Below are 72,089 nucleotides of genomic sequence, written 5' to 3'. Positions count from 1 at the left end.
AAAATTAAAATCCCTTTCTATGAAGATTTACACATATGCTTAATTTTATCCAGGCTATCAATTCTAGTGAGCAGAACTGCTCGCAGTGGATATGGAGTTTGAAATGTGCACCAGCCTGTACAGGACTGGGACCTGGCACTGCACAGCTTAAAAAAAATGTAGTCAATAGTTCCTAAATTTCTACTGTTCAACACTAAAACATCAGAGTCATCACATCTGGGAGAAACATGCATACATTTGGGAAAGAACTGAGGGATGTCTTTGAAAACTAGGGACAGCTGAGCTGTGTGCTTGGGAGATGCTGTTTACATGCAAGTAGAATTGTTCCTCTTTTGCTAGAAGCTGAGCACAGCATAATGTGATTTGTGATTACAATTCTTTGTGTCTGTGAAGTGACTAAGGAGACAGGCTAACTCTGAAATATCACTGGACTTCTAAATTCACTGAAAAGGAACTGGGACAGAGAACGGATGTTTCTGATTTTCAGACTAAAGCATACTACTTTTCCAGTTATTTTTGAAGCAGCATGAAATGTCACAGTTTATTCAGTTTGTCCTAAAGAGAAAGATCTTGCCAGTGGTTTTTAAAGAACCTTCTTCTGTAGTGTCATTAATAAAAACACTTGCTCTTTTTTTCTTTGATCTCAATAAAACAAAAGGGAAACAGGCAGGAAACACCAGTTTCCTCTAGATATTGCAATACAAGTCTTACCACACACCTGTTCTGTTCTTAGAGGTACACAATTTTCCAGTTGTAATATCAAATTCATGAAACGTTAGTGTAAAACCCTTGCACTGACCCTACAACCACTTGAGCTTTAGCTGGAGTGAAACCACAGCAGATGATGCTGTCCTGCATGGCTCCTGTTCTCCCAGCCCTATCCTCCAAGAAACACCAAATCACTTGTAATGGAGAAACTGGTTTTCATCCAGTGGCATGACTAGAAGCAATTGGCAAACCTGCTGCTCCATGACAAGCTTCCTGATGTTGCTCTTGCTGGTGGTGTCCAAAATAAGCTCTCCCATGGAAGCAGTCAGGCTGGTAATCTGCTGGCCAGTCCTTGTGTTGAAGGTCACTAAAGGTGTGTGTGTGGCTTGTGCTGGGACGAGTGCTTCCCTCTGTGCTCACTCACCCCAGCACATGCTGCTGTTTCTTTTGTTGTGCCATTGTTGCCTCCTTGCTGTTGCCACAGATTACCTTTATTTCTGAACAAGGCTTGTATTTTTACAGTATGTTCCTGTAGGGCCCATCTCCACAGGGAAATGCCTTGACTGAGATCAGTTAATGACAGCCAAAAGCAACAGCACTTTCAGCTTCACTCTAGAGTCATGAATTTTTCCTTGACAGAAAGGATAATGTACCATGAATAAATTATGTCATTTATCTTTAACGTTTCCAGAATTTGGTCTTGAATTATGTGTTCTTAAAGAAGTCTTCTGAGGGATGCCTTAAATAATGAAAGAACAGATGCCTCAACAAATTAAATGCCATATTTTTAAGCACTAGGTAATGAAGTATCTGAAAATGTTTTTCTGTGTTGCAGAAATCCTCTGTGTTTTTCTAAGGAATAGTATTTTGCATTAGTTCTGAAATCCTGTAAGGCTCTAAGCAAAAGGAACATTTTGAAAAAGATTTTAAGAAAAAGTTATTTTCCTAGTTAAGAATATGGTGATAAAAAAGACCACATAAAAGAAGATACAAAGCAACAGAGCAGAAAAGCTGCGTGAGCCCTCTCAGTGTGATATTAAACCTTTGCTTGAACTTGTTCTCCTTACAAAGCTCTTCTCACTACCGGTGGCCAGGCAGGGAGCATGGGGTGAGCCTCCAGACAGCCATGCTGATGTGCTGAGGGCAGATGTAGTCCCATGACTGGATACATTAAGACATTAAGCACTTCCCAAACTCTGTGTGATGGGCCTGCAAGGTGCTCTGTGCCTCTGAAACCCTGATGTGCTGATATCACTTTGCAGCTAAGCCCCTGGGTGGTAGCTTGATCAGCTTGGGAGTTTGCCATTTTAAATTTGTTTTCTTAGTCAGAGAAACAGATCTGAGAAAAGATTTCATTTTTTCAGACACTGATGTGCTGGAGTTGACCTGCTCTTTGGTACTAGAGGGAGCTCCAAACTGGAAGCTGTGGCAGCCAACATGAGCAATTGAGGCCAGCTCAGCCACCAGGTGAGTTAGTCAGGGTTCAGTGTCACACTCATGTGGATTCATAGCTCCCACACAGCTTAGAGGATGGATTGACCACCTTCACATGTGCATGCAGAAAACATGGCTACAAGACATTTTGCTTCACACCCTCACTATGTTCCTGGGCAGCTTTCAGGCCAAGTGAAAAGCATAGAATACATTTTCCCCACAGGCTTTAAACTCTGTGTAAGAAGAGCATTTGGTCTTCTTCTGTAAGAGCTGCCTACCCTCCAACCTCCAAAGGACCATAGTGCTGCTTTCCAGGTAGGATAATGACTGTCATTTCAGCCTCACAGGATGTTGATTCAGCAGGGTCATTATGCCTTTTTCCTCCTGTTGACTTCTTGTTAAAACAGTGAACAGCAGGCACTCAGATGTGAGGAGAGGGTGGAGGAGGAAAGATAAACAGCGTTGGTCTAGTCCAGAATAAAAACAATTATATGAGAATCTAGGCAGGTAGAGGGTAAGAGAAGAAAAGCAGCTAGTAGGCAGTATATAGAGGGCATTCCATGTTTAACTTTTCTCCAACTATGAAAGTGACCGTGAACTTAATAATAATTTCATTATGAGCCTCTTAATTAGACATGAATTTGTCCTGGCAAAAGGCACCAAGAATTATTTTCTGGACACACAGGGTCTCCAAAGCTCAATGTACATTCTGTCAGGTGATGAAACCCAAACAGAGTTAGTTGCTTTTGTTGATTTGTCTTCTGGCAATGAGCTTTGTCCCTTCCTCTTTCTCATTTATTGCCACAGCTACAAGGGATAAGCAGAATGAGTTTCTGGAAATTGTTTCCAACCATAGCTTAGGTCTTTTTACCAGGCTCCTGATACCTGACTTGAAATGTTTAGAATCCAGCCAGCAGTTACACAGGATCTTTTCTTCATGTGTTTCCATAGAAAAGTCATCTAGACATCTATGGTTCATAATGCATCCAGGGAAAAGATGTTTATATCATAGATCCCAGCTGTGCTTTGCAAAGAAGAAAAATATACATGCATGAATGCCATTTAGCTGGTTGCCAGGAAATTGTGCTGATAAAGAGAAAGCATGGGGAGTACAAACAAAATGTGTAGTATAGAAAGTCCAGCTGAAGATAGAAAGTTACTGCTTAGGAAAGGCTTATATCCACTAAGGACTGAGTTTCCGTAATAAGACAAAATGTAGACACTTTTTTCTGAATTAAAAGAATGTCCCCTAAACTAAAGGAAAAAATTACAGATCCATTTCAATTTTGACTCTGCTATCATAACAGGTGAACTAGTTCTGCTTATGTCTCACTCTTGTATTTCAAGGGATCAACAAAACCCATGCCTTCAATTAAAACTATTTTTAACATAATTAGCGAAGTGAGCACAAGTGTCCATTCAGCTGTCAAAGCAAGGCAGCGTTCTGACTCACCTGGTGCCAGAGGCACATGTGCATCCGGTGTGCAGTGAGGTGTTCTTCCAAGCCTGTGTGGTATGGCAGATGTGATTGATAAAAAAAAAATCGTGCCAGCTGACTGAAGCCTGGAGGAATGGCTGCTGGAGTTTCCACAGCCCCCTTGAGCACCACGTGTGGAGAATGGTCCTCAGGAGAGCCTCCCCAGCACCTACCTGAGTGCTGCAGGGGCCAGTGGCTCCCTAAGAGTGATGCCACAGCCCCTGTTACTTCTGTTCCAGCCTCTCCACTGGAACTGTTCACTGGTTGTATGAACAGCTATCCCCACTAGCTGTGCCTGGCCCACACATTTCTGCATTAGCCAGTTTGTGGAGGGAGATAAATGATGTTAGAACCCTATTAAATTTCCACCAGAAGCAGGACCTGTCTTTGTTGTCCATTTTTCTGTGGCAGGGGATGAGAATGCTATGCAGTAGCTGCTGGATGTAAATGTGTTGTGCTTCCTGCTGGCTGCATGGAGGTTATGAGGGAGGATAAACATCAAGTACTGAGGCAAAACTCAGCCTGGACACTGCCTGGGGCTGGTGAACTCACCACTGTCATAGACTTGGCTGGTCAGACAAGCCATGACATCGTACCCAGACTCCACAGGGGTCCTTTCAAGCTTAGATCTAACAGAGTCTGGCTCTATTTACACACAGGACCAAATGGTTTGACAGTGTCAAAAGCCCTTGGTGTGACTGCAGTGTTGCATGAACTTTGTCACTTTTAGAGTGTAGTTATCTGGGACCTTAGATGTGGGTAGAGACGAGCAGGACCATGCAGATGGGAAAAGGCTGTCTCCCACTGACTGGACAGATGCCAGGGCTGGCAGGCACACAGAGACTGGATGTTGGATACTCCTTACTTGCAAGGGGAGTCCAGAGATGAAAACCACATGATAGGAAAGCATTTGACTGAGCTGGTACTTAAATAAGGGATGTCAAATCCTTGTTCCCTTTTGTAGGAGTTATTTGTGTTCCATTGTTCTCCCTAATTACTGCTCTCTGGAAAATGTACCACAGGATGAAATTACCATTGAACTCTGTGAGGAGTGATGAAGGCCTCCCTTAGAGCAATCACTTTATACATTTGCCAGTTTTGGGCCCATAAACCATTTGCAGTGAGTGGGGCTGAAGGCATCTACTCAGTTCATCTGTTGGCAGTGGGCTAAGGTGTTTGGGAAAGGTAGTCAAGAAAAGCTACTTTCCACAAATGTCTTAAAAGTACTTGCAAGGGCTCACTGAGCAGAGGCTGAAAGCTGCTTCTTGACCGCTCTAAGATCACCCAGAGGCCTGTTCACTGTAGAAAGGTTTGGTTGGGCTGTGTTGGTTGGGCCACGTTAGGTTAGAGACAGCTCCTTACTGTTACAGGCACAGAAAGGGATCACAAGATAGGTTTTCCAGCATGTGTCTAAACAACTGATTGTCCTTCACTTGTCCTCCCTCTGGCAGCGTAAGCAAGAGCATACAAACCAACCATCCTCACTCCCAGGCTGTTCTGCAGTGGAAAGCATGGAGCTGTTATTTTCCAGGTTCTGCTCTCACAGAAGAGGCCTTGCAGCTTTCTATGGGGGTAAGCATCAGACAGGAACAATGCCACTGCATCACTTGGCTGATGTCTCCCTGAATGTGTTCTTATGTGTTTAGGCCAGCTCTGCACAGACTGCACGGATGGCACTCAGCACAGAGGCTGGCCCTGGCCCAGGGCCCTGAAAGGAGAGCTGCTTGCAAACCCCTCTCTGCTGAGCTGGTGCTCCCACTGGCCTGCTGTCTAAACTCCCCCCACTCCCCAAGAGTATGTAGGTCACTGTTCACATTGTTTTCCTCTGAGCCTCGACTGCTCCTGTTTTGCCACTTTGTTTGCAATTAGCCTGTACTTTTGTAATTGACCTAAATAAGCCTGTTTGTTTCATTTTCCTCCATCCCATGCCTTATGTTTCCAGAGAGCTGTAATTAATAAGAACACTGCAGCATGAATATCTTCTGCAAGCCCAAAGCGGGCAGTGCCCTGGCTGGAGTTATTCCTGTTCTCAGTGCTCCGCAGCAAGCTGACAATGTAAACCAGAACTCAGGCAGCTTTGGGTTTTGCCCTGAGAGAAAGACAGCATGACAGATCTTATAGCTTGACTGTGCTGTATGGCCTCCACAGGTGCCTTATATTATTACTCTTGTTAGCAAAATTACAAAACTAGAGAAAAACTGTAAGTGAGCAAGCAAATACAGAAGTCCCTTCGATAGCAAGTGATGTCAAAGGGTTATATTGCAAGCCATGAAACCCACTCATTTGTATCAGTTTTCACAGCTGCTCACTTTGCCTCCCACAATCACACTTAGCACAGTGATGATGGTCTAAATTTCCTCTAATGTCACAACGCTGCCCTCCCTGTGAGGTCTGAAGTGTATGCTGGAAAATCAAATGCAACAGAACGTGAAGTTACCCCACTCAATATCTCATGCTGTTGGGCAATACTCAGCTGGACTGGTTTCAGGCACTGCTTTTTGCCTGAGTTTTCCCATCTGTTCTCATGATCTCCTGCTTGGAGGGGAACATCTCATGAATGTTTCCTTTATTTGCACTACTTTTTGCCTTTCACATCCTTAAAAGACAAAACTAAACATCAAAACAAAACCTTGTGAGAGAGCTTTTCCCAAAACTTCCTGTTGTGTTCCAGACCCTCCCGCAGTGATGTTCTGCTGCTTCACTCCAGGGTGCCCATCTTTGTGTCCCCCTCCTGCAAGCAGGGCTGTGTCAGGGTCCCTATGTTAGGTTGGCACAGGGGTCAGTACTGAGGCGCACTGGAGATCGTTACAGATTCTGTAGGTGGTTTAGCACTGTGGCATCCCTGAACACCAAGCTCCATCCTCTTACCTCAGAGATACTGGAGGAAGGCACAGGGAATGAAATGCAAACTACATGTGGTGCTGTTTGGAAACCAAATACCAGAAATGCTGTCACTGCATCTACTTGCAGTTTTCCTGACATGTTGCCAGTATCCTACCTAGCAGTATGCACCCAGTGTTAGTCTTTTTGCTTGTGCTTGGCTCTCTAGAAGCACTCTGAGAGGACTTCAGCAGGTGTCAGAGACAAAGCAAAACTCAGTCCCAGGGTAGACTTTGCCCAGCAAGCAGAGAGACAACATGGAGGTAGGCAAAACAAGAGCTGTGGCACTTGGTTGTGGAACTGGGGTTTTCCAATAAGCCTAAATTTTGTACCCAACTCTAAATTTCCTTGGGAACTAGGCGAACAAATTACCATAAACCCCTTTTTAGATCCCCTCTATTTAACCTCTTCCTCCTTGACACAGACTTTGAGATCCAAGTTTTCCCCTTTCTCTGTAATATACCTTGGCTTGCAAAATTCACCATGCAGAACAAAATCTGAATTTTCCACTCCCCATGACAACCATGATTCAATTAAACAAGACAAACCTTGGACAGCAGTTGGTCCTTGGACAGGACATGGTATACTAAATACGATACCAGCAGGAGGAGAGTGAAACACAAAACTCGTGAAACAATCCTGTTAAAACAGAGTTGGCAAGTGGGTGCCCTTCAGGACAAGGACACACACAAACACACATGCTCTCTCCTTTCTTTAGTCCAGCACACTTTACACAGATGATAACAAAGGACTGGGATTAATGGCAATTTTTGTGTGCTTGCAAGTCTATCTGAAGAGCACTCAAGCACACATTTCACTTGTATGGATGGATGCATTTGTTCCCATTGCTAATGTGCAAATACAGGTCTGACTAGGGATGCTTTCCTTAAGCAGTGTTAATGTGGGCAGAAAACAAATGTCAAATAGAAGAAAATTGCACGCAGCCCATTAGTCATCTGGCAGGAAGACTGACTGAGAGGGAAATATAAAAATATAGCCAGATCACACTCTCACGGTGGTAAAAAAAGAAAACACAGTGACTAAATACCAAAGTCACAGCAAACCCAAATTTTATTCTCAGAATGACTAGAATTAGGAAGGCTAGAATGCTGGTAGCAACAGCATAGAGATACTGCCCAGGAAGAGGCTCTGTCTCCATCCGTTGAGGTTTTTAAGTCCTGGTTGGAGAAAGACCTGACCAGCCTGGTTTGATTTCATGACTGCCCCTGCCCTAGACAGGAGGCTGGACTACAGATCTCCAGAGGGCCTTTCCTATGATCCTATGAGTGCCTATGATTTGGCATACAGAGAAGGCAACTACTGACATTGCCATGACAACAAACTGGGTTTCTGCTGGTGTTGCAGCTTCCTGCAAAGAGAATAGTGAACGCTTCCTTGAGAGAAATGCTCACAACCCCCCAAGATTTATAGCATTAGATTCATTGGAGCTTTGCTTTCAATCTAATGAAAGAATTAATAGGTTATCATCTTGTTGCACAGTTCATTTCTGCTTCTGTTTCAATTTTTTTTTTAAGATAGTGAAAATGACATGCAATCTTGCAGAAGAAGATAATTACATCCTCTCCCTTGGGGAGACAACCAAAATGGCTTCAGCAAATACTCCCAGGGCCAGTGGGAGGCAGCCGGTCAGCATCCAGGGCCAGCTGCATGTGGCTCAGCACTGCCAGCCCAGTGCTGCAAAGCATATTCCTTCACCATTTGCCCTGTGGTCTTCCTAAATAGAAGCACATGAAGTAGAATGCTTCCAGTGTTTTGTTCAAATGCTTCAAATGAAATCTCAGCTGTAGTAACCAGGAGTTGAGAACTGGGAGTTGGGCGGATTGGAGGCAGCAGAGCTGTGTGATTTGCAGGGTGCTGGCTGCCAAAAGCCCCTGCGGGCTCCTGAGGCTGCAGACAGAGGATGGGGATGTGGGACTCTGCCAACACAGCTTCTGCCCTGGCAGTGCCCATGGGGGAGCTTGGAGACACCAGAGCACAGAGGTCTGAGTCGACGCAGCAGCAACAACAGCAACTCTGTGTGCAGCCACACCAGGGCTCTGCTCTCTGATCCGTCCGCCTCCACCCCAGGTGCTGGCAGCACAGAGTACCTTCAGAGGCACAGGGCTGCTTGGTTTCCTGCACACTTCCCACTTGCACTGTCTGCTTCTCAGCCAGAGTCAAGGATCCAGCCCCCTGGGACTCTCACCTTCAGCTGGGAATGACTTCTGACTTGAAATTTTAGTGGGTCACCAACGCTGCTGGCTTTTTCCTTTGGAAGTTATGCTTTTCTTCCTCACCCTATGAAAATCAAGTTTTCTTTCAAATATGAATGTGCCCCTTGTAAGCTGATATGCAGTATAATTATTTTCTCCCTTGCTCAGCAAACTTTGTGAAACTGGACATTTTCCCCATCAAAGCCAGACAATGAGGCCTTGTCTACAGTGGAGCACAGTAGTAACAATTCCCACTGTGGCTGCCATCAGTTCAGCTTGCCTGGTGGGAGCTGTTTATTAAAATTTTTTCCTGAAGACTAAGCCTCCTGGTTCAAGTTGATTGCCCCACATGTCAGAGCCACAAAACTTTTGTGGGGTGAGATTTTTTTGCCATGGACATTCAAAAGCCAAGGAAGCAAATTCAAAGCTTTGCAAAAGCAGTCATGAGCTGCACATCTGCTTGAGCCATTTTTTAAAACCAAGTAGCCATTGCAATCTAGAAGTGCAGAGACTGGTTGGGGACCAGGAGTTAGTCATTGCTCTTGCAAAAAGTTTGCCAGCACCTTCTTTTTCTGTCATGCTTTTATAGCCAGTCACCTAACAGAAGTTAAAATGTGATCACATCAGAAATACACCATTAAAAAAGGTATCAAAATAACCAGAGCGGGGAAATTGTACTGCTGTGTTATCCATCTCATATGTGGAAAACTTCACATGTGTTTGAAGTTTGCTGAAGCTTGGCCCATCTGAAGTTATCCAGCCCCATATCCTGTCCCCCCATCAGAGAGGCCACACCACCACCCCCACACACCCCAAACCCAGCCAGCCCTGGCCAAAACTGCAGCTGCCCCCACCATGAATCCGAGGGGCACACGTGGGGCTCCCACCAGCCCCCATCCGCCCCAGTGTCCTGCTCCCACACAGGGCTGCCCAGGAAGAGGCACCTTGTCCAGGCCTGCTGCCTTTCCAAGGCTGAGCCCACAAACATGGCTCCAGCCAGGCCCCAAAGGGACACTAATGGTTGATCAAATCACATTTCACTGTGGCTATAGAACCTTTTATAGTAACATCCAGGTCCAGCATGTCTCCGAAATAAGGCACAGCATTAGCTCCCATCTTTTCAAAGCTCAGCACTGCCCATGCCTCAGGCCTAGGCAGGGACAGACAAGGCTGTCTCACCAAGAGCTGTGCCCCCATGGGGCCATGGAGGCCAAGGGCTCATGGCCGAGGGCAGCACAGCTTCACCTGTGCCAAGCAACAGCTCCTGCAGGAAGAGGCACCTTTAGCTGTTTACACAAACAGCTCCAGCCTTCATTGGATACCAAAAGAAACCAGACACTGTCTCCATTGAGGTTTTTCCTTCAGGAGAAAAGAAACTCAGCAAGGAATTCTAGGATCCCTTCAAAAATTTTACTGCTCTTTTAAGACACCTTAGGCTGGAACATATTTTGTGAATAAAAGAGTGCAGCTGGCAAGCCCTCAGCTATGCAGAGGGCAGGGTGAGCCAGAGGGAAACAGAAGAGGGCAGAGGGGTTATTGTGGCACTGCTGCTCTTCAGAAGAGAAAACCCAGCAGGTGCTTAGCAGTTGACCTGGTGCCAGAAGGTGAGTGTAACCACAGGCCTGGGCTTTGAGGTGCTGGTGTGTGTGTCATGGCAGGCCAGGGAGCAGTGCAGGAAGCAGCAGGGTCTAAAGTCCCTTTTCTTTACACAGAGGATGGGATGCTCAGAGCCGGCAGGACTGGTGGAAGGAGAGAAAGAGGAGCACTTGCCCCTCAGGCCAAGAGCAGCTTGTGCAGCTCCTGCAAGAGGGTCTGGTACACAGGGCACCATGAAGGCAGCAAGGGATAGGTGGTGCAAGAGCTGGCAGCAGCTTCCCCAGTTGCTTCTGCCAAACTACTGAGTCAGCTCCAGTGCAGACCCACCCTTCTCCTCTCACTGCTGCAGGAAATCCTGGCCAGGCATTGAAATAGAGGCTACAACAGCACTTGCTGCTGCAACAGCCTTCAGCAGACAGTGGTGTGCTGTCCTAAAAACACCTGTAAAGCTCTTATTGTTCCACTAATGGGCTTCTTGTTAAACAGAACAGTCAAGATGCTACAAGTCAAACAAGTCTTGATCATACTTTCACTCTGGGGAAGGTCCAGGGGAAGGAATGGGGGACAATCATCAGTCATCCCATCCCCATGGGCTGAAAATACACTGTGCTGGTCCATAAACCAGTGAGCTTATGTCATGCATTCATCCTCCCTTTTGGTTTCTTATGTAGACTGGGTCCAGCACAATTTAAAAAATAAACTCCGGCTTTTTTTTTTTTTTTTAAAGATGACTGGTATTAACACTGGTGTTACTTTACATTGTTCTTGTCTAAAAATAATCACAGATAACCAGATCCCAAAGTCCAGGGGTCCAAAGTTCATTTTCCAGATCCAGTGGCATCTCAGAGTTTTATATCCTTGCAGTGCTCTGTAGCACTGGAGCCCACTGCTCGTGTTAACTCTGCAGACCCACGCGAGCCTACAGACCTTGCCCAGCAGCTTCGTACCCTGGAGAAGCCAGGGAAGAGCTGCACACCCGCAAGTTCTGCTGCTCTGCTGCAGGCAGCCACAGCCCTGCCCCAGCTGGCCCGCGGTTTGGCCAGAGGGACAGACCGGCAAGAGCTGGGCAGGCTGTTTCATACGGCTGTTGCCTAAGGAGTTAATCGGTGCTGAAAGCCGCTAAAAATGGCACACAGCTTATGTCTGCGTATCTTTTTTTAGCTGCTATTTAATTGCCTGGTTTCAGCCCACGAGGCACAGCACGCTGCAGCATTTGCCAGGGGCACCGCTCCGCGCCACTCGGGGGAACTACAGGGAGCCCTGCGCTCGACAGGGACGGGAAAGGAAGTCACTCCAAGGCAGCAGGAAAGCCTGGCTGTCTCCTCCTCCTCCTCGGAGCTGGTCCCAGCAGGCTGGCAGAGGCTGAGCCCTGCTCTTACAGCACAGCAGCCTGCCTGCTCACACCCACGTAGCTGTGACTGGCCCTTGATGCACCCCCCATCACAGGTCAGACACCCCAGGCTGCTGGGCTGGATGCATAACTGGAGAAGATACAGCCATGGATCCTGAAGGCCTCCCTGGCATCGGGATGCAGGAGATGGTGTGGCTGGAAGCCTGGGGCAAAGGGTGTTCCAGCTGCTTCAAACACTGCGTGCGAGGTTTGTGCTGGCAGCCTGGGGGGCCCAGCAGCCTGGTCAGGAGGACACACTGAGGCTTTCCAATTCATCAGAAAAGACCCAGACAAGTGGAGACTAAATCCTTCTAGGGGTAGAACTCTAAACAGAATGAAGACAGGGACTCCTCCAGAAGAGCTCTCACCTGTCAGATGCCTCCAATTCCAAGGAGACACAGGATGGACAACTAAAGTATGAGCTGAGGCAACACAAAATCCCAATGAACAGGAACAGCCAAGTACACCGTGGTGTAGATGCCTTCTTGGTCTGTAGCAGCAGTTAAAAGGGCAAACAGATGAGGCACTCAGCTCAAGTGACAGCAAATGGCATTACAATTCCCCCACTACCATGACCCCAAATAATAGTTACTAGATTCTATTCACTGCCAGTTATGGTCCTCCACATTTTTGGATTGTATTTACAGACACAAATCTGGCTGTACCATCAGTTACTGTACAAGCTCCCTGTAACTCCGCATTGTCAACAGAGTTTATTTGTACCACCGTCTGCATCTCCAAGAGCACCATGGAAAGCACAGATCCCCAGCACAGACTGTTGGCCTCTATTGGAAAGTTCTTTCTACTGCAAGCATGACTAGATATACTTCATGCTTATATTTCTTTCTATTCCAAGAAGTAACTTTAGCCCATAAAATAAGGAATAATAGGATGAGGCCTTGCCAAACCGTTTTAATGAGAAAATTCTAAAAGTGTGTTGACTGGGTCAACAATTTTTATTAATTCTTTCCTGTGAGGTCTGATGTTCCTCTTTAAATAAATTCTGTGATATGTCTTCTCTAGTCAATTGCTTACCCTCCTGTGTAGTTGTTCTCTTAATTGTATTTTCTTTTCTGAGGTCTATAAGACTAACTTCTCATTTGTAGAAATGTACTACATAACGAATAAAAAGAATACGACAAAAAAAACCCCAAGAAACCAAAACCAACCAAACACAAGAACCATCCCCCCAAAACCCAACACCAAACACCCCCAACCAACCACCAAACAAAAAAAAAAAATCAAACAAAAGAACCCACACACACCTGTAGGTGTGTTATCTTCCATTTACTGCATGTAGAAGCCATAGACAGCTACTCATTATGGGCATTTTATCTCTTTCTTTTTAATAAGCCTATCTCCTCCGACACTTCACTTGAAGGCAGATCTGCAAACCTGTTCCTGTTAGGACTGCCTTTGTGTTCAAACTTCTCCAAAGGAAACAGATACAAAGTATAAACCCAGGCCTGGGTTTGGTGTAAGGAATCTGGAGAATGCTTTTCTGTGGGCTTAATCTCTCAGCTCTCAGGTTTTGTTCTCTTTGTGCCATGACCAAATGTTAACCCCCTTGGCTTCCTGCTCAGCATCCATCTCGTAGAAAAGAAAGTCCCTTTAGTGCCTTTTCTGCACTCAGCAAGTCAAAATCCCCTCTTACAAGAGATGACATTTCCTGCACACTGCTAAGGCTAAAGGAAGAAATCTCTGAGTTGTCTGATCACTTGAACCAAAATGTTTGTGATGTTTGTGCTGCCAAAACTTCTGCCTCAGAGCATTCATGTGCCACTTGCTCAGGTCCAATACCACGTGTCACCAACAGCCCACCACCACGTCATGTCTGCTCCCACTCTCTCCCTGTAACAGACTTTCAAAGCCAGTTTCTAGTTGACCTTGATTGGTTTATTTTAGTTTTACACTTTGTCCCTCACATACAGTTAAGAGTCTTGTACTGTTAGATTTCTACAAAAATATCAATTTTTCAAAAGCAAAAAAGAGGGAAAGATATATTTTAATATATAAAAGGGAAAAAGCTAAATCTGACATTTCATTATATTCTTAAAAACATTCCAGTCTATTTACAGATGTGTAAAAAAACAAATAAAATCTCCAGGTCTCTTGGTCAAGCGAGAGCGTGCGCCTTGCAGGGGTTTCCTTGGTTCTCCTGTTTCCAGAATCTTCTCATTAAGTGTCATATTTTATGATTATTGCCTCAAATGACAGCATAAATAATTTTTTTAAATGTTTAGGAGCTTAAGGGAGGAGCAAAGAGTCAGCATTTAAATTCATAGCAAAATATGGTGCTGCAGATACAAGACAGTGAAATGAGCAAAACCCAAGATCATTTCAAACATGCTTTGTTGGCTGCTAGAACCCATCAAAGATCTTTCTCGGAACCGCACCAAACGCCACCTTTTACAGCCAGACTGGGGGGCTGTTCTCAGTTAATTTACTAGTAACATTTAGGGACCAAAAGGTTTTGCTGTCATCTTGACATCTTTACATTTTTACTGCAGTAATTTTTTTTTACTGCCCAGTGCCAAACAATAGATTCACATCCAGAAATTTTATGCTACCAGATAATGAACAGAACATCCTCAAAAGTACAGCATTTCTTTTAGATCATGTGTGATCGGTTATCATGTTATAGCCTTCTCTGTCCCACAGAGAGTACACAATTCTGTGTACTAATTAAAATTGGCTGCTTTGGACCATAAAACATGAGGTGCAGAAACAAGGGTTAGTGATTAAGAATTTAAAAGTTATCACAGCACAAGTCTTGTTGCTGTTTCTTGCACAGGAAGAGTGAAATCTATTCACAAAACAAAACGGCCACAAGTTAAAAAAATAAGCAACTTCAGCCTACTGGAAATACTCAGAACCAGATTCCCAGGTAAATAAATTTAAGTGTGATGTAGTGCTAATACAATAATTCAGTTACTCCAGATTTCTACTAGTTTAAAATAAGGTTAAAATCCTTAATAATAAGAAACATTTGTCTAAGTACTTACTGGGATTGTAAATCCCCTTTCCTAAGGCAGTAAGTGACAACTGTTAGACTCTGCAGGATTCTCATAATGACCTAAACTCTATTTTCCAAATCACTAATATGAGACTTGTACGAAATACTAGAATAGTAAATATGCAAAAGGCAATATAGGGTTGTATGTAACTACTTTAAAACACACTGTTTAGAATGGCTAAGTGAAAAATCTTTTTTATGTAGTCTCTGGAGTAACTTTTACACACACTGAGCTTGAAGGGCTTCTCTCCTCTGTGGCATAATATAAATAATAAAAAGATGAGGAAACACCCAAGGAATGTATATTCCCTGATGGATCTAACCTAGACATGGATCCAGAAGATGCAGCGCACTGAACAGGGCGTATGGTTGTACAAACACTGCTCCCTCACTGTGGAAGAACATCACTCACAACACCTGCACAACCTCAGTGCTAGAAGGGTGAAATTCCTTGATTACTGCATCACCAAAGATGGGGAATTTGGAAGGCAGGGGGTAATCCCAGCTGCTGTTGCTGGAACAGTTAGGACATGTAATTACATTCCTAAACCATCAAAATTCTGTATAATTTTCGATTTTCATGACAACAATTTTTACCTTTTTGGAGCATTTAAGAAGCCCCCCAAGCGCACAGTATATTTACAAACTTGATAGGAAAAGATTGTGTATACTCATTAACAAATCATCTCTCTGAGGCTGAAAACTTCATTTGTCAAGAAAACTATGAAAACAGAAATTGTGTACAAAAATATAAATATCTTTACAATCTGCAGGCCCCTCACAGTTCAACAGCTGAACAGTGAAGAGCATCTACAGGTTATTGAATAAGCAGTGGCAGAGAAGAATAAAAAATACATCTTGTGATTCAATACTGCCCTATTTCCCTGGTAATGAGCATTTTTGTTGACTTTTTTTGCTATACACAGCTTGTGCAAATGCAGTGAGAAACCTCTGAGTACCTTTCCTGAATTTATAAAGAAATGAAAGATTTGGAAAGCTATACACACATTTTCATATTTACATTTTCATATTTACATGTACACCTCGCTCACTTATGCCAGGCTACAAGACTCCTGAAAGCATTCTGCGTTTTTCACAAAGCAATACTTGGTATTAGCATTCCCAGCCACCACCTACATCTTGAAGAATGACAGAAGGAAAGAAAATAGGACCTGGGAAAACACTCGAGCTACTTCAGCAAAGTACAGCAATTGGGAGCCCCCATTTCCTTTCAACTCTCTGCAATTTTTCCTTACAGATGTCCTAAGCATCAAAGGGGGAAGTATTTGTGTGGGGGCAGGAGGCAAGAGTGAGGACAGTACTATTAAAGTCAACATACCGTCCTCCTTCTAATTACATTGGGAAAATGTATTTTTCTTCCCCAAGCAGTGAGAGTTATAAGTGTTTATTAAAATTTTCAGTGCATAAGCTCTTAAAAAGCCTCTGCTATAGAACTATCTGGCACCAAATAAAAAGCCTTTTCACTTCAGCCCCCTGCAGTCTCAGATTTCCCTTCTGCTGCTCTAGGTATCAATTTTGAGAGTAACTACAACCTGATTTCTGCATATTTATCATATTCTGTAAATATTAAAACAAGCAAATGTGAACAATGCCATTTCTGCATAGATAATTTGCCTGGTACAAAAACAGATAATCCATATTTTTTTCCCCAACAAGACAGCTAACTCTTGTTGAGGAAAAAGAAAAAAAATCTCTTTCAACAGCCTCAGTTTCTCAGTCACTTGACAAACTATTTCTGTGAAGAAGCCAATTTTGGAAGGATACCATGTGCCCAGCAATGGTTATACATCATCTTTGTTGTCTTGAGAAGAGGAAGGAGAACACCCAGAATACAACAGTGAGGTAAAAATACACCAACATGCCTAAAGTTTCCTAACACTTACTTATTTGACAATTTGGGGCCTGCCCCTTAGATGAACACAGTGCTGATGCTGTACAGAAAACAAGTGTTGCAGACAGTGGAGGCTGCTGAACAATGACACTGGCTCACATTGCTCTAGATCTCTGCTGCAGTCTGATAAAAAACATCTGCACTTATTTGCCTGTAGAATTTGAAGGCAAGGTCCCAGTAGTATTCAACTTCGTAACCACAGGTGCTAAAGTGGGCATTACTTTGTTATCTTGTCCTTCTTGAAGAGCTGCAGGTAATGAATTTTTTACCCCACTAGGTGCCAGTTTTGCAACTACAGGTGCCAGTAAGGGCATCACTTTATTACTCTGCCCTTCTGAGTCCACTGGCAGACTTGCCACTTTTAAACCAAGTGGTGCCAGCTTGGGCATGGGCCTCCACGACGTGTCAGCATTACTGGCTTCTGGGTTAGTCTTCATCTGTAAAACTGGTGGAGTCACATTAGTGGCATCTGACAAGGTTGTTACTGTTTTGCCATTCCCACCACTGGTTACAGACAGATTGGAAAGTGGATTCTTCATTTCAGTGCCTATCACTATCTTTAAGACATCTGCCTCAGATGAAGGCTCCCCAGAATTCTTGTCCCCATCACTAAGGTCATCATCTTCCAGGTGCAGGAGGAGGGGGCTTAAAGAGCCACCACCTTCTGGAATGTCAGAAAGGTCCTTAAAACTGCCTCCCAAATGGCCAAACTGGAAGGAAGACCCATCCGCAGCAGAGAGATCACTGGCTGCTCCCCGACGAGCTGCTGCATCTTTATGAGAGAAATCTGAGCTGAGGGCACCAGGCAGCTCTGACATGGCTGAGGCATCATCGTTCAGCTGCTGGTTGAGGAAGGCGATTTCATTGAGCAGCGAGGTGAGGGTCTCATCGGTGTCATCGCTCTCCTCAATGCTGCTCAGTATCTCACTTGTATCCAGGTCTGCTTCCTCCATTGCTGACGCTACTTTCCTCAATTCCATTTCTATTCTGGAATCTTTGATCTGCAGCTTGCGGAATGACAATTCTTTGGATTTTAATGAATCGCCATCTTTCCTCCTGGTTTGGCTTCCTACAAACTCACCAATGCAGAGCTTTTTGCTGAAGGACTCAGGAGGTTCCTTTGTACATGATACGTTCCAGAGCTGTGGAAGGGCATCTTTATTCTCAAAGTAAACTTTTGTTGGACCTGTGGTATTTCTTCCAGCTCCACCACTGTCTCCCAGACACGGTTTGGCTTTTTCTTCTGAAAGGATGTTGTCACTATTCGTAGTTTCAAGTGGTGCTACAGCCAAGGATTGCTCAGAAGCTGGAGTACCTGCAGCTGCTGTTGCATTAGAACTTTTGTTTTGGTTCAGGTTTAGATTCATGCCTGCTTCAGTAGCCAGTGATGTTACATTAACAATCTTTGGCATCATGAATGAATCTTCACTTTCTGTAAAACCACACAAAGCAGCGTCCATCAGGATACGTGTTAACCTCGAGGTAATTCCTAACTAAGTATAATTTGCTCACTTTCACGTCTTCCTCAAGTAAACTGCAATTTAAACTGCTTACACAGCTCTGGTCAACTGAAGCTTTAACACACCAATAGCTTAATTTTCAACTTGTAGAAGAAAAGCACGCTGCAGCGCAACAACTGCAATGCTTACAGTTCAGGTGGTGATGCACAAGGCAAACAAAATGAAGTTTTCCCTCTCACTGATTTTTTTATGCTTTGTTTTTATTTTTGTTTTTATGCAGTACTGGTATGGTGCACTAAAGAGACATTCCAGGGACTAAATGATTTACTTATTTTCTGCCTCCTAGCCGTCCCCTGTTAATAGCACTCAAGATTTTTCCCAGCCCTAAATCTGAAGTGAACTTTCCTTTTTCATTATGACCAATCAACTACAAGGAAGCAGAAAATGAGTGGATTGCTTTTAGCACAACGGATGGCAAGCAGAACCCTGCTGGCAGGAACCACCCCACACCTAGATCCAATATACAGCATGAGGTCATGAAAAACAGCCCTCCCATGGGCAGCAGAGCTGGCAGGGTATGGGAAGGGGTTGTGCCACAGTAAGAGCCTGGATGTTACAGGCAAAGATTTTCAGCAGCCCCACCACCACTCTGAACTGAAGTTTACCCAGGAGGATGCATTACACCACAGACACATCTCAGCATCCACTTATCCTGACTTCCCTGAGGGCAAGCAGGCTCAGTGAGATGAAGGAAAGTTAGAAAGATGTAACCCATGATCTCCTAGAGGCCCCTCTAAACTGTTCAAAACATTTAACAGTGATTTTATTTGAACATCCAGACAGTAACACCTATGATTACTTCCTAGTGAGAAAACAGTTTACCTTCAGTTTTGCAAGAATAATGTTCCCTGCATGCAAGCACAGAGATCCATGAAAAACAAAGAACTTACCTGAATGGGGTGCTGTAGCTGACACCGCTGTTGAGGGCACTGGATTTCCAGCAACAGTTGACAGTGTAATAGGAATGGTAGAGTTAGTAAGGATTCCTTTTACTTGGACAGGAACTGTTGATCCTGGCAGCTGAATCATCACAGAAGTAATACCTTATCCAAGAAAAGCGAAACAGGGGATGAAGTGGAAACAAGTTTTCCAGATACTCAGATAACGGTACTTTCAGATATTTCAGATACTCCTGGAAAACAGGAGCTGTGCACTTCAAAGCAAGACTTCACATTATAATAACATCTTAAAATAGTAAAAACAGAAATGCAAACTGGTTATGTGATTAGGAATTCTTCCCTATGTTCCCCTAATTTCTGAATAGCAAAATGTTAGCTCATTTTACTTAACCTGTTGCTAAAACTGATAGTTTGAGTTAATGACATCTAATCTCTCTTATCAGAGTCAAGTTCTACCTTGGTTGTCAAAAACCCAAAATATTAAAGCAAAATTTAGTAACTTCATAAACTGCTCTGCATTTCTATGAAGAGCATTATAGTGATTAACATCATCCCACGTGATCCTACCTGGCTGTGTTGTCATGGTACCAACCCCTCGAGGCTTTAATTCAGCCTGCAACAATGTGGAAGGAACAGCTGCCACCTGCCCTGGGACCAGGGGGCTCTTCAGTGTAAGCACCTGCCCCTGTGGAGTCATCACTACGCTTGCAGCTCTGAGTGTGAGAGAGGCTGAGGAGTCGTCTGCAAGAAAAGAAGTATGTAAAACACTCATTTATTCTGGCACAGCACCCTGCGAGCCAGCATTAGGTACAGCTTGGGAAGGACTCATTCTTTTTTTCCTTCCTACATTTATGATGTGAAGGTCTCCACAAATGTTGAACACTTCTCTTCAAGTTCTCAGCTACAAAAAATCTCTCCAGTGTCTGACAACTCTGCCATTTAATTTAAGAGCAAACTTCCACCATGTTGAGAGCTAGGATTTTGAGTAGGGAGGTTTTAAAGAATCTGTTGTAGCAACCCCAGCATTCTGGGGGTTGAACTTCAGGTTTTAAGTCAGCAGAAAAAGAACAACCTTCAACTCTTAGAAATTACTGCTGGATTGCAGTGAAACTCCCTGAGATTGAAGAACAACTTAAGATTTACTTCCCATCATTCTGAAACTCTGAAGTCATCACGTTCACTTGAAGACCTCAGTCGTACTGGTCTCATCCTTACAGAAAGCAAGTGGTTTCCACACTTATCATACGGACATTTCCTGGTCCTATGTGCAATTCTGTTTCAGGAGGGAGACTGCCTGCACAAGCCAGCTGGCATTTGCCCTCCCACAGGGAGCAGCTTCAATGGCTGTCTCCCCTTGATGCAGGACATGCAGCACTTGCGGCCCACCTGCAGCCCGGACTCCCCTCCTGGCAAGTATCAGTGGCTTGCCCCTTCTGTTTGTCATCGCTATCGGGGTTGACTCTCTGGGGGCAGCAGAGGATCCCTCTTTCTGGGTGCTAGCAGTGGAGGATGCAGCTGATTTCTGTGGTTCAGGTTCTTTCTTCTTTTTTTGTGCTTCTATTGCTTTTTGTTTAGCATAAATATATTCCAGCTTCTTCAGGACAACCTCTTCTGTCTTCCCTACAGAAAAATTATCAGAGTCAGCCTACCTTCAAACTCTCTTTCCAAAACTAAAATGCTGAAAGTAGAACTAATAATGTGTTAAGCTGACATTATCCAATTACTATAAAACAGATAAACAACATCCCCACCAAGTAAATAGTATACTTAATACCAGAGAGAAAAAATTACCTATTTATTCCAATATTTTTTTTCTCTTCAGAAACATCCATGCATTTTAGAATTTATCTGCCACTTTGAAAAGCAGAAATCAGCCTGGACAAGCACAGGCTCCTGCTGAACAAGTACTAGTTGAGAACACCCACAGCTATGAAAAAATCCTCCCACGTCTCCAAATGATAAACATATGACTACTGAACAAAATGCTACTTTTTCCTGAAATGGAGTTTCTTGGATTAATGGACCCTGTTACTCAAATGACCTTTGAATGTAAATACAGTAAACATTTTACCATTGCCATGAAAATTCTTACCTTGAACAAACACACAGATTTTTATAAATTATTTGTTTTCTGCATATACACACAGTTTAATATAATCCAAGTTCAAGTAACTATACCAGCTTGTTTTGTGCTTAGCATTTGTGTTCTAACATAATGGTATAACTTTAATTAAGTCTGTATTTAACTAACTGTCCTGAGAGAGGACTTTTTCCTCATCAAATCTGAGGTCTTCACTAGAAATGCAAAAGATCAGGTAACTACTTTGTGAAGTTATTTGCTTTCATTCCCTGCTCAAAAAGCCTCTCATACATTTCTAGATTACTAGACTTCACTACAACACTTTTTACTTTTTATAAATCAAGTACCTTATATATGCATGAATGGATTCATGTAAATACAAAAGATTTAAGTATCTTTCATTTCTACTTTACAGGTATCCCTGTCATATTCCCAGACTGCAAGATTAGAAGAATATTTTGTTTGTTCACTCATTTTGACACTGGCTGAAAATGTGTCACAGCTTTCCTATACTTCCAAATGAGACAGAAAGACACAATAAACACAAGATGCAATGTCTGGATGAGCAGCAGCTTAAAATCTCCTGCAGTTTTGTTCTGTGTACAGAGCTGACACCTTCTAGCCCCTAGGAGCACTGGTTCTTGGGAAAGCAGCACAAGGAGTCATTTGCAAAGCTCTGCAAGGAGTCAAGAGGTTTTGGTACTGACCAGAGACAGCTGTGTGCAACTGTGAAGGGCTGAGTACAAAGGGCATTTCAGGAAGTGACCAGTGGCAGAATGAAGTGACACCACCACCCCACTCTTCCAAAAGAACCCAAGCCTATGGCTCCCAGTACAGAGAGCATTCTACACTTCCTTTAGGCACTAAGGAAAACAAAAGTCATTTTTATCAGCATGACGAGCCTATTAGAGTCAGAGATTAGCATGACTTTGTTTGGCATCGTGAGTCTGAATTTTTTGTGAACCAATCACGTAGCTGGATCCACCGATTACTCCACGCACTCTCACTCCTAAAAGCCTCTTCTTTCATTATTACAGCTAGTTTGCATCCAAAACCAGGCTCACCTGAAAGTGCGGATACTTTTCGAATCAGACCATCTCGTTTGCGTGTCAGTAATGTCTTCTGTCCAATAAACTTATCTGCCTGATCTGTCAGTCCTTGGATTTCTTCAAAGGCCTAAAACAGTATCAGGGAACTGATTTATAAAGTGACACACAAAATAGTAGTTTTCTTTCCCAGAAACCTTTATAAAAATTTATTTTTAAATTTCTGTAATCCTGAGAAAATAGGATTGAGAGAAAGGATGTGAAGTACCATGAACACCAGTTTTCCCTAAATGCTAGTTGAAGAGTGATAAACATCTTGTTTGCCCTTCCTCCAAAGGCCAGCAACTTTTAAGAAAAACCCCATACTTTTATCTCCCAGTTTCTAGGTACAGCTGATAAACATAATTCCAGATCTACCACTGATGTTTAGTTTCCTGTCATTTACATCTATACAATTAAGCTTTTAATGTCTGCATAATGCCTAATGGAATGCTATCTTCTCAAGCATTAAAAAAGTAAGCCTTCAATAGATTTAAAAATTTTGTTAAGTACACAGTAAACCACTAAAGAATTAAGACATAACGTTCCATGAATCACAAAGAATACAAGGGCAAGGCCACTCCAAAACTATATGTTCATGTCATCAAGACTAAGCTTTTTGGAATACAGATTCTTTCAGGTATTGTTTTGTTCTAGAGAGTCCTGCAGAGATGACAGCAGTCCCCTCTACACTGGACTCACTTGAAGAGTTCATACTAGCGTAATTACTCTGTCCAGATTAAATGGTTCTCCTCCTCACTTAAGCTCCAAAATACCTACCTGCTTGAGAATGTAGCATTTGGAGACCTTGGGAAGGTTCAGTAGCCCCAAAGCTTTCTTCAACTTGTCAAAGAGGCCTCTCATTTCATTACGTCGCCGACGTTCATTTGCCGTGTGTGTCTGGCGGTAATGAGCAAAGGCTTCTGCCTGGGACTTCAGCTTTCTTTTCCAGGTCTGGTGCTTCTGCTGGAGGAGCAACCGGAATGACCAGTTTAAGAAAAGAAGGCCATGTAATGGCAGACAATGTTCAAATGCATGAGAGATTTACAGCCTTTCTACAGACACCTGAAGATTCTACGTCATGCTATCTTGCTACTATGTCTTCCTGAAAGTTCAGAATCAGAAGCACATACAGTAAGAAATGAAATGCTGACCAAAGAAGTGACAAACATAATCACATCAACCCTAACACAAAAGGGTTAACTGAAGTCCCTTCAGTTCATAAGCTTTTACTTTTTGCAACACAAGGCTACTTAGATAAAATCACAGCATTACAACAAAATCACATATGTTTGAGCCAAATATTTTTTGTTTGCTTGTCAAGAAAGTCTACTAATGAATGAAATAATTACATCAAATACAGCAGACTTGAAGGTTTCCCTGGAGTTAAACTAGTTTGATTTCCATTTTCTTTCAAAGGTTCATATGGGCTGCCAAAGAGAAATTGTAAGTCAGAATGTGAAGGATGGCATTTATCACCCCAGACATCCACCAACAAACAGAATGTGGTCAAGAGCCTCTAGTTTTGAATTTGTTCAAGTTTCTAAAAAGACTGCCAGACAATAAGCAAAATTACTGACCTCCACAGATTTAAAAGTTTGTTATGTCATCATTACTATTTCAGGTTTTGTACAACTATGCTATTTATTTAATGGGGAAGTAAGTAATGAAGTTTTTTAGATAATTTTAGGTCTGATTCAAACCCCAGAGCATCAGCGGAAAGACTCCTCAGATTTAGTGATACTGTTTCTGAGCCTGTTGGCCTAGGAGGAATCTGAAGACTTGTCTCCTGAAATCTGGTTCTTGAGAGCCATTTTGCCCTCACAGGCAGATCTGAGCACAGTACAGCTGCAACTGTTCCTGTGTTGGCCTGGGTTCCTGTCAAGGGAGGGCCTTACAAGGTAAATTCCAGGGCAGAGAGGAGGACACATGGAAAAGGTGAGGCAGACAGAGCATCCTGGACCCATCCCTGTCTTAGGAAAAGGCATACATCCCATTCTGCTCTAATAGCTAAGACATACACCAGGTTCCCACCGCACTCAAAGCCCCACCCCACCACAGCAGGAAGTTCTAGAGCTGACGTCAAGTATATCACAGACAGTTATGGACAGAGAAAATGGCTTCAGAGCCACCTGAAAATACAGCACAAGATTCTGAAGGACTGCAGTCAGTTTTGGTTTGAAAGGCTTCTGTGATATCTTTAACTTGCCTAAACATATATTTAAACTTCTGTTTCAAAAATCCTTCATCCAGGGCTGTGCCTATATAATTCTACATACTTCAACACAAGAAAATTTTTCTCATTTATCATTTTAGGTGTGCTGTAAAAATTATAAAATGTAAAAATGCCAAGAATACAAAACCTAAGCAAATGCAGTCATAAATAAAAGGCAGATCTTCCTCCCATAGCTAAAGCTAAATCTGAAACCCACTGATGCCAGCACCAGCCTTTTGCTTTAAGGAGATTTGGACTGAGCAAATCCCTCCCAGCACATTTGGTTTCTTGCATTTAATCACAAGTATCTGCAAGGCAGATAAAGCACATTAAGAGCTGCATGTGAGATGAAAGTTTATCTTTAAAATGGAGGTGTGATACTAAAAGGAAAGAGGAGAGCAAACATATACCTTTGAATGTTTTTCTGATAATGTTTCATCCGAAGAATTAGGAGGATGGTATCTGGAAGAAAGGTAAAAAGTTTTTCCCAATGCTACTTATCTCATATACTCTATCCTCATTAACTACATTCCAACAGTGTAGAATTGCTCATTTTTATGCCTTGAAATTAACTTTTCTTGTGTAACTGCATAAAAGCATGATACTGTTGAGGTTCCTCAAGAAAGTGAACTCTTATCTCCAACACCATCATCCTGGAAATAACTGAGCTGTTCTGAAATCTGTGAAATTATCTCAGGGCACAAAAGACAAACTATTTCACTATATGCAAAGAGAATAAATTCAGCTTATGACTGTTAGCTGCATAAAGTATCTTTTTTATGTCTTGGTTCTGTTTGTAATAAACACAGATTTAATATAGATGGCAGAGCAATTCCTCCCCCCAAGAACCACCAGTCAAAATCCTCACATTTATTACTATCCTAATATATAATAACAGCAGCTTCCTTCTATCTCAGGAGCTACAAAAAAAACCAAAGAAAACACACATCTGAAAATTATTTTTTACAAAACAGGGCATCTGTTTTTCTCTCTCACTGAAAGATCTTCAAAATTTAAAGTAAAGTCACCACCTAAGGATAAAAGTTAAGCTGCTATCCTTAAAGGGGAGGAAAAAAGAGGTAACTATCTGGTAGATATACAATAGCACCAAACAGTTTTTTCACCGTTTCTAAAAAATATTCTTCAAACAAAAAGAACTATAGATGCAATGTTCCTCATTTTTTTCTTTGATGCAACTGAGAAACAGCCATGACTATCATTACATTCCTCAAGTAAGCCATGTTTTTATTTTGCTTTTGTCATTATAAATGCAAGGGCAGCAACAGTAACAAAAACAAACCAACCAAAAAAATTATGCCAAGCTATCCAACCATGGCAGACTGTATGTCAATAAGACAGTACTTTCTTTGCTGGGGCAATGGTCCCAAAGACAAACCTTTCGTTTACAGGGTCAGGGATTAACCTAATGACTGTTCCTGCCCAGAAGTCCACCAGCAAGTATAAACAAAGCTTGCAGAATCACATTTAAAACAAAGACAACCCTGCTAATTTTCAGCTCCTTCAGCCTCCGGAAGGGAGGCTATTCACCCATTGATTTTACATTACAAGATACAACCCCATTAACAAATTAATTAAAGGGGGAAAAGAAAAAGGCTAAGACACCTTGAAACTATTCTTAGTGCTGCCAGCACCATCCTCACAGACACTGGGAAGCACCAGTGCCGAGGAAGGCCTGACAGAAGCCTTGCTTTATCTTTTCACCACATTACACCTGTTGTTTAATAGGATCACTCGATGCCAGCCCAGCAGCAGGACACACAGCTGTGTGCAGTGCTCCCCAGGGGTGCTTACTTCTGGTCGGAGGGTTCGATATGAGCAGCTGTGGCCTTCAGACGGGCAATGTTAATCTTCTCTGAAAGCTCCTCCACGGTCTCAATGTCCACCTGCTCGTCATCCTCTCTGTATTCACACGCATCCTGGAACAGGTTTTGTTTTGTTTTTTTAAAATGAGGATCTACTCAGCAATAGAGCTCAGGCCAAAACAGTTTCACTTCAGTCTCAAATGAGATTACATTATAACATTTAGAACCATCAGGGAATCAACATCTCCAGCTACACTGGCCAATAAACAGTGCTAAGCAGGGGGTTGCTTTAACCTCAGGTCACCTCCAGGAATTCCTCCCACTAGCAACTCTGCAAAATGCGTTTTGGTAAGGGCAGAACCCACCTCTGTAGTTTATGTTCTTATTATCGGTGAGAGAAAAGCTTTCACAGGGCAGAGTTTTCCTGCCTCTGTTTTCAAGTAAGATTAAATTGCCTTTACAACCTACTACCATAGACTCTTGCTAATGTGACTTTTTTTACAGAATTTTAAATAGTTACTACCTTAGTAATGGTCTCTCATACCTAAGACAGCAAAAGTCAGAATATCATACAATCAGGCTTTTTTGGATCACATAGTAAACTGCTTACAAGAGGAAGATATTGTCTCTTTCCAAAATGCTGCTGAAATGCTGCCCAATCATTTTAAATATGTATTATATTCTGAAGAGTACGTTTTCTCCATGCTTGCCTGACCAAGAAAACTTGTTTCTTTTTGAAAAGAGAGATAAGGAACAACTGCAGTTCTGTAGCAATGACAAGAGTTCAATCTTGCAGCCATCTGTAAGTCCAGGTAATAGCCCTCTCCCAAGAAAACACACCTATTCAACCAATTGTTTTGTATTACAGTTTTAGTGAAGTTTTTTACATTATAATCTTTGGTCTGATTACAGAACAACGAACTCTTTCTCCTTGAGCAAGAAAATGTAATTACACTTCCATCCTCTATTTCACCCAGTTCCCTGAACTACCCTGACTAAACAAAAACTATTCAAACACAGATACTATTTAAATCACAGAACAACTGAATAGCTACTGCCATTACATTGAAAATACTGCATGTACAAGAGGTAGTGGCAACATTGATCTATCTCTTTCTTCAAAGAGCACTTCACATTCTTGCCTGCTTTCCCGGGTCATTCATAAATCCACCTTGATGCTGAAAGCCTCCTGATACCTTCTCTAAGCTTTTCCACTTGATACAGTACCATTTCTGTGACCCTTACGTGCAAGAGATGCATACTGGTTTTGTTCAGTGGGCAGGACTATCCTGTCTTAACTACATTTGGACATTACATTGCAGGAAACATGGTCAGGCAGGGTAGTTGAAAAAAGATGCTACAATCCAGAGAGTAAGAGGAAAAACACCCCAGAAAATTAGCTCACCATAGAAACATTGTTGTCATGAAGTTTTTCAGTGCTGGCAAAGTTATACTGGGCTAATCAAAGGGTTGATAGCAATTATCCAGGCTAAAGCTGCTCTAGAATTGAAACATTCTGCAGGCATCATATTAGAAAAATGGTGTTAAAAACCCAGTATATGGAATCTTTTTCATGAAAAATGGACAAAAAACCACAGAAGTAAAACACTCTCCTGCCCACCAAAAGCTTAACATCTTTAAGTTTACACATTCTGAATGTGAACATATGAAAAACAGAAGTGATTAATTTTTTCATTCTTACATCTATCAATAAAGGAAAAAAATGCTTCTGGTTGGTATATATTTCCTCTCTACCCTGAATTCTTAGCAACAGGAAAAATAACACAATCATGAAGATCAGCAGAAGTAAAATAGTTCTGACATTAAGAACAGCTACTCCTATAGAAGTCCTGCCAACTTGCCATAGGCTGAACCTTATCCATAGCCCAGCATAATTCTTGAAGATGCTTGTAGAAGCCCTAACTTTCTAGCATCAGTCAATCCATACTACTTTCAGTCTTTCCAAACTACTTCCTGTCGTTGCATGAATTCTAAATGCTGTTGAGTAAAATACCTTATGGAATGAAGGAGCAATACCACTCTACAACAGAGTTCTGAAGTTGTTATGGAAATGACAGCACTCTTCCCTCTCTGCATTTCTGTGCCTGTTTCTAAGTCCTTTCCTCTGATTTTTCTCTGTTCCTGGCAGCCTAAACCCCTACTGCTGTTACCTAAAGAGCAAATTGCCTGATGGTAGAGGATCCTCAGGGACAGTGCTGAGGGAGGAGGTTAGGTGACAGTGGATGTCATTATACATTACCCAAGTAAATGTGTAATTTACTGAGCTGCCTTCTATGCTACAATGTCTGCAGGTTTCACACACGGTCTGAACTAAAAGCTGACAACATGCAAGCTGTTGTTAGAATTCATATTGTCCACAAAATGTATCACTTGCACTTTGTATTAAACTTACCATTCTTTAATCTATAGCACTCTTTATAATTTCAATTTTGGCTCAGGAAAAGAATGACTGAAAAACGCTTTTAAACAACACTTACAAAGCAGTAACCTGCCAGACATCGAAGCTGTGTTTAGAGTAGTAAGGGACTCCTATCTGTAGCATTACAATACCAGAAACAACCCCTGGCATAGTCTTGGCTTACACCAACAAGGACTCATGAACAATTGGGAACCAGTCTGTGACTTAGCCCAGCCCAAGCAGTCCTTCTCAGCAGGAACTCCATGTGCAATCATCATGTTTTGGAGTTCAAGAGTTTAACATCACCTCTCAAACCACTGCACTTGCATTTGTTCAGACAGCAGGTCCTGATACTCATTAGTCTGCTTCTACAAATATTCCCATAAGGCCTTATTCATATCACCAAACCCACAACAATTAACCATCCTAAGTTTCTCCTGATGCTACTCAGGGTAGGAAATGCAAAAGGAGAAAGATACCATCTCAGGAACCTTCTGTTGAGCACAGGAGACTAGAAAAGTCTCTACGTTCAGGACCCAAAGTCAGCACAAGGTAAGAAGGTGATCTGAAAGGCATTGGTGTCCAAAACTAAGAACAATTAACAGTGTGAAAAAATGTGCTAAAAAATAAACAGTAATAGCTACTAGATGTAGGCAGAAATCTTCCTGACTCTCACTGGAGTTCTCTAAGGTTTTAAATGGCCATTTGCTGAGCAATCAAAACCAATCCACATTCTGAACCACCAGAATAAGAGCGGTCTTAAGTATTTCCACTAAACAAAACTATTAGTGGACATGCATGTACTCTTTGCTTCTTTGTTTCCACTAGTTTAATAACGATCTGACTTCATCCAGTCTGACAAACAATACCAGTGCAGCCTGTCTTGTTAAGCACTACGATGAGAGAAGAGTACCTCCCAGTGGAAAACAACATATTTAAATCCACAACTGATTTCTCCATTAGGCATTGACGTGCTAACTCAACGTGACAGCAATGAAGATTAACAAATCCAAAATCCAGACAGGCTTCTACAGTCCTCTGAGATCTCATTCCTCAGCTTTACTGCTCTAGAACCAAGGCTAGTTTATCGTATTTGTGTGAGCTTGCAGTGAAGACAACACCCTTAGATGGCTTTCCAAACCATATTAGTCAAAACTCGTGCAATATTGTTTCTTCCAAAACAAACATTTCTTATAATCTCTAATATTACTATTTTGCTTTATCATCCATTTGCAGGATGAAAGAAAACAGTTTTCAAACATCAACCCTGATAAAAGAACTACTCTGTGACCTAGACACTATTGTTGGTTTACCAGCAAATTCCTAAGACTACCATGTCTGGAAAGTTTATCTGGCATCATGAATAAATTAACAGTGGTTCTCAAAACCTGATGATAACTCTGCTCAAGTTATAACAGGATACAGTATGATACATTACAGTATGAAACTGCCATCACCCAACTGAAGACAAGACAGCAACACTTTGGTTTTCAACCTAGAAAAACTTCCAGAAATAACATCTGTTTTCAGTCTTCTCACCTTCATGCAGCTGAGATGCTATCATCTTGTCTGAGAACAGCAAACTGGAATATGAACTGATTAGTCAGTTTTTCTGGAAGTTGAAGAGATTCTCTACAAGCCAGAGCTGTTCACTTGGCTACTATGGAATAGTAGAATATCCTGACTTAGAAGAGACCCACAAGGATCACTGAAGTCCATCTCTTGGCCCTGCACAGCACCATCCCCAAGAATGACTCCATGTGCCTGAGAGCATTGTCCAAACTCTTCCTGAACTCTGTCAGCTGGTGCTGTGACCACTTTTCTGGGGACCCTATTCCAGAGCCCACTCACTCTCTGGGTGAAAAACCCTTTCCTAATATGCAGCCTAAATCTCCCCTGACACTACTTCATTCCATTCCCTAGGGCTCTGTCACTGGTTACCACAGAGAGCAGTGTCTGCCTCTCCTTTTCCCCTCATGAGAAAGTTGCAGACTGCAGTGAGGTCTCCCCTCAAGTCTCCTCCAGGCTGAGCAGACCAAGTGACCTCAGCCACTCATACAGCTCCTCCTCACTCCCATGAGGCCCTGCACCACCCTCTCAGGGCCCTCCTTTGGACACTCTCCAATACCTTAGTGTCCTTTTCATATTGTAGAACCCAAAACTGCCCCCAGAACTCGAGGTGAGGCTGCCCCAGCTCAGAGCAGAGCAATCCCCTCCCTTGCCTGGCTGGCCATGCTGTGCCTGATGCCCCCCAAGACAGGGCTGGCTCTCCTGGCTGCCAGGGCACTGCTGACTCACATCCAACTTGCCACAGACCAGGACCCGACAAAAAGATTAAATCAACTGGTTTCTACTGGTCAGTTAGCTGCATAACCTCGGGGACATTCCTAACTTGTTCCATGGGCAGTCTGAAGTCTGCTGTCCTCATATCCAGGGTTGAAATCTTGCAGGCACTTTTCCTCCTGTCACCAGAGATTTGAACTAGATTGCTTTGTGGCTGCTGTGGCCAAGACAGCAGCTAATTACCATTTGACTCACAGGCCCCCTCTGTCACTGGGCAGCAACTTAAGGAGGGCACCTTTCCTAGCTGGCTCCTGTAGCACCAGTACCAACAAGTTACTGCCCAGGTGTTCTAGGAATCCTCTAAGACGTGTTTGTACCAAAGAACTCTACTTTGATTTTCAACTGCAAGAGGACTACATTAACACAAAAGGACTAAAAGAATTCTCTCCTGAAGACATGAACATTATCTCTCCTATTTTTTGTCTGCTCTTCAACTCTTCTCCAGTTTATTTCCATTTCTTCTACTCTTTCTATTTCCATTTGTATCTCATCCCAAGAAAAGGCTTAGTTCATGTGTCCATTTGACTGACTCATGAAACAACAGCCTCATAATTTTAAGTAAAAATGCACTGTTTCTTAAGTCATGTAGTGATATGTAAGAAGTAAATGAATTACACACTGGATTACTTTATTTTAATTTTTGGGTTAAATTTGATGGGAATTTTATAAGCATTAAAATTTAAGTGCATCTCAACTACACTAGCCACAGTTTTACCCTTATTCTGTGACTTTTGAAGCAACTTGCTTTCTATCAAATAAGGAATGATAGCTCTCACATACTATTTAAATCTTAAATACTATTTTAAGTTAAATTATTAACTTAAAAACATAATTTAAGGATGGATTCAAATATTCCTACCAAAAATAAATGTTAACTAAGGCTACAAAACCTAAATGGAAGAAAACATCTTAAAATAACAGAAATATTATATCAGCCACTACATTTTTGGATCATTAAGTCACATTACAAGTAAGCAAATTATTTGAGTAAATACTGGAGGAAGATAACCTGCAACAATTCTATTACAAATTGCTCCTGTTATCTGGAAAACAGGCAATTTCTACAAGGCCACTACACTGCTGCCTAAAAAAAAGCATGCAACTAAGAGATAAAAGACATTTCCACATGGAACACAGATTTACACTTCCTAAAGAAACTGAAGTCCAAACATAAACATCATATTCTGTCTTTCAAATCCAAGGGTTATGACATGTTAGTTGGTCGATTAAAAAAAAAAAGAATAGAAAGAAAAAGTAAAAAAATATCCCTTCATAAATAGTTAAATGCTTACCACTTTTTCAACATCTACTTCCTCTTCACTTGGGAAGTCAGAAGCACCATCCAGCATCTCATCAGCAGAATCATCAGTTTTTTCATCCTCTTCTTCCTCCTCATCATCCTCCTCTTCATCCTCTTCCATATCATCAGCAGTTATATCAATAGTGGGCATGCAACCCTTTTTGTGTGCCCTCTGTTCTGGTGCTGTCAAGAAATCACTTTTCTCTGATGTATCAGCTTTGTTATCCACCTCACCTTTATTTTCTAAAGGGGGTACAATACTAGATATTTTGCTCCAAGAACTGTTAACATGTGTTAGAATATCATGGCCTGTTTTCATTTCTTCCAGAGAATCACAAGCACCTTGTTCTTTGCTGTTACTGCCTTCCTGCCTAGCTATGTTTCCTCTGCCTTCCTCCAAACTGACTGTATGCTCTTCTCCTGAAGCATTATCCTGTTCTTTTCCAGAACCAACTTCAGACCTACTTCTTGTTTTCTCTATGTTTTCCACTTCTATAGAGTCCATGCACTCCCTCCCTTCCATATCTGGCTGTACAGCATCACCCTGGAATTCCTGTTTGTTCTCAAACAGTTCAGTCTCTCTTTGTTCCTCCTTGATCTTCAGCTGTGTATCTTGTTCTTGCTGACGATGCAACTGCCCAGAACTTGCTCTGTTGTCCTCCTCCATCTGTGTCTGTGCATCTCCCTCCTCCTCTTTTATTGGTTTCTTCTCCTGTTCAGCACGTGTTTGTTCCTTCCCATGGCTCTTCAACTGTGCAGTCTCCTGATTCTCAAGACTCTGTGAATGTGCATTATCCAGAAGAGCAACTGAAGACTCATCTGATGACCCACAAACAGTTTCAGAGTTAGCTGAAACTGCCTCCATGGCAGTTTCAAAACTGACAGAATCCTCTGTTTCTTCAGAAGCTCCTTTTTCTTCCTCATCATTTGGCTTCTCACTGATGTACGAATGGTCAGATGATACAACATCTACAGAAACATCGTGCTGGCAAGAAAAGCTGTCATCAAAAGAACTCTCTAGCACCTTTAAGTTCTTCTCCACTACGTCTAATGTAGTGGAATTTCTATCACCGCTAGGTGTGATTGCACCAGATGCTGCCTCTTCAGCAGCATTTGACTGGTTAATTGACAAATCATTTTCTTCTTGTTTCCCATCTGGCAATGTGACATCAGACTCTGTAACTTCCGTGTCACCTGAGCACGGAGTCTTCTCATTCTCCTTCTGCTGAGCAGCACCTGAGTCCTCTTTCTTGCATATCTTCCTGTAATCCTTCTTCATCTGAAGAGATGCAAAATGGTGAAGAATAGAGTTTGGCACAGTCTTCTGTCCTGGGAGCTGAAGTAAAGCAAAACTTCCAGACTGCAGAGGTATGAGATTAGCAGTGGTGGCTGGCAGACCACCCGAGCTGCAGGTTATTTTAGATTCAGAGGCCGGTTGGTTTGTGACATTGCTGGCAGCAGAGGAAGAGATCCTCAGAGTCAGAGTGCCTGCCTGACACACAAAACTTGTTACTGAAGGAAGAGAAGATGCCTGAGTTGCTGGGTTGGAAGGGGGGGATAACTTGGGTACTGCAGTTTGTACAGATGAATTTGAGGCAGGAGAAGTGGAAGACACAGAGGAAGTAGGAGAAACGGGTGACTCTGGAGGCTTGGAAGGTGTAGGCAACCGGATCCCTACAATAGATCCTGTGAGGAAAACAAAACATCAACTGAGACTTTCTCAAAGCAACTTTTTTCTTCTAGTTTTAGTATTTGATGCTGTACTAGAAGCAGACACCACTCTCAAGGAATATAATGGAATCAGGAGTTTGACCACAAGTCCTTAGTGGAAAAGCTGGTCCTGCACAAAGACATATAAACTTGAATTATTTTAAGTAACAGCCCAAGAAATGAGTTGACCACTCTAAGAGATTTAACGTTAAGTTCTAGAATTAAGCTTTTTGATCAAAAAGGACATAGCATTGAAAGTCCTGTATTTTACTTTCCCATTTTACATTTACTGGAAACCAAGGAAATTGGGGTTTTTCAAAATAAAAAAGAAAATAAAAAATAGTACTTAATTTTTAAATCTTTTTTTTTTTCTCTCAGAAATACTTCCAAAGAGAAGAAACTATGCCAAAATTACACAGTTACACCACTATCTTTTTCACCTTTATTAATTCTTCTGCAGCATTTCAAAGCACATGCACACTCCATGCACAAAGAGGAAAAATATTACCACAGGCAACTAGTTTCTCTTGGTCAGCAAGAGCCTCAAAACAGAAAGAAATTAAATAAACTTGTTGACTGATTCTTTACCACACCTCATGCTGAAACCTGAACTAAAGCTCAGCATTGTTTGCTCTGCTCCCAAGTTTTATATACTGTGCTTGCTTCCGCTCTTCCTTCCACCCCACTCTATCTCACTTTCTTTGAGATGTGTTTTGATACAAGGAGAACAGAAGAAAAGGTCCTAGCACAGAGTAAGCCTGCATTTAAAGTACATTTGGGTTAGAATTTACAAATATGTACAACAGCATACCCAACCTGCAATTTCTAACTTTTCCAACCCGTCTTCAACTGTATACTAGAGAAATAGCTGAAAGTCACGCTTGTTTTTCTTCCCACACTCCTAAGAAGGAAAAAGCCTGGCAATTTTGTACTGTAGTGTAACATTTCATCTGAATATCTTATGTAAACACACTAACCAACCTGGAAACCTAACAAAAACAGAGCAGAACATCCAATGAAACAAGGGTAACAGCTCATTCTTTTTAAGAGAATTTCCAAGAAGAATTGTTTCTGAATCACCAGGTCGAGTCTTTTAAGTTGTGACAGTACAATGGACATGGCTCCACTACCACACATACACATAGGCTCCTTTACTTGCTGCACAGAGCTCCCAAATTTTGTTGACTTAGCTATTAACTGCACTTTCTGAATATTATACACATGGTATTTAAGTTGCATTGCATCTGAATAATTACACTATGTTCTTCAACTACCCACCCAGAACCAAATTAGACTCTGTTCAATTACTTTCAGCAGGTGAAAGCATCACAGAGACATTTATCTCATTGATCATTTCTGAGTAACACACTGGTCAGTCACCATAGAAGCACGAGACTTTGTACCTGGATTGCGGAGCATCACTGGCTGCACGCTGGGCTGGGCGCCGGCAGCTCGAACCTGCTGCAGGGGAACAAGCTGAATGATCTGCCCATTGGGATGTCGGAACAGGTTCACAGCCCCAGGGCTCCTGAGAGGCTGAAGGACCATCCTCTGCCTCTGTGGCACCTGCGTGTTGTTCAGCGGTCGCAGAGCAGAAGGTGTCTGGTGCACTGGAATCAGCAGCAGTCGAGGTCCAACACGTTTGTCTGTTCCAGGAGCTATCTTTGGGGGAGTCTTGCTTGCAGCTTGTGGAACAGCATCTTCTGAAATTTAAAAAAAAAAAAAAAAAGACACTTTAAAAGACAGCCTACAAATCAGGCATTATTCTCAACAAATACAAGCGCAAATATTTTGGAAACAACTGCATCTCTTTTAAATTCATTTGAAGGCAAGTTGTTTTCCTTTTATACACAGAATGCATGGAATCAACCAGATCAGAACAGTTCCGGGTTTTTTCTGTGTAGTTCCACTGACATTTTTCAACCACGACACTGGACAGTAATTCCATACCTAATTCTTGAACTCTGTGCCAACATGAAATTCTAGCAGTCACAACCGTGCTACGCCTTTCTATAGGTCAAGGGATGGTGTGAGGGTTCCAGCTCACTTCATACCAGTCACTGACCAGACAGCGACATTTTTTACTTTCGCTACCGGTTCAGGCTGGAATACAAAAAGCAGCTTAAGAGATGACATTTCTTATCCTATTTTGGAAAGGGGGGCAAGGCAAGCGAGCCCATATTTAAATTGAAACCAGATCCAGACTGTATTATAACTATGAAAAGAAGCAGAATTTAAAAAACAAGTGTTTGCAGTAATAACCCCAAGCACCTAAGTGTTACCTTTTTTTGGATTTTGTGGAGGACTTGAATTAACTCCTGATAGTATCACTGGAACAGAGACAGCAGAGGAAGTCAGGGTGGTCACCACAGGTGTAGCTGCTGCAGCTGTTGTCAGTACAACTGTAGAAGTGGATGTTGTGGCAACAGCACAAGTAACAGTTGGTGGTGTTACTACAGTTTTTGGGAATGATGTAGTTGCTACTGCTGCGACAATCCCTGCTGTTTTTGTTGTGCTCACAGTAGCACTAGGAGTGGTGGATGGAGTAGTACAGGTGCTGATTCCAGGTGTTGCAGGAGCAGCTGTGACTGCAATTGCAGGAGGAGAGCAAGGAGGTTCACCAGCTTTTGTCGGGCTAGGAGTGGTCACAGTAGATGCTGCTACACTGGTACTTTCCACAGTAACTGGAGAAGTGGTGGTGGCTGCAGTGACCCCAGGACAGACTGTGCACAGAGCTGGAGATGGCACTGAAGGAGCCATGGGTGCAATAACCGTGATGGGTGTGGACTTGACACTGAGAAGCTGTCGCCCTGAGGCAGCCTGGCGTGTGCTCGCTCCAGGAATCTTCTGCTGTAGAGCTCCCGCTTTGTTTATCACAAACTGGGCAAACACACCACCAGGTGAGGGTCGAGCAGCTGCAAATAAAAACTCGCAGGTCAAAATTTTAATAGATTTCCTCTTTGCCTTTCATGAGGTGCTACAACTGTAATTTCAGCATGAATTTGACCCTCCTTTTCCTATGTACCTTGTAATTAAATAAAAACCTTTACGGAAGTCCTGGATATGCCGTACATGTTAGAGAGATTTCTGCCTTATTATTCCATTGCTGTAGCTTTTTTTGCATTTCTTCCCAGATACACGAAATAATCAGGTCTTGAAGGGTTGTTCTTCATTGTGAAACTACAGACAATCCTAATTGTCTAACTGTCAACTAACAGTGCAGGAAAACAAACATCTAAGCAAAATAATGAGCTCCAACTATTTTCTAAACATCAACCTCTTTATGTAATAGTTTGCATCATCTTTTCCTTTTTACTGCTTCTTGATTTTCACACGGCAGGGGGAAAGGAATGGGAAGGATACAGAGTTTCCCCTTCTAATTCCACTGACATTCATGCAACTGCAGACCAGATGGAACAAATTTAACCAATGGAAAATAATCACTGTTATGAAGATCCTTTACCTCATCCCTTGCTCTCCAAGGGACCAGAATACTGCATTTACAACACCCCAGTTACCTACAGATGAGTACAACAGCATAGAGATTATGGAGCAAGACCAACTTAAATGCTGCAGTTATCTATGCGAACAGCATTTTTAACCCAGACTTTGCCAGAACTGGTACTTTTTACACAAATCACATATGCAGCAAAGACTTCACCCATGAATGAAACACAGTCAGCTCTTTCACACTGCATAAACACACAAAACAACAAGTTTTATTACAGGACAAGAAAAACAACACACCCATTTACATGGCAATGAAAATTCAGGCAGAAAGAAACAAAATAATCAATCAGATACTAAAGTTTTTCCAGGACACAGGTAACATCCTTTTCCCTTGCAAAGCTTCTTCAGATCTTTAAATAATGTGTAGAATTATGTGGATGGGTACTAGATTTCTCTTCTTAAACTCATGCAAAATGTAATAGTTAAGGGCAACTTCCTTTCTTGCCACACTGGGGTAACCATTTCAGTACCAACTCAAATACACAAGTAACTCAGGAATCTTCCAATCTATTTTTAGATTTTAAACTCAAAGTGCTGTCTAAATCCAACCCTGTTTAGCTTGTGAGATTCAATGAGATTAGAGGCTGGCGTGGTTATTGGCTGCACACCTGTTGTTCCACTAATCCAGGTTTGGACCGTCTTGTCTTTCACTGCTGCTTCACACATCTTTGGCAGTCACAAGAATTATAAGTGTAATGTCAGCAGAAAATCTAACAGTGAAGGACCACATGTTAGTGATACTTAACTAATTTTAAGTTAATCTGTGTTTGGTGAAAAGCAATGAAAAATGATAGCAACAAAACTCCCAATAAAAATCCCAGTTAATATTTGGAGAGTCCCATCTACTTTCATGTCTTGAAAATATGCCCTAGTATCATTAATAAAACAACTAATAAGTCACCTGTAATCTTACTTTGATGTCAAAACTTTCTGCTTTGAAGAGGTTATTTACTGCAGAGGCATCTTAGGTAGGCAATGCAGCCAAAGGCAGCATGCACTGTTGCACAGAAATCAACATTAATGCTGTACACTCACTCTGTACTTTAGCTTCACACAATTTAAAACACAGTAATAAGTTCCAACCTACCTATCTGTCTCTGTGCTGGGGCATGGGTTTTCAGAGTCGTCACAGTGGGGCATGAAGTAGTGCTGGTGGAAGATGTAGTTTTAGGAGCTGATGCTGTGGGCCCCTGGACTGATGGTGTCCCAGAAGCAGGAGTTTTAGCACTGGGTGCTACCTTGGAGATCACAGTACTGAGGGCTGCGATATCAAGTACTGTGGGCTGCAGCCTGCCTGTGATATAAGCTGCTAGCCGATTGGCAGGATGTAATGCCCCCATCTGTCCCAAAAGCAGTTTGGCCTGAGGATACCTTTTATCATTAACCTGAAAAAAGGGGAAAAGGGAAACTTTGTGAAAAGAACGCTAATTCACCACTTCTGGAGAAGTGTTCCATTTCGTGGGACTTCTAAATGTCCTTTGCAAAAAACCATTGCAATGCCGAATGGGAATTCCTAATTTCCTTACTGTTCAGGAGAACTTCAAACAACTCTTGTTTTATCTTTGTCATACAGATTCTAAATGCTGATCAGACTCTCACATAAAACCAGAGAGTCCAAAGAACATGTGAAATCACTGAAATTAGGTAAGAGTGATGCTAGCACCTATTTTTCCTGTCCCATGCTTATGCTATAGTCCTGAATAAAAATAACTTCCCCAACTAAAAGACAATTTTGAATAAAATTCTCAAACCTAATTAAGACCTTGCATCACAAAAGAAAGAATACTGATGACATATACATTGAGACAAAACTCTAAAGAGCTTGTAAAAGCTGCATCAACGTTTTCCTTATCCACACTTTTGCTTGATACTGTAATTAAGGTATGATGAGTTGCCTAACTTCAAATTCCAAGTTGTAGTAGTAATGGACTGCACAGGAAAAAACCAGAACATATTGCTGAATGTCAGGCTTTATGCCTACTGGACAATGGGAAGTTCTGGTAGTGTTGCATTTTGCTTTGGTAGTGTTTCATTTGTTTCTAAAAGCCAAATGTATTTAAGACACTACTAAATAAACAGTAGTTTTTACTGATCAACTTTTAATGAAGGTAAGAAATCTCCCAGTCTTTTTCTCTCCACTGGCTTCTCTTTCTGAGGGTGTTATATCTGCATGGTGTCATGAAAACATTTTACTCTTATTTTCTAATTAATAGGACTTTTTCCTTGAAGTGGTTTTAACCACAAATAGCTATGATGGAAAAAGATCTTCATCCTAACTCTGTAATTCCTACTACTAATTCTTAACACCATGTCAGCAATATAAAACTACAGGGAAAAGACCTTTTGAATATAGGATTATGATGCCTCTTGATGAAAAACATATATTCTACAAGGAGGATTCAGACTGTTCGTCAAGATTAACAGTAAGCTGTAGCAAAAAGCAATTGAATGTTTACATTTTCATTTTAAAGTTTTGTCCCAGTGTATACTTCCCCAGAAAATATTATTTTTGTGGACTCATACAATCCTTCATTTAGAGGCATTATGTGTCAAATGCACCCTCAGGGGGTTTTACAGAGAATTAAAAACATCTTGAAAGAGATTCTGCACTTGGGTCAACAAGACCCAAATTGCCAAAAAGATAAGTTAAACCATCAGATTTCAGGATTCCAATCAGATTTCCTGTTATTGAGTAAATCTTGAAAGGGACAAGCTTATGGAGATGAATGCCACCAGACACCAAGAATTCTTGTCTGGACAGGCAAAAAACGTATTAAAGAGTGTCCTCCCCTTGAAGTTCTGGGATAGTACTGGATGAAACTGCATCTAATCTCCACAGTAAGGCAGAGGGACCCACCTGAATCAAGCCCGAGGGGCTCGTATTAGCTTTGCATTTGTAGACAACCAGCTTTCCTGCAGGAGAAACCCCTGCATAAAAAGGCAAGCCTTTGCCCCCATGCAGCTTCTCCCGCAGTTTATCCACTGGGTCTGCCTGCATGACCTTTACATTTTCTGAGTTATTGCATGATGCCACTGTGCTATCAGGAGTCTCCAAGACAGGCATCTCAGGCTTCTCGTCCTTGTCCTGGTAGGACGGCACTGAAATTTTCACTCTGGAGGAGCAGACAGAAGGATGGTTCTCATCCTGGGCCTTGTATTCCGAAGCCAATTCAATAATGAAGCTACCCACTTCAAGGCACTGTGGCGCGTTACTGTTGATATGCTGTGATAAGATGGTCAAGATCTTATTGTGATCTTCCTCCAAGTTGCAGTCAGAGATAATCTCGATAAGTTTGGTCGCTTCACCTTGAGTGGTGTGATGAACATAGGAGGTGGAGAAAGAGTCCCCCTCACTACGGGAAGAACACCAGCTTTTCTCTGAGAAAGAATTGAAATAGGTTTCTGGAATACTATGGCATTTTAAGCACCTGGATAGTCAAACAATTTCATTCTGCCCACACCTCCACCCTTAGCTCAGCTCAGCTGCAGGCCAACCACAAGTAAAAGACCTGTTCAAGCATCACTTCCCCTTGCAGAACTTCACAAGCAAGCAAAAACTCACTGCAAAAACTAATGTAATTATTTCTCACGGTTCAATCTGTGCAGCCATACCACATCAGGTTGTATCCCATTGCATCACAAGCTAAACAAAGGTGGGTTGTTTCAATACATGGGTGAAAGTTCTCCAAACACATTAACATGATAGAAAGCATCACTGGTTATTCAAGAGATAGCACTTTTCTCTTTGAGTCAGAAAAGCACCTGTGTCCTACAACGGCACAAGGGGACACGCCACTAGCAGAACTGTCTTTTGCAGAAGATGTGTAAACAGAAGCATGACCTTTTGCTGTTTTTAGAGACAAAATGTCCCTTTTTCCAAAACTGTAAGGATGTTGAGCCCTGTGTCCTGGCCATTTTTATTTCACCTACCAATGCACCAGTGTTTTCAACTAATTGTATTATTTTTCCACTCCCATCCTTAAATGTAGCATGCACTGTTGTACATATTAAACAGTAAAAAACCAGTTCAGAAAGGTAGATATGGCTCAATAGTGGATGACACAATGCCTCTAGTTTATGTCTCATTTACGGCTTGTAACACTATTTGGGCTGCTTCAGACTGAAAGAGAGCATGGATGTCTAGCCTATTTCTTCACGAGCTATAAACTCAAACCCAGTACCTCTAACACAGCAGAACTTCAATCTTTCAACTTGAACTAACAAATTCAACATCAAACAATTCCAAATAAAGCATTCATTGTCCCATCCAGTTCTATGTGAAGAACAGGAGGTTCTCATCCTCCCAGTACTACTTGGCTATTTACTTCTTCAGTAATTACAAAGTGGTAGTAAAGAAAAAAAGTGTGAGGGAAAAAAAGCAAAGCAAAGCCATTCATCTCCATTCCTTTCCAAGTATCCACCATCTGTCTTGAAGACAAGTCTGCGGTGCAGTTTTGTATTTTATTGCCAAACAAGCTACTGGCATCATTTTACACTTAGAGCAGCAGCAAGCACTGGATATTTAGTCTGCTGTACCTCCATGTGCCTACCTCCAGCTGCTAAGGAAACAGGAAACTGTATGCATGTAGTAAGATTTTGATTAACAACTGTGACAACTCCGCCAGCAAACACACTTCTGTTTCATCAGTAGCTCCGTTTTTTTAAGAAATACCACAAATACATGTAACTACCAAGAAGTGAAATTATACTACAGACTCAGCCCTTACCTCTTGATTTATTAGTGTCTTTGTCTACCTCACAGCTTGCCTTCTCAGGAGATGGAAGCTCTGGTTCATGCTCCTGCTGGAGGAAAGAAATGCAAGAAAATATTCACCCTACACATCTCACTTCCACACTAAAAATTACAGCACAACATGAACTAATTTATCCCAAATCATAGAAATATGCTGTGTTTGACAGTGTTACAGGCTTCACCTTAGAAGGGCTCTATTAACAATGAACATTTAAGCCTTACATAATAATTCACTTGTGGCAGACAGGACAATGTGTATCACAGTAACAGTGTAAGTTTACCAGCACTGCAAAGTGATTTAGACTCCACCCTCCACAGCCCTATCACCACCAAATGCAAGTCAAACCCTCATGTCATATAGGAGTTTCTGGGGAAAAAATTGCTTCAACATTTTCAATATTTCATCCTGTTCCATAATACATACTAGTTACAGTGTGACTTCTTACCTTTATACTACAACTCTGTGAATCACATTTGTCTTTTTGCTGCTTTTTCTCCTCTCTCCTGTGTTGATAGGCTCGCACCCTTGCACAAGTCATTAAACTTTCAAAGTACATGTAGACAGGATCCTTGTCCTCCTCTCGAATCTACAAGAAAAAAAAAAAAAAAAAAAGAGACAAAACCCTCTTTTCTCTGCTCTGGATGCACATCGTATTAATGAAACAGCTTTGCTTTCTAAAAACACTTCATCACGAATGCTTCAATAGTAAGGGTGAAAGGAAAAGTCTAGCATTTAAAGCTAGATCTGCCTCTCAGTACCATCACATAGCCACCAGCAGCTCCCTGAAATTCAAACACATTCAGATATTCTTCTAAGTAAAGAAACAAATCTTAAGTGTCATGCAATGTTTAACATTATCTGATATACAGAACTACACTCCACTCTATGGCTGTTTTTCCTCTGCTGCTGTAGTTGCTGCTTTTGTAAGATACTAAGGTGAGGAGAGACACAAAGCCAAATTCTTAGAACACTGGCAGTGAAACCTCAAGAAAGAACAAATAAAGCCATCCAAAACTATGCTGAACACTCTGTGTCTGTACCCCAACATTTTTTGCAAGTAATTAATACTTAGATATATAAGTATGTAGCATTATGTAGCTAATAACTTTTACAAACTTTACAGGACTAAAAATAAATTTGACAAAAATAGCATATATTACTGTATTTTTAAATGAGGCTATCAGTGAACCATAATCACCTTCCACCATCTCTGCATTGCTACAGTAAATTCTCAACAGAAGATGGACATAGTAAATATCTGTATACAACTGATCAGTCAGTCCTAGGCTTTCACCTCAAACTTCTCTAGAATTGCCTAGCACAGAACCTTCTGGCATATCTGATTTAATTTTTAGTACAAGGAAAAACATGCATCTCTTTTTTTCTCTTACCACTGGATTGGGTCTAGGAGTGTACACTCTGCCTGGTTTTGTTCCACTGGAAGATCTGTTCTTACTAGGAAGCAAGACCTCTGGGTTGGGCAGTACCATAGATCTAACTGGTTCAATAACAGACGGTGTTGGGACATAAATTGGCTCTGGATCTACTTCACCTTCCACTTTCACCCACAATGGACAATTCCTAACAGGTTGTTCTGGCTCTGAGTCACAGATAGCTGAAAAAAACAGGAAAAAAAATACTTACAAATAAAACCCCATCTAACACAGCAGTAACAGATTTTTTGTTTGAGTATGAGGTCTAGCCATGCAGCAATCACTAGTCCAAACTGCCAGAAAATACTACTGGTTGTTTTTCTTGCTTCAAATTCTAGTCAAAAGTGACTGCGATTTGTCTACGAGGAAGAAGAAATGAAAATAAAAAATGTTTCTACACTAATCCTCATTTCTCATTTTTATCGTGATAGAACATCTGCAAAACCACTGAAAATTAGTGACCTCCACTGATGCTGCATAATGAAAAATCACAAAACACCAAAAAAATCCCAGACCTGTATACTGCAGCTATATGGAAGAATGCATTTATTCCAGCAGAATACCACAGAATACTCTGCTTCAGCTATTGCTAGAAGTATTGTTAGGAAGAAACTGAAAATGTAAATTCATGGTCAGTTTCTACCAATTTGGTTTTCTGAGCATACCTTAGGCCAGATCTGAAATTACCATAAATAACTGTACTTTCAAGTCCCAGAACTCTACAGCTATATACAGCAACAGAAAACGCAGCTCTAGATACTGACTTGTTTACAGCAAAAGATAACAGCACTGTAACAGTGAACATTACCAACAATGACAGCAGTAATTATCCCATATCCATAGTCTTTAAAGACACTTGGAGAGTTGAACGAGAGTTTAAACTACCAAGAAGAAACTCCAGCTATTTGTTTCAATAAATAACTACACAGTGCCCAAAATGCTGATCACGTAAGTAAGAATTAAAAAAAAAAAAAAAAAAAAAAAAAGGTAATTTCCTGTAAGTAAGCAGGATGCAGGATTTGGAAATGGCATCACTACTACATCCTAATAAAAAATGCCCACCAAGTTTGGTGGTTTGCTGTAAGTAATCTCCACCAATACTCACTGTATTCCACCCTTTTTCTCTTCCGCCTATCCTTCTGCTTCATCTCTTCTTCTTCCCCATCACCCTCTTCCTCCACATCTTCATCCTCCTGCTGTTGTCCTTGTGTTCCGAACAGTACAAGATTTCCACGCACAGCCTTTTTCATCATTTTCTTATGTTTTGATCCTCCCTTCACCAGCAAGACCCTCCTCTTGAGGCAGGTACACCCAAACATGCAGTCTGGCCTGCGGCAGTGGGTAGGCTGACGTTTCTCCTGTGCCAGACTGGCACATATGCAACCCAGCCGGCAGAAATCATTGTTGCAAGGAGGTGCTCGTCGTCTTATTATCTTGTGGATAGGTTTGCTTTTAAGAGATGCCTAAAAAAAGGTTTTAAAGAGGAATAAACTTCAGATTTTAGTAAGAATAATATTATAGTAAAATTAAATCAAGCATATGCAAAATTGCTATTCAAAGTTCATTTAGAAAACACCTTGACATACAATGTTTACGTGCAAAAACTTGTCCTCTATACCACAAAAACCCAAAAAACCCCAGTGGAACAGAGTTTGGATTTGAAGTCCTTTGAGAGGCAATTGGAGACAGCAAACCCATCCTGGTAATAAGTTGGATGTGAAAAAAGCAAAAGTTATCATGTGACAACCAGGTAACATGACCAGGATTTTCTTGCAGTTAGCTCAACTGAAAATATAAAAATGAAAATAACAAGGAAATGCAGTTACTGAGTAACAATTGTATTAGCCCAAATATTAATGGTGAGAATTTAAAACAATTTGGATTATTAATGATTTGTATCGATACGCTATTATCACAATTGTTTTTTTCTCATGCTGCTAAGTCAGCAGTCCTCAAGTTCCACTGCAAAGACTACATCACAAAAGAATTTTATGCTTTATCATGATCCTTAGCAGCTTCAGTTCTATTTTCTGCATCTCTATGCAACATCCATAAGTGGGCAGATTAAAAAAACAGTAGAGAAAAGAAAGAAACTCTTACAGATGTACCTGAGCTGTAAGCAGGGTTGCCAAAGAGATGTCTGCTCGCTCTTCTGTAATATAGGTCCGTGGTTTCCCATCCCAGAGAGCACAGTCTTCCAAGTCCATTAACTTCACTTGAGATTTAGACAAACCTGGTGGACGAGGTGCTTGGTGATGCTGTGGTGCTTGACGCAAACTGATCTGTTTTGGAAACGTGTTTTCATCCGCAGTTGGCAGCACAAAACCATCTGCTTGGTTACTCAAACTGCTAGCAGACTTAGCAGCCTTTTCCCCTGACACTGATGAGTTCTGTTTCTGCTGTGCAGGAAAAGGTGAAGGCAAAATAGGTTTGTAAGATGATTTTACTCTACTGTTTGTAGAAGTTTGTCTGGTTTGAGTCTTTGTTTTCCTAGAGGTAGATGATGGAGGAGCAGGCTTCATAATGTAAGATGTTGATGGAATTACAGTGGACTGCTTCTTTAAAACACTATCGAGTGTTCGAACATAGCTAGTGCTCTTAGTGGGAAGCTGATACACCACAGGAGAAGTAGGAGTGTTAGAAGAGAATCCCATACTTGTTTCCATTAATTTCCCTTCATTTTCCAGGTACTCATCCAGCTTGTCACTACAGAACGCTGAGCGATTCTTCAATGAACCTTCCGAACTGCCACCTAAATAAATGAAGAGTACTTTAACTCCTGGAGTTAAATCTTACAACAATCAAACATGGTAGGATAGGCAAATACATCTCTAAAAAATGCACTCTTCTACAAGAACTGTATCTAATATAGGCACACCATATATAATCCATTCTGAAATACAACCAGCAGCTTGCACAACTGTTTTTGTGGAGATCTCACAAGTGTATTTGCGGTAGGTTGGCTTTGGCTGGATTCCAAATGCCCTCCAAACCACTCTATCGCTCACCTTCTCAGCAGAATGGGGGGTTGAAAGTAAGATGCAAAAAGCCTCGCGAGTCAATATAAAGGAAGTTTAATAAAGTAAAAGTAAAGGCTGTGTGTGGAAGCAAAAGGAAATGAAGGATTTATTCTCTATGTCCCAACAGCAGGTGATTTACAACCATTTCTCAGGAAGCAGGGCTTCAGAACAAGGAGTAGCTATTACAGAATACAAACATCGTAAGTAAAAAATTTCCCTCCCTACTTCTCCATCCTCTTAAGCTTTTATTGCTGAGCAGACATGCAGTATGGAATACCCCTTTGGTCAGTTTGGGTCAGCTGTTCTATGTCCCCTGTCAAGACCACGTCCACCCACTGGCTACTGCTGAAGGGGGAATGCTGAGAGGCAGTCTTGGTGCCTTGTGAGAGCTGCTCAGCAGTAGCCCAAACACTGGTGTGCTACCAACACCTTTCCAGCTGCCAGTGCACAGCACAGCACTATGACAGCTGCTGTGGAGAAAATTAATTCCAGCTCAGCCAGACCCCACACAGCATTCATTCAGAGAAACACTACAGGCCTTCTGTGCTTCTATTCTTACTTTATTTGTCCCAAACATCTGGCCTACCTAGTGTAGCACAATTTATCTGGAATATTCCAATACAACACAGTATAGAAGTGCAGAAGGGACAACATGGATAGTTAATCTAATGTAAAATCTAACTGACTCAGACAAATTTTCAACAATCCATTTGAGGTATGGCAAAGTAATCAAATATGTGAGGAATATGTGCCCTAACTGGAGTTAAAAATATAAATGAAAATTACTCAGGTTCATTAGGGTCCCTGAGGCAACAACAGATTTCTGGAATTACCATACTTCCCTAAGAACTCAAAAACAAAACCAAAACTATTATAAGCTTTGATCTTCACTTGAGCATTCTGTGTAGAACAGAATATGTATTTTTACTTGATTCAATGTTTCTCTCTTCTTTCTCTCTCTTTTAATCTCCATTCTGACATGGAACCAGTACTAAAAAATTCTTTTATCATAACAGTCTTAATATAAAAAAATACATCTCCCATTAAGACAAACACAGATTGTAAGGTCTATGGAAGGTTAAGAAAATGGCCACATATTGGAAATATGTATGTTGATCTCTCCCTTTTTACTTTTTTTTACCTTCATTTCTAGAAGCACCATGAAGCTTCCCTCGCCAGCCCTTGATTTTTGTGAAATCATTTGTCTTTCCTGTCCTGGAAACAAAAGGAAATCCAGTATCTGGAAAAGAAGAAAGCTAGCCTCAATTTATGAACCAAGTTTAATTGTATCAGTGTCTTAAAAAATTCTGCTTACTCCTTATCAGGGATAGGTGAACAGCAGCAAAATCAAAAGGTTTGAAGCAACTGATTTTTCTTTTTCTTTTTTTTTTTTAATTAACAGAATACTTAACAAGAAGACCAAACTTCCTGTAGAGTTCTGCTCTATGGCCGAGCATCTGCTATCCCACACAAGAAGTGTTTCCTTTATTTTCTGTTTTAATCTCCTCAGCAATGAGCAAAAGCAGTTGGTTCCAAAAGTCTAATGGGCAAGTAAACTAATTAGTAAGCTAAAATACAAGAGGCAGGTTTTAAGTTCATACTACAGCCTGACTAGGAAAGAAGAGTAATTTGTTTCTCTCCCCTCAGTTGGGCCAATGACTTTTGTAACATCTGCAGAAACTTCTTTTGCTGTTCTGTCAAATTCAGGTGAGTATCTATTAGGGGCATGGCCAGTGAACAACCACACAAGGCAAGCAGTTACATCTCTGTCAAGTTATGCATCAACTGTGAGAGCTAAGATAGAATGTAAAAATACTAACAGGGATCTGTTGGCTGTTTAACATATTCTTAGGCTAGAAATAATTGCAATGGACACTAAGCTGACTGAGGTCTTCTGAACTGAATCTTCCTCTCCTGCAGTGCAAACAAATCTGAAATTCAACGTCTGTCTCTACCAGCTCCTAAAAGCAGTAGATTAAGAAAGACATAAGTAAACAGAATATTACAGTGGGAAAAACAGATAAACAGTTAAACAAAAGACAGATAAGCATATAAGATAAATTACACTTTGTCCATCCAGTTCACTATTAAAAACAGTACCTACCAACAGTATGAGAATCATAGTTACAGTTTGAGAAATGCACTTGTTTGGATACTAAGCAAGTTTAAAAAAGAACAATCAGTCACAACTTGTGGAATAAATAATTATTGTGAAGTTATAGGGTAGCCCCTGTGTGGCAACTCAAGGTCTTCTGGAAAATTCTGATACTCAGCTCTACAAAAGACAACTTTTTTTTTTTTTTTTTTTTTTTGGTAAGTGAGCAACAGCAGAAAAATTCAGATCGCTTAAGCTTTATTTGAGCAATTTGAGAGGTCAATATAAAGTAGACAGATACTATTACTGGACCACAACCATCACAAAACGGGAACCCTCAGAATAATCCAACCACAGTTAGGACTCCTTCCCTAGAAGCCAAAAAATGATGATCTAAGGTTCTCCTTTTGTGTCATTTTAGTATCATTTTAATCTCTTTAGATACCAAGATTAACTAAATAGCCTTTCTCTCCTTCTCATTGATAATAAAAAGGTGACACTTGAGAAAACAGCAAATTCATGTTCTACCCACCTGGAGAATTTGGGTTGGTACCTGGATAATTCCACAGAGAGTAATTGGAGTAGGAAAGAGGAAGTTGCACACCCAAATATTTCAAGTCAATGCTCATTGTTGGGTCCACAGAATTCAACTTCAGTCCCACTAGAAGAAATAAGTAACAGCAAATGTCTCAATGCAGCAAGATGTTAGGAAAAAGAAAATCAAGATATTCACTAAAAGATTCAGTTTCTATGGGCTTTGCTGGCATTCCCCCACCATTTTAAGAGACTTAAAAAAAATCATTAGTGCCATAACAGTTGCTTACACAGGATTTATAGTAGGTATAAATTAAAGAGCATTTTACACAATGGGAATTTGAGAACAAAACTGAATTACTTTTCATAGGTTTTTTTTGACTGCTACTGAAGTTTTCACAGAAATTTATTAACCACTGTGCCACTGTTGGAATAAATCTCGTAATAAAACCTTTAGTCTGTTTTTCTGAATAAGTCAGCACCATTTACATCTTTGAAGCTACAGTTACTCTCTGAACCCAACACAGCTGACTGACATTTCATATCCCTAAGTTATCAAGCCTGCCAGCAGCACTTATGCATCTTTTTTTGTATTGAGCTAAACTTGTGCAAGAACATTTATCACAAATACATCAAGCTTCAACCAGCACAAGAGACTACAGGCCACATTTTAGCTCTGAAGAATGGATGTGTGTTTGTTCGACTGTCATGATATAAATATCAGTTTAGATAGCGATTTTAACAACAATCTGTGTCATTAAAGGCACTGAAGCATTTGTGGTGACATCAATATGTTCCTTCATTAACAACCCCCAGTATTCAAATTGAAATATTTACTCGGTAACAAAAGCTATTTTTGTCAATGGCAGAACAAATACAGACACAGAAGAGCTGAGAAAAGTAAAAGCTAGGAAAATTGATATTGTACCTTTTCAGAAAATATTGTTACAATGAATTCAAGAAATCACTGTCAATCAAATTCAGCACACAGCTGGGAGCTGAGAACGTCTATTTTGATTTTTAGCTATAGAAACTTACAAATGTTGTTCCTGTTGCCCACAAGTTTCAAATTAATACATTAAAGGTATGCATCTTGAAACTGAGAATGTAGGACTTGACATGGCTCAAGAAACAAAGTCTCTTATTTGCACATACAGTAGAAACCTTGTGCTTGCCATATACATTTATGTTCCCAAGTGGAAACACAGTGACCAGATAACTACCAGTCTGGAAACAACCAACAGGAAACAAATATCAGGCATGGTTATTTAAACAGATACTGTAATCACAGACAGTCTAGTGATGTAATTTTCATATCTACATAGGGAAAAGGACAAGTAAGGCAGTCTGGTGTTTTGTCTATAAAGACATGCCAACTGAAAAATGTCAAGGTGCCATCCATATCTTTTTTTCTATTCAAATAAAATGGAAAGAGTAGAGAGGTTATTTTTCTTTATACTCCTTTCTGTCACCTGCAAAAAACAAGCCTACCTTTGTTTCACACTCAAACAAAATTAGGAACATCACATATGCACAAAATCTATTTTTTCAGTTTAGGATCATGAAGCAAAAAACACCCAAGACAAAACCTAAGAGGATGAGCCTAAGAATTGCAACATGGAATAACCACAGGCAGCCAGAGGAGAACAAAAGTTAAAAATTAAGTATTATGACAATAAAGACATCCCATATACAACAGGTGAACTATTACTTAGCACACTTAAGTTGGATTCCCTTCTTTCTGAAGCATTTTCCTGCAATTCTAGTGCCTCTAAAATCTAGACAGTCTCCATCACCCTGTTATTAAATTCACAGATCAAGAGCAATTCCAGGGCTCAACTACAGCTGCAACATTTCATCAGTGAATCTCAAAGAGAATCTTGAACTTCTCAACTACACTGTTGAGAATCAAAACCAGAGTTAATATCAAAACTGCTATGTCTGTTCCTTCCAGCACCTCAAGTCTGCAAAGCAAGAGACCTGTAATTATTTAGAAGATTAAGGTAATCTGGAGAAAGTCTGGTTCCTTGTTCACATGCAGCACCTTAAGTCTAACAACAATAATATTCATATTGTAATTTATTTCATAGCCCAATCAGACTGTAGTGATGCTCTTGCTGCAAATAGTTTTCCTGTATCTTCTTTTCCCTCTAAAAATTAGAAGCTATGGTTCATTTCCATCATTCCTGAATTGCAATTTCAGTATTAACAGGCTCAGCAGACTACCATCCAACATTGGAAATAATGGTCATTACCACTCAAGAAAATCAAAATTCTTTGGATGTCTTTTGCTTAACCAAATGCTTGACATTTCTTGTCCATTTTGTAGTATCTGTGAACTGCTCAAAACCCTTCAGAAGGCATCTCACACTTCATCTGGAGAAAAAATATGTGGGTTGCATGTGTCCTCAGCTGCAGGATCATCTCATGAGTAAAACAGACCTCACAAGTGCTGTAGTTGCCAATGTATCACACACTGTAATTTTATGATACTTTTTTTTGGGTAAAGCTAACACCTGTGATGTCCACAATAAACTCCTAAAACAGCTTAACATTGCTAGTTCTCACCATACACCATGCATAAACCATTCAAGATAATCCAATGTCCTTCACCACAGAAGCTCAGTGATGGCCCAGAACAGCTCATATCAGAATCAAGATCAGTATTTGGAGACTCGGTCCCTACAGTATTACAGTTATATGTTTGAAACATTCAGGGCCAGAACCTCAGGAGTATGAAGTACAATGTTTCCATGTGTATCAATACTTTCATCACCTGCTCTGATGCCTGCCTTAATGTCATTGGTCCTAGGACTACTATTGCTGATGTCTTTCAACATCATCCAAAGAGAGAGCAAACATTAAATTCCACTCTGTGGTGGAACTTTCCTTCATCTACCTCAGGATAACATTGTATATACATAGAAGATCACAAACCAAAAGTACCTTGCTTGGGCCTTTTACATGGCTAGTGAAGTGGATGATAGGGACTCAAACTAATAAGGACTCAAATCAGAGTAAGTGTAGCCTTGGTTAAGTGTTGCTGGATCTCTAGCTCTTCCACTCACCAGGAAATGCCTACTTTTATGAAGGAGTAAAACTATCTGCTTTCAACCAGGTTTAGGTCATGACAAAACAGGCACTATCGGAAGGCTCAGCAACTTCTGCAAGAGGCACATAACATGCAGACTCCTGCTCTCCTATTGGAGATTAAGGAGTCACCTTGTGCAACCTCCACATTTTCTAGTTTGTAACAAGAATGTGTGCAGATGAAAAGCCAGGTCGCAGCTGTATTGGGCATATACAGTATTGGCACCAGCAGGAAATTATCATCTGAGTATGACTAAGTGTAATGATAAACCAGGTGCATCAGTATGTGCACTACCACTTACCTTCCTGAAGGCTAGGATGTATTACTTGTTTATGCCTCAAGGTTTTCAGCTCTTCCATCAACTCCTTTTCCAGTACTTGTATTCTTGCTTGACAATCTACTCAAGATATAAGAGAAAGTGTAAGAAATATTTGTCTCACAAAAAAACCTGACTTTATTAATTTTTCAGTGTGTCTTTACAAATTCCCTTATTGCAGGGAAGAGCCACTCACAAAGAAAAAAAAAAAAAGCAAACTGTACCTGGATCACTTGTAGTCAACAAGGGAGTCTGAAGATTCTGTGACTCTTCTCCACTAGCTCTATCAACAGTGTTAATGTCAAGAGCTTCCTACATAGATAAAGAGTCTTGAGTAAGTTACCTTAAAACACTTAGATGCAAAGTAGGCCACATCAAATATCAACAAATTATTCAAAACATGAGACTGTTTCATAAACAAGCATGCATTCTTTCATACAGAACTCCAGGTCCAGCTACTTTTTCCTAAGCTGCAAGAAGTAAGACCATGTTATGAATAACACAGGGTCAAAAGAAGAACGGATTTGGAAAGAGGCCACAAAACTCCAAACTCAATTTAAAAGAAAACATAACTTCATAACTTGTAACCACGAAAGTTTTAAAAGGGTTTTGAATTTTAAATTTTACTCCACAACAATGAGGTTTTACCTTTGATGCAAAGGACACAAAAAGAACACCATCAACATCTTCAAGGTCCGGTTTAACATCTGGAAGGATACTCCCAGGCCCCAGAGAAGTGTTCTTGCTTGCTACTACATTTTTCCCTACACCTTTAGGTGGTCGACCAGCCTTGGAAATTTTCAGTTTCCGGGGCCTTCCTCTTTTATTTGTAACAGAGGATAGGGTACTGTGATTGTTCCCAGAGCCTTTGAGGGACATAGGGCTCTTCAGTATGCCAGACCTTTTTCTGCCACACATCTCTTTAACTGGAAAGTCACAACTTACTGAGCCCCTGAGATTAAAATTAGGTGATTTGGATACAGCCCACTGGGCCTCTCCAATTGAACAGTATTTCTGTGACATTTTACTCCCAGAAGATTCTTTCTTCACAACTAATTCCTCAGGCACAGTGACTGTGTCTGAGCAAGAGTCTTTGTGATTTTCAAAACACACGGGCAAGGAATCCAGGATTGCACTCAAAGGGGATTTATCCTTCTTGCAAGAGGAAAGCATGGTCTGCGGCAGCTCAGATATCTTCACTGTGCTCTTTGTGACTGCACAAGGTTCCAAATAGACCACAGGCATCTTACCACTATCCAGTTTTAGCATTTTTGCTTTGGCAACACCTGAAGGACTGGTTAGCATACGCTTCCTAGGCTTGAATTCTCCATCAATTCCACCTGTTTCACAGCGTCTCATTAGGTGTTTTTGTACAACGGGATCATCATCATCAGTGTTGGAATATTCATCAGTTTCTTCATCCGTGTCCTCCTGTTTCACAGTTACTCCTTGTGTGCAAATATTTGACTCATAGTCATAGTCATCTACTGGCTCCTCTTTAATGACTACATTAAAGTGTCCATTTGGGTCCAATGGAGATGCCACACGGGAATTGTTTTCATAACTGCTAGCAATGGTACTGGGGTAGGAGAGAGGGGACAAAACCAAAATACAATGTAAGATCTTTATCAAATCTCCTTTAACAAAATTCCACCATCTCCCATAATTCTTGGTAATATGGCAAAAAGCTTCTAAAATGCTCCCAGACATAAGTCTGCTAGATAAGCTGTCATTTGCAAGCTTACATTTTGAGAAGCATTCAAGAAACCCCAAGAAATTGCCATTATTAAGAACAATCCAACTTCTTATCTGAAGGCAGCAGCACAACTTCCTTCCCTACTAATATCAGGGTGACATTTGCACTTTTTCCTCTTTTAATCAGCATGAACCCATGCTAAACTGTCATATTTTAAACACTCAGAAGTGGCCTTAGCTTGCTGTGTATCTCATTCAGACACTAAAGCCATTGTGCTTGCAAGTAAGAAGCCAAGTGAGCCCTTAAAGCACCAAAATTTTACTTAATGCAACCTGAAGTCACATACAGACAATTCCTGAATTCAACTGTTGTTTGAACGCTTACAGAATACTAATATCCTACTGAATTCTGCTGCGTTTTCTGCCAGGTCTGAGTCCTAACCTAACCAGAATTCAAAATACCATGCATTAGATACTGAAGATTAACAGTACAGGCAGCTCATAATGGGCTTCTTTGAGAGCCAGATACATCAGTCAAAGAACTACAGTCACCAGTTTTCTTTAGTGCATCAGAACCTGGCTCCTTGTCGTAAGAGAAAACTGCTAAGGTGTGAAAACAGAAGCTCATATCCAGAATAAAATACAAGAAAAAAGGTCAGAACTTATTTACTCAATGCATCACAACGTATTCCAATATAACATTTATACTTTTTATTATATTTATTATATAATTTATTATACAATTAAATTACATGTCATGTATTAGATTATTATTATTATTATTATTAACTCTTTGTTATTAAAACATTGTTAAAAATAAAATTATTCATTAATGACAATAATTTCAAGTAAAATTTAATATAATTGTATTCCCAATATATAATACAAGGAGTGAATACTACTTTACATACACTGGATGGGTATATGCAAAGAAGCCAAATTGAACCCACAGCTGGGACTGAGAAAGGTAAAAAGGAGTGGAGGAAGAAGCTGCTTCCTTCTTGCATAGACTGAGGACATACTTAAGGGAGAAGGGCTGGGACACACAAGAATCATAACATGGACCTGGGAGTATTCCCCTCATGAAGAAACACTGCAGTAGTAAAACAGGGAGCTGACAGTCAAGGTGCAAATTTATTTATTTACATATAAAATTCTGAAGAACAAGAGAGGCTATCTAGAAAACTTGTTGCAACTCATAAGGACACTAAGTAACCAGCATTAAGCTTAAAGCAAAAACGCAACCCCTGAAGGAACAGCAGGCAGCAGGAGACTGGAATACCAGTACTGTTTTGTCTACTGTTTTCTCTGGACAATGAGTTCTCTTAGAAATTTTCTAACTTTCACTTAATTTATAATGTCAAATGTAAGATTAAAAGACCTTTCTCAGTCAGTGAGTTTACTGTGAAAGAAATGTAAAGACAGAATACTTGTAAGTTACTGGCAGCTGAAAATCCTGCCACAATACTAAGATAAGAGGTTGATTCAGTACAGCTTATCCACAATTAAAATTAATATTATTAAGACTCATCTGCTCTACTACTTCAAAATTCTTGAAAATCAAGAGGCAAAAAACCATAACAAACTTGCAGGCTAGGAATAAATTTCTCACCTGAGTTCTACCATTTCCCATTGGAAGCCCAGTAAAGCCTGGACTTTGCTAGACTTCTTTTCGTTATCTATTGCAAGGTGTATACATGTAGGTTAAGGATTACCTTTCTATTTGGGATCTGGACAGTATACAAACTAAAAAGCCTTGCTGTAATACTGAAACTAGAATTCTAGACACAAATATTATTCTATTCTGCATAACACAACCATAAGCCAGGTGGTGACAAGAGTGAGATATGACCCATGCATGTATATGCATGAGAAGATTAAGGATTTGCACAAAACGTTGTTTTTAAATTCTGATGCAATAACCAACTTCTCAAAGAATAAAAAATTTGCTTTTTAGCACTGAAGCAATTTCATCTGGTACTTAGTTTCTGAAGTTACATGCAACATAAGTAGTCACAGAAACTTCCCCTGATTATGGGAAGATGAATCTAGAAGTTGGTCCTCTCAAAATCCTCAGTCCAAACTCAGGTAAAAATGGTGAAACAGTGTCTTAACTAGCTCTTTCTTTACCTGATATGGAACAGTGCTCATATTTAAACCAACTTTCTTATAGCCCAAGTAATGTATTTGGCACCCTTGCAATACAACAACAAAAGCAGAGAGACCACTTTTTGGTTTTTTCCAGGTTAAAAAACATTAAGCTGCTCATTTTTTGAAAGTACCAAGTTTTTTGGGTTTTTTTGGTCCATCATTTTAAAATACACTAGGGAGGAGTTGGAGGGGCAATCTGATTTCTTGTGGAATTGATCTAGCAATCTATGGCAGAGGTTTGAAGGACAATCACTTGCCCTTCTCCCCCAAAAGAAACACAAGAAAGGAAAAAACCTCAAACTGTCAAAACTATACACAAGACAACTAAATTAGAATGAGACTAATGGAGCATTAAAAATTCCACAGATTTTATTTTTGAAGTAGGAAATTCAAAAGACCTTGGAAAAGGAGAAAGAGCACATTAGCCTGTAAGACTTAAGAACCAGTAAAGTTTGTTTGTGGTACCTTCCATGGACTAAACATCTGAGTACATCCAGGGATAAGCATTTCTACCGAAGTAACCACAACTCAAACATTTATTTTCTTTACAACACACCTAATTAAACTAAACATACTATCAGACCAAAGAAGCAGAAGGAAAAGACCCACACAGTACCTTGGATAAAGAACAGTCTTTTATTTCTGAGGTCCTCTAATAACTCAGGATTAAAATTACTGTTCAGTATGTGCAACCTTCTACATGGTTCTGCTATCAAAAATGTCAGAAGAATTGAGTACTGGTGTGGAGCATCACCCTCAACAACACTAGGAGCTCCACTTCTTTTGCAGAGGATTATCTGAGTGGTAGCAGTTCCCAACTTGCTTCTCACTCAGATCTAAGTTCAGCAGAAATCACGACCCTGACTAAAAGCAAGATAGTGCCTATCAAGTACCACCTACTAAGAGACTGCCCACCACAAAAAAAAAAAAACAAACAAAAAACAATGCTGCCCACTCTTTATTAATATGTAAACATTAATGTTTGGTTTGATAAAGAAAAATGTCACTCTCAGCGCTGCCCTTGAAAGGCTGACATTCTTCTAAACTCAACCGTATGGCATCTCCTGAACAGACCAGAAGAAAGGAGAACTAATGTTCTGAAAAACTCCAGCACTTACAAGATAGTTTTGCCATTTCTTGGATAAGATAAATTTTCTCTTTCAAGTAAAGAATTTTACTTTTTCACACAGATCACAAAAACATAATAAAAAGCTAGCCAACACTTGAAAGTACTTTACCAGGACAGTGGTAACATTTATTCATCAAGTGACAGATGCTTCCAGCCCAGACAACAAAAAGCCCCTTTGCAGTCTTGTCCTTTCTGCACACCTTTCAGCACATTTCAGAGGTCAGCTGCCTTGGAGGCAAAACCAGAGAAGGAACTTAACATGCTCTGGACCAAAAGAAATTAGATCTGCCAATTTGCATCAGCTATTTTTAAGGAAGGTCCCTGAGTCCTTAAAACGTTTTTTATTCCTTGGGAATCAACAGTTCTTCAAAAAAAATGCTTCAATGACCCTCTCTAGGCAAATGAAATATCAATATGAAAGCAAAATAAAGCTGTAAATAATTATTTTCTGAGTTTTACTTCCAATATGCAAAGTTGTCTAAACTCTTCTCCATGCTCTTAAGAACTAAAAAAAGCCCATCCTTTCTGTAATCGATGTATTTTCAGTATTTGAGTTAGAAAAGCATTTTTTTGAGACAGCCTAGAAGACCTTCTTTCTAATAGATTGACACATGAAAATACTGCAAAAGAAAGGTTTGTGCACTCTAAATCTCAAAACAATTTCAATACTCTTAAGAATTATTAATAATAAACTCCATTAAGTGTCAAAAAGTATGAATAACTTCGTAATCTGAAGTTTTTCAGTTACTCAAAAGGCAAGGAGAGCCTTCTTGCATGACAGAAAAACAACTGAGGAAACCTCTGTCATCTCTAAAACACACTGCAGTTGTAAGTTGTATAGTCATACAGCTTTTGTATAATAATAGAGTTGCACAGTAATACAGCTTTTGTACAACTACATCATAAATATTCCCCAATAAGAACTGACCTCTAATTTCACCATTAACCATTAACAACATCCCGATATCCTGCAATTTTCTTGTGTACTGATCTACAAAGGTTGCTTTTGTCACTGTATCTTTGGCAGATTAAGCCCAGTATTAACAAACTGACATGAAGCAACATGGCAGAAAAGACACTCTACGCCTTTTAAAGTAATTTCTTCTCATTCAAAGTATGTCTCTATGCACATTAACTATTCACTGTCAGCTCCATTCTATTGCTTGGATTTTCAAAACTAAGTAAAAGTCTAATAAAATAATAGGTTTTTCCAGGCTTGCTTTAGAAAAATCAAGTTGTTCTCGAGTACTTCCCTTATCTCGTAGCAAATATGAGGCAACTGACTACTAACAGGCAGGCTACCTCACACTTCTTTGTGGAATACAAGAATTCACACCAAGCAGTTATTGACAAAACGGTGGCTTGCTGCCAATCACAACTGCCTTGCAGCAATCCCTACACATATGCAACCTAAATACCCACACACCATTCACTTTCACTAATGAAAACTGGAGCTATAGTTAGACAGCATGTCAATGTGGTGAGCAACCCTAAAAGCAAAGGCAGTGTTTTGATGACTGCAATGTGCTCTGCCTAGAACTCTGAAAAGTATTAATTTAGCCTTCTAAAACGCTAAGATGGTTAAGAGAAATCCCTTAGTGCTTCTCAAACACGGGAGCTAAAGCAACACAGAAAATAATACCGAACTCTTCCATTCCCCAGACACCTTAGAAAGTCAAGACTGATACACGACTGAGCAAAGAAAAGCTTTTAGTAATATTAACTGTTCTGCCATTTCAGGTCATGCAACCCTTAGCAGTAAACCTCTACACTGAGCACCCTGTTATTTACTTACAGAACATCCCACTTAACCAGCAGTTGTACTGAAAATGCAGTGTTAACCCACCTTTCAGAGATTTCTTGTTTTAGCTTTGGCATAACACCTGAAGGCAGGTCACTGTCCAGGAGACCCAAGAAATCTCCTTCTGTATTAAAGGACTCTTTATCCATCTCAACGTCTGATGGGTTTTGACCACTGAATGAAGAATCTAAACTTCTCTGATGCATGTCTAATGCATCAACTTCAGCAGGGCGACCACAAATGCCAGGAGTGCTAAAAACATCACCTCCTTCCAATTCTAAGTTGCTGTTATGTTTCGTATCACGCTGAGGTCGACTATTCAGCCCATCATCCCTGAACCCTTTAGCGAAAGGATTGTAATCTATTTTCAGCTGGGTAATCTGGATGTTCTGGTAGGCTGTAACTGCAAAGAATTCTGTCTGTGGAAAGGTAAATGTATGGACATCGGGGCCGTTAAGCTGAATGACTTCTGTGGCTTTGTTTGCAGGCACCAAGTGAAGTCGTGGCAGATATCGGTGCATAGAATGCAGGATTATGTGACCCTCCTGGTCCAGGGTATTGTTGGTAAGTTTAAGTTTATAGAAGGATACTGGCTGGTGCATCCAGAACTGGCCAGTGGAAGGGGATTCTGGATGAATAAACACTCTCCCTAAAACATGTGGCTCTGCCTTCCCACTGGGCTCCCACCAACGGCCATTCCATTTGTATCGGTGATTGTCCACAGGGGATATGTCCATGACTAGGATGTACTTCTGACTGGAATTCAGCCCTGTAATCCAGTATCGGCAATATGGAAACATTCGCCTCCCCTGCTTTGTCAGGATCATCTCTGTGTTGCGATGGTAGAACTCATTCCACATGCTGTTGTTATCCAGGGTGACAGTGATGCCCCCTGAGACACAGTCAGCTGGGAGGCAGGTCTTGACTCTGGGTTTGACTGGAGTTGATACACTGCTGGCAAGAGCACAAGCATCACGGTTTGCTACCAGGATTCCTTGGTCAGCTTTTCCATTTCCCTGCTGTTGTTTCAAGATGACAAAGAAAGCAGGCGCTGCACCAGACGCAGTCCCACCATCCCGGCTAGCCAAGACAATCTGCTGTTTCTCCATGATGATGAGCACTCTCACAAGCTCTCAAACCAAATGCAAATTCTACAGAGTTCTGATAATCTTCTATGTGTGCTCACCATTCTGGAAGAAAAAGAAAACACAGTTAAAATTATCCCAATACAGTCTAAGGAAGTAATTATGTCGCATGAGACATCCTTTTTGCAATAGCTCTCCACATTATAAACTTAAAAGATAAGCAGTACTACAAAACTTATACACTATAAAAAACCTAGTATAATTTTGATCCTAGCTCCCTCCATTCTTAGAAATTTTTCCACAAATATTCTTGATCTCTACCCCTATTCTCAGCTGCTGTTTTCTAATCAGTGTTTTTAAGCAGTTTTTAATACTCTTTTTGGAAGGATATGAATAGGTGAACATAAACCACATTATCAACCAAAATTCTTATCCAAGTAGAATAACATTAGGGAAGTTGTGGAAACTGAGACAGAGAGTACTGTCAATTTAATCAGCATACACAGTTTGATAACCAAGATGCCTTGGCAAGAGCAAACAGAGCACAATCAGGGTGTAACAAACCAAGGCTGCATGCGTGTATACAATTTTGACCTTACAGACATGGGGGCTATGACACCTTTAAACTGCTTTTTCATACAGGCTTTGCCCCAAGAGAACTCCTTGCTTTGCTTGATATTTCTAAGCACTTTGGTCTGACATTCCCTCTACTCTGCAGATCATTCATTTAACAACATTACGTAAAACATGCAGAAGTTTTCAGGAGAGCAAATGGTACATTTCTGACACAAAGGCAAAAGTCTTGCCAGAAAGACAGAAAGAAAGAGCTCCATGAGGTCTACGACTTGTCACAAATTTAAAGGAGGAAAGAAAAAAACTCATTAAAAACATTTTTTTCTGAATTTCTTTATTGAAATCATCAAAGTTTGTGTGTTTGGAGTTTCTTTGCTTACACTCCCCACCAATCCCAAGAACTTCTAATTGTATGCCAAGGGCAGAGAGAAAAAGAAGGGAGAAAATACTTCAAATGGATAAGCTCTGGAAAAAGACACAAACCAACCCCCAAAAGACCATGCAGCTAAGATTAAATGGATGAATGTGAAGCATTGGGCAGCCTTAGCTTCCTTTATCTTCTGAATTATGGAAATAATTTAAATCAAACAAGAAAACTTTTGTACTGTTATGATTAGCATAATCACTGTTTAGGGAACTAAAGAAGTTACTTTTATCTGCATATACACAATACCACTTCTGTGTGTCTACCTCCCAGGTTAAGAATTATGTCAACGCTGTAACAAAAGATCACAAACTACTTCATTTTCCAAATAGACTGTGTATTTCTCTACGTGAAAATTTAAAATATGTCCTTCTAGTAAGTCACAAAAATCCTATTTCCACATCCAGATGTTTGTATTTTGATTCTTACTGTATGTGAAACACAAGACTAGCAACAAATTATTGATTTTTCTATCAAGTATCTAGTTGGTGGGAGCCAGAGACCAGAGTTAATCACCACTGCTATTAGCTGAGATGCATACTAGAGTCCTGAGGGAACTGGCTGATGTGCCAAGACACTTTCCTTAATACTCAAGAAGTCATGGCAGTCAGGTAATCACTCTGTCATCCAGAGTCTAGGACACAAAATGAATTCAAGTATATTGCTCTGCTTTTTCAGTACATTACACCTCAAGTCCCAGCAATGCAAAAAGCTATCCCTAAGAAATAAGTACTTTTATGTTCACCTGTAAGAACAGCACAGAAATATAAATCCCAGATATACAGAGTGGTGGAAAAAGAACCACAGTCTAAGTTCTATGTGATTTTCCACCATTTTACTCTGTATATACGCCCATAACACATTTATATGTATAGCAAACATACAGTCAGAAAGTGACTTCACATGAATGCTGTGCAGTATGCACCAGAGCTGTATTGGCTCATAAAGGAAACACACTATCAAAGTGGTTTCAGATCTGGTTTAAGATATGCAGAATGCCTGTAGCTTTAAATTTACTTGATTCCTTTAAATTTATTTGACTAAATTATCTTACTTAAGACATACCAGAAAAATATTACAAAAAAAGCTCAACAACCATGCACTCAGCAAAAGTTCTATGCATATAAAGACCGACCAGAGTAACCAGAATAAGTTTCTGTTCTCCAGCACCCAAAGTTTAAGAACTTTGTTGCACTGCTGTAGCTATTTCTACAAGCACCACACAGAGCATCAAGTCAGACTAAGATGTGTGTGGTTAAAACAAGATCATGTGCAATCACAGTAATCAAAACCTAAGATATTTCAGCACTAGCAGTCTGTTACCAGGAAGCAATTTAATATATTTTATTACATTTGGTGACACACAGGAGGCCTGTTTTATTACAGCACAGACTCTAATCCGGTATTTAAGGGGAAACACGTGTATTTGTGGAAGCTTCTGAACAGCGTCAGATATTTCCTTTCTCTACACGCAGACCTTTCATTTGAGAAGCAGCCACCAAGCAGGGCGCAGCGGCCAAAACCTGTCACAAGTCGCACTGAGACCCCTCAAAAGCAGGACGACAATCAGACGCGAAAGCGTCCTTCTCAAACAAACAAACAAACAAACAAACAAACAAACAAACAAACAAACCAAACTCCCCACGCGGCGGCCGGGACACGGCTCCGCGCACGGCGCTCCGGGCCGGGCGGGCACCGGGAGGCACCGTGGGGAGGGGCGGCGGCGCGCGAGCACCAGGGCTGCTCCACCCGCCACCGCCCGCCGCGCCGCCGTTCAACACCGACCGACCGAGCGGACACCAGGAGGGGCCGCCCCGGGCACGGCGGCGAGAGACGAGGGCCCCGCCCCGGGCAGGTGGCGTCACGGCTGCGGGCCGAGCGCAGCACCTGTCGCTTTGAACGCCCTCCCCCTCCCGCCCGCCCCCTGCTCCCCTCCCCGGCCGCGGCGGACGGACCCCAGCCAGGAGCCGCGGGACGGGAAGCGGCAGCCGCCCAGCAGCAGCGGGAGCCGGAACCACCGCCCGCGCCAGTTGGCAGAGGGCAGCGGGACGAGCGCACGTGGCTAAACCGCATCGCTCTTCGCCGGGACCCGGCGTGGCTCTGCCCGGCGGGGCGCGCGCTGCCGGCGCTCCCGAGGCGGTCCGCGCGCATCGGCGCCTCGCGTGGCCGCCGGGGCGCGGCCGGCGGGCCCGGGCCCGGCCGCCTCGTGCCGCCGCCTGGTGTCAATTTTCGCAGTTCGGGCGGAGAGCGGAGGGCGCGCGGAAAGGCGCGCGGGGTTCGCGCGCGACGCGGCCGCTGACCCCGGCGCAGTCCCGCTCCCCCCTCGTTACCGTGCGCGAAGCGCGCGCGGCCTCCCGCTTCCTTTCTCACGCGGACCGTGTGTCCGCCAGCTGGGGACAACGTGCGTGCGCACCGTGCTGACGTCATGGCGCCGCAGCGCACGCAGGCGCACTGCAGGTCAGCATCCCCCTCCCTCCCGCCTGCCCGTCACGTGCCCGCGCCGCGCGCAGGGCCCGGCGCCCGGCCCGGCCCGCACAGCGCCGCGCCGTGCGGGGAAGCTTCTCGAACGGGCGCGCGCGCATCGCTCACGCGCCGGCGGCCGTCGAAGGCCCCGCGGCTCCGATCGCGCGGCACCGCCTCCCCCCGCGCCCCAGCCAGGAGTGCGCGCGAGGCCTACGGCCCACGGCGCCCCCCGGCGGGCCAAGCCGGGCGGCGCCGTCCCGCCATCCCCCTGCACAGGGCAGCGGCCGCCTCCTCCGGGAAAAGGAGCACCGCCGGCAGGAACCGGCCGCCTCCACGGGAAGCCCTCAGCTGAGGAAGTACTGAAGTCAGCGGTATTTCCATCGTCTGAGCAAGTTCTCGCTGACCGGCCAAAGCGCGGCTCAGACTCTGAGCACCGCAGCTGCAGGGCCCCGTGCCTCTGGGAGGGCAGACGCAGACCTGTCACACCGCGCGCCCTAAGCCGGGCCCTGGGCGGTGTTACCGAGGCCCTGGCACGGCCTCGATAGAGCCCTGCCGCCCGCAGAACGGCACCGAGCCTGACAGGCCTTCACAAACACCAAGGGAATTAATTACATCTTATAAACCTGGCACTTCTGACAATAAGCCCGCTGAAAGAGGATTCTGAACGTTCACAGAATTCACACTAAAATGCATCACAGCTGCAGGCAAAAACACCTCCATGAAGCTCCCCCATCCTATCCCTTTTTCCATTAAGGTTATTTATTTCTCAAGACTGCATCCATTATGAAATGACAGAGACTTGTACATGGTGACAGAAGGTAAAGCCATCAGTTAGTAGGGTGACACCAAGGTCCAGGCTCATCTATACACCCAAATTTTGCACTGACCATTGCCTACCACAAACTATAACTTTGTCAGGACCGCTTCTCAATCTGTTGGGGTTTTTGTCTTACTCGAAAATGGGCAGAAGAAGAGCAACGTTAAGTTTATGCTACAGGAAATTATCTCAGAGGCACAGAAATAAATAAAATACATTTTTAAGAAACTTGACAGATGTGCATCAAAACATTAACATAGGCGAGTCTGTATGGAGGCCAAAGGAATGCCATCACCTCTGTGCATGTATGCACACCTCTGTCTCTAACAGGCTGGGTCATGGGGGTGGAGGGGTGTTGGACACCAGGTAAGCAGGGCAGTCTCAGCCACCTGAGAGACACAGCATATGCCAGCACCGGGAACAGCACTCTGGCCTCCAGAGCTGCTGTGTCCACATGCCAGCAACCAGGGAGACTGGGATTCGGGAACCAACAGTGTCTAAACTCTGCTGCAGGAGGGTATTTACCATACATATAAATACACACATATATATACACATGTATGTGACCTCCTGCTCAGACAGGGAAGAGAGCAGGATACGGCTGTCTGCTGTGCTCCTGTATCTGTGTGTCTGCCTGATCAGTGCTGCCAGACACATTTACATGGAAATGTCATGCGTGCACGTGCTCTGTGGGCTTGTATGTACCAGCAATATATTTTCAGCCTTATTACTGGTCATATTTGGGGGCGTGCAGCTACAACAGCCTCAAAGTGTTGGATCCAGCAGAGTATTTTTCCTGTAACAAATCCAGTCAGAAATAATTACAACAATTTCAGGAGTAGTCATTTTATACCTACAGTCATCGCATATTCTGTAGAGCAGTCATCAAGTTTTAGGCCCACAGGATAAAGACGCTATTTTGTGTTATGCAATTTGCTTCTCAACAATGAAAATACAGAAATAACTGGGGTTTTTTTTCAGCAAGAGAGTAATTTTACAACTGAGAACAGACACAGAACTGAAGAGCAGACAGTACCCCATGTTCATGGCCCACAGGCCACATGTTCCAGTCATGATAAAAGAAACAAACCAGAGACAGCTACACTGCCAGATTTTGCTACAATTTAACTAAGGTAGGTAGAAGTGCTTGCCTGCACCAAAGCTGAACCCCTGGTTTATCAAGAGATCAGACTCATCAGTAGAAGTCACAGACTCCCACCAGCTTAAGTAACCCAGTTATAAGGAGCTTAAAGCTGAGAAGAAACAGCAGTGCTGCAGTAAAGAACACCACCTTGTTTCGATCAGTACAAACACCAGTTTTAAAGACTTGTTTGTGCTAAACATGAATTGGCAGCACAGAAATGAATCGTTGGCTTGCACCTACTGAATCCCTGATCAGAGGGCGTTACAACCATCCCATTACTGGCTCGTATAAGGTATTTGAAATGCTCAAGTTCATTACCAAGATGTACACTCTTCCCCCAAATGCTTCTTTCAGACATATTCCCTTGAAGGTATGAACTACTGTCTTTACAAGCTGCATTTCAGCACCCAGTAAATCACACTCCTGTTTTCAGTAACACCTACATAGCGCTATAAAGCACCCATTCAAGCCTAGGTGCTACAGGTAATAAGAGACTGTAACTGGTAGAGCTGCAGCAACAAACTGTTCTTCAGCCATTCTTATGGCTAACTTGCAGCAAAGATTCAGTAACAAATCAGGAATTGGGAGGGTCACAAGTCCCAGGCTTTGCTACAGATGTAGATGTGGGTGAACAACATACCTTGTAGCATATATATATATGTAACTGTATATAGTTAAGAAAAACAGAACAGCTGCCAGCTTGGGAAAAACACACAAGAGGTGTCAATTACAGTTTTTGTTAGCAATCCCCTGAACACAAAGATTGCTGCTACACAAGTAGATACATGACGGGACATTTCTGTCACACAGCATAGTGTGAAAGGCATTACTAAAGCAGCATAAAGGAGGCTTTCAACTCTTAAATTCACTTGCTAAAAACAAGCACTAGCTGAAACTACACTCACTACCTGGAAACAACAGCTATCAAAACCAGCTGTGCAAGTGTAACACACCCACAGCAGCAGTCAGCAGTTTATTACAGCAGTCTACAGTTTTATCACTAACTAGGACCAGACAGCCCTGACTGGGTTCAAAAATCCCACATTTTGGACATTCAAAACAAACAAACAAACAAAACAACAAAAAACCAACCAAACAAACAAAAACCCCAAACCAACCACCAACCAAAACCCACAGCATTTAAAGAGCTGAAAACCTAGTGATGCTACAGCCAGAAGTGTTGTGCAATGTGCACACTAGAAGAGTTAAAACATGAAAAACATTCTTTCTTTAGACAATGTTTTTCCACTTTGGGGAATGATTAACAGTAGCAACCCACAGAAAATCCACCCAAAACTCTGGATTAAACTGTATATAGAAAGGTATCTAGTCCCATTTTCAATGCCATAACCAGCCCCACTGGCCTCCAACTGCTTCTCCAGACAAGTAGTAGCCTCCTAGAGCTGAATGTCTGCTGTACACCGATGCCTCTAATAATTAGCAGCAGCTATGTCAGCTCCAGACTTGTGTCCTTAAACAACAGAACCCCAGCCCAAATGTATTTTAAGAGAAGTTTACATAATATTATTTTTATAGGAAACTAGCTTAAATTCTTTTTTTGTGAAGAAGTATAGTTCAGTGCCAAGAAGATAAAAGATGAAAGTGCTGGCAGAATCTAGACAAAAAGTGAGATTAAGAAAAAAAATACTGGAAGAAATGGATTATTGCAGGAAAAGATGTTCTTCAGACATTTTTAAAACATGTTTTAGCTTTCTTGCTGATGCAAACATGCAGAAACACATGCTCCAGCTGCAGTCAGAAAACACTTATGCCCACAAAAAGTCTGACACAGCCTGTGCAATGCCAGATTTCAGCCCAGAGCACTGCTTTACACTAAACCCAAAATCATGTCATGCTTAGAGTGCCAGCTATTGCAAGATGAATAGGCTGTAGTTCACAAACTCTTTCATCAACTGAGAGCCACATGCCTGCAAGAGCAGCAGCTGCTTTTGAAGGAATGGGGCACATAGCTGGGGAGGATGGAGGAAAGGGAGAAATTCCTGCTTCACCTCTCCAATACCCATACCATGCCACAGAGTCCGAAATTCCAGCTCCCCATAAAACCAGTGGTTTGTCAAACAGCATTAATCCTGCAATGTACCATGCACAGAGTTTTGCATCTCTCAAGAGTTACCCAAACTTTTGGGAAACACTTCCCAAACACTGAAGATTGCAAAATGGAAACGCACCAACCTGGATGTGGACTTGGTGTCGTGGTCTAGTTGACCGGTGGTGATGGGTCAAAGGCTGGACTCCATGATTTTGGAGATCTTTTCCAGCCTAAATGATTCTGTGATTTCTGTGAAGAATGAACCACTAGTGAGAGGGCAAGTGAAAAAGACACAGTTAACTAGAAAAAAATGTTCTTTTTCATCTGTATACAACACGTTATGTTCATGTTAATGTGTTTTACATTACTTCCCATATTTCATCAGTCAGTTATATGCCCATTACTCATACATCCAACAAATGTTTTATTTCTTAATATGCTATTACTCCAACTACCAAAAATCACAAAATAAAGCAATAAACTACACTTTATGCTTTTTTTCCATGCAACACTGGCAGAAACTAGCCATAATCAGCAGGAATAGCACCATTTTGATGACTTTCAATCCCTTTATGGCCATCATGAGGAACATTGATCACATACATGAATCTTCAGCTGGGGACCTTGTCCCCATTATAGAAGGAAAAACAAAAAGGCAAGTAAAAAGCCCTCACCTGAGCTCAGGACTATCCTACTCATCCAGCTATTTTATAGTAATACTCATTGCTACAGAGTCATCAATGGCTCAGCAAGTTAGAACTTCCAAGGAACCTGTATTCCCCTTTTAAGTTATGGTGAAAAAGAAAATTACACTAATTAAACTCTAAACAGTTGGTGATGTGTTCCAGGTTTATATCCATCTTCATTACTGTTTATTGACTTACCCTATGGCTAGGCAGACCACACCACATTAACAGAAAGCACTGTACAAGACTTAGCAAAACAGCACAATTCCAACATCACAAGTATTTGTTTAACAGTAACTGGGTCACAGTCTTGTCATTCTCCAAATTGGCTTTTCCTGAAGATAGTGATTGGAACAAATAATGCATTTTTATTGCAGATTAGTTTTATCTGGTTCCCATTAATTTTCTCTCTTGTTAGCCATTCACATTCCTTTAATGCCTTTCTGTTTCAGGCTTGATTTTGAAAAAATTAAAACAGAAGAGCTTTCTTCTGCTTGCTTTCTTCTTATGACATGCCTTCATCATCCTTCTCACTGCATTCTTCCTTATCCAGTTCAGCAAAGGATTTATCCCAGGTACTAAAACTAGCCAAAATCCAACAGTGAAAGCACATTCCATCTTTGTGGGGAGAGAGAAGAGCAACTCCACCATCATAACTTGATTCTTTGTTCTAAGGTCACCCAGTCTCAAAAAAGATTTTTAAAAAAGCAAACCAACACAGCACAACACATCCTTAGTTATGGAAGAGTAAGACAAGAGGAAAGCTCTGCTGGTGCCTCAGCTAGTGGCACTGCTCCCTATACACATGCCATGGCTGAGGTTTTTTTGTATGAAAGAGCAAAGAGACAACAGCCTCCTCATAGAGACAAGCTCTTTCACACTCTACTAGGCAGAGACCTATTTAATTGTGTTTGTAAGGAAAATGTCTTGGACTTCTCATTCCTTAGGAAACCAGGTTTTTGAAACAACCACAAACTTCAGAAACAATCTAGTGGATTTGTGTATAGATTAAGAAGTGGCCTACAGTCAAAAAGAAATATTTTTTTTTTTTCCCTGGAAGGTGACCAAACAAGTTTATTCTCAAGTGGTTTCCTCCAGTTGCACATTTCCCCCCCACAACAGGCACAACAGCGTCTGCACCAATACTGAGCCAGCAATGGGGGAGGGTAACAGCCAGCTGCTGTTAGAGGAAATACAGAAGTGAATGAATGCTGCCCATCTCCACCAGAACTAAGAAATATGGGGTTTTCCCCACACAAAGATGCACAAAAAATGCTCACCTACAGAAATACTTTTCAAGCAGAATCAATTTCCCTTTCCAGTCCTCAGTAGAGATTCACAAGGCACTGTGCCCGAGGGCAGTAAAAGGGTGCTGCAGCTGCATCGGGCAGAACACCTGCAAGCGACAAGACCAAAGCGTCAGCCTGGCCCTCTCCTTTACACCGCCCTCGGTTTTCAGAGTCTGCAGCGACGTCAAATCTTCGGGGCTCTAGCCCATCCCATCAAGTGCGACTACAGACAGCCCATGCCTTCACACAGTTCACGTCGGGAGCAAGGCATCGTGACTGTTGTGCACGATTTGACATCTGAATAAGTCAGACAAGAAGCTCCAACCACGTAATGGGAAACCACTCATCTCCCGGGCTGCTGAAACAGCCGCTGGCCCTCGTGCCTACCTACTCCTCACTGAGCTCGCCTTCGCGCTTCGACTCGCTTTATACTCATCAGCTCAGTACGAGGAGTTCCAAACAGGACGGCACCAAAGGCCACCAGCGACCGCTGCCCCGCGCGCCCCCGCGGCCGCCCCCCGCGACGTGCCGGGGCGCACGCGCGCCGCCCGCGGGCCGCCCCGCCCCCGGCCGAGGGGCCCCGCTCCGCCCCCGCCCGGGCCGCCGGCCTCTGGCACCCAGGGAGCACCGGGCCCTCTTCACGGGCAAGGCGTTCCGGGCACCACAGCCGTGTCTCATGGGTGGCACCGGCCACACCCCCACCGGGGGCCGGTCCCCGGGAGCGCGACGGCTTAGGGAGCAGCGGCAGCTGCCCGGGGCCGGGCCTCACCCGACCCTTCCCGTCCGGAGAGCCCGGATGCCGCTCGGCCCCTTTAACAATCCCCCCGGTCAGGTGACCGCCGGCCGCTACCCGCTGCCCGCGCCCCCGGCTCCCGCCGGCTCGCGCCCCTGGACGGAGCGGCGCGAGGGGAGCGCGCGGCCGCCGGTCCACTCCCCGTCCCGCGCGCGACCCCCTCGCCTCAAACGCGGGCGCGGCGGCAGCGCGCGGACAGGCGGCGCGCGCGCGCGTGATTGGGCGGCCGCCGCGCTCACGTGACTCACGCACGCCTCGCGCCACCTCGAGTGAAAAACTTCTAAGCGGGGAGGGGGGCGCGCGCGCGGCTCCTACCTGACTCCGCGCGCCGCCCGGTAACGCCCCGGCCCACGCGGCCCTCGATCGCCACGCGCGACCTCCTGCCGTCCTCATTGGGCGCCGCGGCCCATCACGTGGGCGGCGCACGTTCCCCTGCCCCTTCCCCCGGCTTCTCTCCCGCCCGCGCGAAGCCGGCGTACCGGAGCGCGGCCGTGCGGGCGGAGCGCGGGGGGCACTGGGGGCCGGCGGCGGCCGTGCGGTGCAGCTGCCTCGCGACGCCCCGCCAGCGGCGCGCCGCCGATTGGCCGGAGCCGCCCGCCGACGCAGTTCCGCTCCCTGGGCGCCGCCGGCCACGCCCTTCCCGCCCCTCCCCCGGCCGTGCGCGAGGGATAACACGCCGCTCGCGCGTGGGGGCCGCGCGGTAGCGCCCCTGGTGGCCGTGCCGGGCGCGCGCCCTTCCCGAGGGGCGTCCGCGCCCCGAGCGCCTTCCCACGGCCACGCCGGCCCCGGCCCCGGCCCCGCACGCGCGCTCCTCCCGAGGCGCCGCGCTCCCTTCGGCCGCCCGCAGCGCCTTCCCGCGACTCCTCGTCTTTCCTCCGCCTTCCGCCCGGCAGCGTTTGTAAATGACGGAACAGGCGTTCGTGTGCGCCGGGGTGCGATGTTCTGGCGGTAACTGGAGCTTCCAGCGAACGCCGACGGTGCGACGGTGGGGTTCCAAAGGATTTCTCTGCTGTGGGTGCTGCTGCCGCTCGGACCCGGCAGGGTTCCCGGGGACCGGGGTGTTTGTCGAGCGCCCGCGGAGCTGCACTCACACCAGTCCCAGAGTTACCTGGAAGCTACCTGAGGCTACGCATGAGCCGAAAGAGTTAAATAAAGGCCCGTCAGCATAGGGATGTATTCATTAATACCTCTGAAAATAACAGCCCTGCCTGGATTC

General features: G+C 42.3%; 1 protein-coding gene across 3 annotated transcripts; it reads right to left on the bottom strand.

The window, feature by feature from the left end:
• Positions 1-13,619: 13,619 nt before the first annotated feature.
• On the bottom strand, positions 13,620-71,293 carry MGA (MAX dimerization protein MGA). Of its 3 annotated transcripts, XM_062495679.1 has the most exons (25): positions 71,189-71,293; positions 59,595-60,739; positions 53,422-54,352; positions 52,998-53,085; positions 52,759-52,854; positions 49,365-49,493; positions 47,879-47,977; positions 45,826-46,469; positions 44,823-45,180; positions 43,676-43,899; positions 42,730-42,870; positions 42,258-42,333; positions 40,388-40,908; positions 38,618-38,915; positions 36,303-36,935; positions 35,424-35,723; positions 32,303-33,996; positions 26,238-26,362; positions 24,836-24,887; positions 22,991-23,176; positions 22,190-22,301; positions 20,432-20,665; positions 19,613-19,786; positions 19,037-19,189; positions 13,620-18,058 (listed from the first exon to the last, which is right to left on the bottom strand). In XM_062495679.1, the coding sequence occupies exons 2-25, from the start codon at positions 60,656-60,658 to the stop codon at positions 16,770-16,772; spliced, it is 9,621 nt and encodes a 3,206-aa protein (XP_062351663.1). In that variant the 5' UTR covers positions 60,659-60,739; positions 71,189-71,293; the 3' UTR covers positions 13,620-16,769. The 3 variants fall into 3 exon arrangements, with proteins under 3 accessions (XP_062351663.1, XP_062351665.1, XP_062351666.1); XM_062495681.1 differs by lacking the exons at positions 13,620-18,058; positions 19,037-19,189; positions 19,613-19,786; ... (7 more) ...; positions 36,303-36,935; positions 71,189-71,293 and adding exons at positions 37,785-38,240; positions 63,962-64,054; XM_062495682.1 differs by lacking the exons at positions 13,620-18,058; positions 19,037-19,189; positions 19,613-19,786; ... (12 more) ...; positions 43,676-43,899; positions 71,189-71,293 and adding exons at positions 43,908-44,076; positions 63,962-64,054.
• Between the last annotated feature and the right edge of the window lie 796 nt (positions 71,294-72,089).

The sequence above is a fragment of the Cinclus cinclus genome, chromosome 6, assembly GCF_963662255.1.
Source record: "Cinclus cinclus chromosome 6, bCinCin1.1, whole genome shotgun sequence".
In the NCBI taxonomy this organism is placed as follows: domain Eukaryota; kingdom Metazoa; phylum Chordata; class Aves; order Passeriformes; family Cinclidae; genus Cinclus; species Cinclus cinclus.
This window is presented reverse-complemented; position numbering and strand designations above follow the sequence as displayed.

Coding starts and splice junctions, on each gene's coding strand:
- MGA (XM_062495679.1), bottom strand. CDS start 60,658: ATGGAGAAACAGCAGATTGTCTTGGCTAGCCGGGATGGTGGGACTGCG. Junction 49,494..52,758: donor ACATCCTAGCCTTCAGGAAG/GTAAGTGGTAGT, acceptor TATTTCTTCTAG/TGGGACTGAAGTTGAATTCT. Junction 42,871..43,675: donor CTCCTAGACCCAATCCAGTG/GTAAGAGAAAAA, acceptor TTTTTCTTGTAG/ATTCGAGAGGAGGACAAGGA.